The following is a 64,449-nucleotide window of genomic DNA, read 5'->3' as shown; positions in this document are numbered from 1 at the left end:
ATGTCAAACGTGTAAACCTTGTAACATGCTGAGCAAAAATGTAGATGCAACATTTTTGTTGATGCTTTGACAAACAAACAAAATCAGAAACAAGTTTCTTATAGAGGCAACATGACTATAGGAGATACAATAATGCTGAAGTGAGGCCAGATGAACATTTTAAGCAGAAATAAACAAGAAAGAAACAATTATAAAACAAAAATAACTCATGCAAATGAGGCAAATATGATTCAAAGAATATTGGCAGTAAACACAGAAATAATAGTACCAGAAATAGAACTAAACACAATGGAGACCATAAAAGTAAATTAAAAGATAGATTAAAAGACGCTTCTCCCTTTCCAAGAAAAACCATCCACCTGACAGGTGTGGCATAGTAATCAGCATTATTACCACAGGTGTGCCCCGGGATGGTCACAATAAAAGGTCCCAAATGTGGAGTTTGACACAACAAAATGCCACAGATGTCCCAGGTTTTGAGGCAGCGTGCCATTGGCATGCTGACTGGAGGAACATTCACCGGCTGTTGCTTGTGAATCGATTGTTAATTTCACTACCATAAGACGTCTTCAATGACGCAAATTTGACAATACATCCAACCAGCCGCATAACACACAAGTCTGTTGCGATGACAAACTGCTGTCTGGTCAAGACCCTCATGAGGACTATGAGCATACAGATAAGCTTCCCAGACAGCGTTTCTGACAGTCTGTGCAGAATTAATGAAGGCGTTCCTCTATAGAGCAGTGAGTATAAACAAACAAGAAGATGATGGCGAGTGCACACACAAGAACCGACAGCGTTAATAAACTCAGCAGAGTCAGCAGCACAAACACAGCTTGGTTCCCTGCCATTGTTGTTGTTGTCCTATTCACGCTTGGCCATTTGTCTGAAACATAATTCGCATAAATCTGTGACGTCACCGTTTTCAGGATCTGCACATTGCCAGTTTACATGGTGACAGAAGGGGTGGCGTTTTCAAAAAATTACTTTCTGGAACCCAGGTTTAAAAGTTGGCATTTTCAGGCCCCTAAAACACTGTTGTCGTGTGAACAACAGGCCAAACTGCTACAAAAGTTTAATGTTTCATGCAAAAATAGTTGCCTTGTAAACGGCCTCTTGGAGTGGTTTTTAATTGTGACCAGCCTAGGAATTTTTCTGTATGTGCTTTAGATGTCATGACACCCAGATTAACATGCAGTAAAAAGTACAGGACAGTGATTAAAAAAGTTAAGAGGAGAGACAACATAAATGAGAAATATGTGCATTTTAATTGCTATAATTAGATTAGTTCATTAAGTGGAGTTATATTGAAGTAGATTAATGGCTTTTTTTTATCTTAGGTGAAAAAAAAGCCCAGACAGATGGGCTTGAGGAAGTTGGCATGTGATAATTGATTCCATCCCGCTGGCTTAAAACCATAATTGCCTTCAGTGTCCTGCTGGTATGAACACACACACACACATGCAGACACACGCAAACGCTCACTCCCATGGTGCCGGGAGCTACGCCAAAGCTTATCCGTTAATCAGTGTGGAAATGTAATCTTTTACCTTCAGAATCACCAGAAGCCCCCCACCCACCTCAGTTTCAATCGGTTTATCCCCTTTCCCACTTACAAGACAAAGTGTGCAATGAACTCTGGACCACCTCCCATTTCAGCAGCTTATCAACGTTTTAATGCCAACTACCTGCTGATGAATTAACCTGCGGACTCATAAAAACACAGTTTGTCCCCAAGGAACCTCACTTATTACTTTTCTACTTAAAGGATTTAGTTCATAATATATAAGACGGCGAGACTACTATGAATCCTTAAAACAGCTACCTGTAGTACGTGATTAATGAAAAACTATTTGTAATGTCAATTCAAACTGATTTGAAGTCTAGTGATGTACCCTTGGATAAAATGTGTAAATCTGTAACACCCAGTACAACTGACTTTTATAGATATCTACAATGGGCCTCATGCAAAAAGAAATAACCACAAAATCTTTCGAGTTATTATGTGATATACAACTGCAACTCCATGGGACACCATGATAAAAAGTATTAAAGGGGACAGTTCACTGTAAAATCAAAAATTCATTTTTGCTCGATGAAGAAAAGACAGTGTGAGCTGGTGATTCAATGACTGAGGAAGAACTCCAGAGACTTCGTTGAATAACACACAGTATACACCCTAGAGGTCTGCACCGCCGCTTCTTTGACCAAGTCATGTGACCCCCACCCTCATCACTTCTGAGCTGTCAATCAGGCCACGCACAGTGATGCACACAAAAAGCGCGCGCACACACACACACGCACACACACACACGCACACACACACACACTTGTGACTTGTTGCAATGTCAGCCAGGGAAGAACTACTGCCCGCTGCAGCTTCCGCTTCCCACTGCCCGCTGCCGCTGCCCGCTACCTGCTGCTGCAAGGCGTGTGTCTTTCAGCATATTCGGGTTTAGTCTTGGGCTTCAAATGTTGCATTGTAGTCAGGTTCATTGTCGGGTTGGGCCGCTACATCATGAACAGGTCATGGGCTCAGGCTTCATTTTCAAGCCCATGCAGACCACTAATGTACACAGTGTAGAACAGTAGATATACAGCTTAATAAAGACTCGATCGAGGACAATCACATTTAAACAAACAGTGTGACACAGTGTATGCTGTCCACAGATTCTGAAGGTGTCCTTGTCTGAGGCTGGTACTTAACCAAAACAGTCCTCCTTAGGGAAGACACTACATGTTACCAAATAAGGTTATTTTGCATACATCTATGACTGAGAGAAGATTCAACTGGTCCCTAAGTTTGAACGAACAAGTGTGCTCACCCTGTTTACCCTAAATCACCTTGCCTGTCTCTCCAACTATGCAACCGCAAATCCCCAAGAAGAGACACTTTATCTAGTGAGATCAAGTATAAAGAAAGGCAGCTGTGGGGGTCAAATATCTGATCTCAAGGCCTTTTGTTGGCCTGGTACTGACCTTATTCTTGCTTAACCAAAAATCACCTCTAATCTTTATAGCACTCTTCCCTCTGCACAGTGATACAGTAGTCTGGTATAGTTTGGTAGAAAGAAAATGTGGATTATCTTCAGTAAGCGGGTGATGATTTCTGATAAGAAAGGTTGCCATTTAGTTTTTAATTTTTTCAGTGTATTTATTTATTTATTGGCGCTAGGAGCACCACAAGCCGAGTGCCATCTACCTCTATTATATTGAAAGATACACAGACATCTTTACAGCCAATATTTCCAACTCTCTGCAACTCACACCAAAACAATCAATTTTAATAAATGGTACTACAGGTAAGAGGAAAAATATGTATTTATGATTTGGGGGTGAACCGTCCCTTTAAGTGATTATGTAAGTGCTATAAAATAAGCTGAAGCTACAGCCATGATTGCAGCTCTGAGGCTGTGCTTACTAATGTTGGCTTGACAGCATGCTCACAATTACAAAATATTATGCTAACAATTTTAGTAAAGCCTGTTTGCATACTAAAAAATGTTTTTTTTTTTAACACAAAATAGTATTAACTAAGGCCCATGGGAATACCATTAGTTTTCAGAAATTTGGTCCTAAACCAAAGTATTGGACAAAATTAAATCTTGAGCTAAGGATGGCACTAAATGAAAAGTCCAAAAGACCAATTCTTGACATTTTCAGGACAATTTACCTTGAACCACAAATGTCAGCATCACAGTGGTACTAGAAGAAGCAGCAGGGGACAACCAAAGTCATTATGATTCATCATCTAGGAAACACAAATATCTGCACAAAACTGAATGGCAATCTATCCAATATATGTTGAGATATTTTGGCCTGGACCAAAGTGGTGCACTGACCATTCAGGAATAATACAAAAATGACATATTTTGAAGCTTCTCGGGAAGAGTAAATTGTGTCTATGGCTCAACAACAGAGCTACAAGTCACCTTTCAATGAGGTTAGAGAAATATGTGAGTGTTTTCTGTGCACTCATGCCAGACGGAGGCAGATTGCAGCCTGTTTGTGTCCCCCCTCCTTTCTCCCTACTCGCTTCACGTGTGAGACACGGTGCTGCCAGATTGTCTTGGCATGGGGCAGGACGGATTACGTGTGTCTGTGTGCAGTCACTCCTTAACTCCAAAAGAATAGATCACTACTCCTCGGGTCTTTGGGAGTGACAGAGGAAGCCACTAAAACACACAGCTGCACAGCATGGAGATGGTGCCGTGTGTGTGTGTGAGTATTTGAGTAAGTATCATCATGTTTGTTTGCTGCAGAGTGATGTGCACTTGCCTGGCGGCCGATGTCATCCCCCCCGCATGTCTCCGGTGTCCCGTTGCCTCGGGCTCACAGATGCTGTAGTTGGGCACAGGTAGAAAGACACGTGGTTACACTTAACTTAGTGCTGTAAGCTAGCTGAGGTCACATCCCCGCATGCTTCACCCTAAGGTATCATTCATATAGAGATAATACCAAATGATTCAAATACTAATACAACAGTTTTTTTTAACCATTAGGCAGTAAAAAAAACAAAAAAACAAAAACAAAATACGTTTTCTATTTGCACCTGGGTTTAAATGTAGCTATTCAGCTATTGACACCCATCCCTATGACACATTATTTGGGATCCCATTGCGTGCTGTTATCAGCTAGTACTTGTCATGTTGACATGTCAAGACCAGAGGAGGTTAGAGTTCAGGCAAAGAGGTCATGGTTTGGGCTAGTGCCATCCCATCTTGGATATTCTCTGAGATAAAAGTGAAAAATGCATAAAAGAAAACTCACAAATGTACTGCCAGAAAGTCCACATATCTGCAGAGTATAAAACACTCCGATGGTTTGGCAGAAGAGCAAAATGAAACATGCGTGCCAATATGTTGAAATGGTGAAGCTGTATTGTGTACAAATACTGGAATTAAATGTGTCAAACGAAATAATTTTTACTGTGAACTTAAACCAAGAGAGTGACGTTCCCCGTTTTTAATAAAAATATTTATTCCAGCTGCTTCAAGCCAGTTATCAAGCAAAAATGCCAAACATTGCTAGTTACAGCTCCTCAAATGTTGGTATTTACTGATTTTAATATCATTGCAAACTGCAAATTATTGAGGTTTAGTTTTGGGAACACATGCTGGTGAGCTCCCCTCACCCCTAACCCCTTCTAAATAATATCTTAATAAAACTTAACATAATTGGTCCGTAACTGTCCTCAAGTGAATCTGGCCCAACACATTTTAAATAAATCATCAAAAAAAAAGTCAACAGACTAATCAATAATAAAAAATAATCTTGCACACTGCGATACCTTATAATGATAGGTCCATCTTCCGTGATTAAAGAGTGTGTGTGTGTGTGTGTGAGAGAGAGAAAGAGTGAGCGCATCTAACCCATCGAGCAAATTACTCTAAATCTTGATGACTGTCACTAATTCCATTTCCATCTCTCGTACACACACTCACTCATTCTATGCATAGCCTCTGTATGGCACTGCCTTTGCATGTGTGTGTGTGTGTGTGTGTGTGTGTGTGTGTGTGTGTGTAGTTGCGTGTGATAAAAACACAGATGAGAGACAAAATCGTGAGCAATGTGTGCTGTGAGAAAGAAGAGTGGAAAATGGTTTGTAGTGCTGTTGGTGGTGGAGCAGTAAGAGATGAAGAGGAGGAGGAGGAGGAGGAGGAGGGGGATAAACACAGTGATGGAGAGTGAGTGAGAGGGGGGAGGAGCAGAGAGATGATTCCTCTCTCTAATCCTCTAGACACACGCTCGGTCTGGCTGCATACTGGCTCAGAGAGAGAGACGGAGGCAGGTGGAGGGTGCAAACGGAGAGAGAGAGAGAAACCAAGTGGGAAGGGAAAAACAAGATGAAGGGAAGAGAGGAAAGGAGAGCTGCCTCTCGTAAACCACGCTGACAAAAACGCAGAGAGACGGAGAGGAGCGGTGAGGACGAAGAGGACTGGAGGAACCAGTGACTCTCAGATTCAAGCACAGGGAAGAAGACAGTGGAGGAGAAGAGGAGTGCAATGCTTCAGTCCAGCGCTGCCTGAACCAAACCAGGAGAGAAGCAACAGAGAGGAGGGGAGGAATTCATCGGAAAATTAGCTGTAAGAGAGGACAAAGAAAGAGGCGAGAAGGAGGAAGAAATGAAGAGGATGGAGGAGCGGAGAACGAGCAGAGACACAGCTCCCCGGTTATCCAGGCTCACTTGAGTGTATGGACCTGAGAGTTACTACGAGATGCTGTCAAAGAAGCAGTGTGTGAGGGCGGAGTGATGGATGCCTGTTTGCACAAACTACCTTAAAACTCAGTAGAAGTAGATGAGCGCCGGTGTCTCTGCAAGCTGGACCAGGTGTGTGTGTCAGAGCGAGAACTTATGACAGACCAGCTGTTGTAGGAGGTAAACAGGGTCCGCTGCACCCAGAGGTGGGACACAAGGAAGGAATTGGAAGACAGGTACATGGACGGAGAATTACACACAACAAGCAGGTAGACGAGCTTCAGTCCAACCATCTCAGGTGCAGTTAAGGGCGTGTGTGTGTGTTTTAGGGCAGCACATTAAAAAAAAAGATTACTGAAGCGAGAATGAGGTGCCACTGAGCTCCTTCGAGGTTCTCTCCTCTTTTACAAGCCAACTGACGCCGCTCCCTACCTCATCTCAACCCAACAAGTGGATTTGAAGACTCAGAAAAAGGGACCAGCTCTGGCACCCTGCTGACTGGGAAGACCCCAACTGATTTTCTGTGCCCAGTGGATGCCTCCTGACTCCAACCATGGGAGAATGGACCATCCTAGAGCGCCTCCTGGAGGCCGCCGTGCAGCAGCACTCTACTATGATCGGAAGGTGAGTGTGGTGTGAGATCGCTATCATGTGTGCAAGTGTCCTCATATTTCTGCTGTGTCTCTGTGCATGCATACGGGATCTAAGATACAATAATGCCAATGCATGTGTTACGGGAGCATGCAGAGTATGAACCTTCGCTGCTCTCAGTCTTTAATCCCTGTGAGTGACATGATGAAGGGTTCTGTGACCAGCAGGGACACTATGAGCTCACACAGAGGCTCTCTCCGTGAGGACATCTCAGTCCACAATGTCTTCATGCATTTTCTACTGTATCTCTCCGAGCCGATGTCTTCTTTCTCCCCCCTTTTTTGTCCTGTTAAGTCTGCTTCAGAAGCCATCCCATTACACAAGCGTGCCTCATATTCCCACAATCCCTCTTATCTTTAGCTTTCTTTCTCTGTCGACTATGAAGTCACTCCACAACCTCAAAAAAATAGTCACAAGCGTAAGGTCACGGCACTTATGATTTATGCATCACTCCACATGCTGAGATGTCTTGTATTTTAGTTTGAATAACTCGTTCTCGTCGGCTGCAGAACAAGCAATTATTGATGAGCATTTTAGCCACAGAGCACATAAGCTCTGTAGCCGGTATTAAACATGATTTCACATCCAGTAAAGGACACATTCTTGAGTTTGGGGTTTTCTTGGGACATGGTTAAAAACCACAGGTTCAGCATGGGTTAGTTAGAGACTGTCTGAATTAGCAGTGTATGCCAATCCCCCGAAGCTACTGACTCACTCTGGCTAGTGGTACTCTTGAATTATTGAGTGAATAAATGTCAGCCAGTTTACAAAGTGACTGATGTAGAGAAACATTCTTTTTTTGGCGGATGATGAGTCGTCCTCTGCTGACAAAGCTCTGAGTGTGAATTTTGTCGGTTTGTGAAACTGATTTGGAGTCTTTTTCTGAAAGCAGTCTGCCGGTTGGATGGTTAGATTCCTTTCGGTGTTATGATGGAAAGATTGGTCAGCATTTGCTTCCCCTCATTCATGAGACACTGGGAGAGCAGTGTCGCTCATCAACTGGACTAGTCATCCTGGCTGCAGGGTCCCAGCAGAAGCGAGAAAGAGAGGAGGCAGAAAGACAAGGTTGTTAAGGAGGAAGAAGGAAACTTAAATCCCCAAAGGAAATTGAGAAAAAGAGAAGAAAAAAAAACAAAAGCAGTTTGGTCGCAAAGTAGAGAGGAGTTTAAAGGAATCCACAGAGTGCGAGATGTGAGGGATACAAAGCTGATGATGGAGAAAGAGTAAAAAGACAGAGCGAAGGCGAGGGGCGGCGAGGAGCAGTTATTCACAGACAAGTGAGCAGACACATGGCCTCAGTCTGTAGGGCGTTGGTAGGAAGCCAAGAGGACTGTCTCGTCACGAGATGGTGCGGCATGTCATGACCTAAGCAGGACAACCAGGACACCCGGCAGCAAAAAGCCTCAGATCATCTTTGTGCAGATTATATATCTCGTCCAGACAGTTGATAGATTCAGGTGACAGGAGAACTTTTTAAGAAAATCAAAATTTACACCAGCCACCCTGTAAAGTGTGACATTTGTTTAGGTTCAATACATGTGGTTTCCATTCCCGCTTACTACCCAGCATACCTCAGCTTTTATAATGTACACAGTGTTGCAGTAAACCAGTGAATTACAGGTTTTGAAATGTTTCCAACAGTCTGCATAAAGTATCTTTCTGACACAACTGAGATTGTGCATTTTTTTAGCAATAAAAATGGTTTTATGTGTGCAGGAAGTTCTGAGAAAATATAAACAGAATCTCTTCAGCTAATAGGACGATATTCAGCGGTTGGCTCAAGGATGCTTCTGCAAAGCGGATACTTGCTGTCGAGTGGTTTGAGCTTGTTGAACGATGTCAATGGACCTGCAGATGTATTTTCTCATTGTTTTGAGTCCTTAACGCACTTTCACACTCACACTCATTCACAAGGTTCCACCTGCTACACAGTCTAACAACCATACACCAACGGCACAGCCATCGGGAGCATCAGTATCTTGCCCAAGGGTACTTGGACAGGTTGACTGCAGGAATCGGGGATCAAACTGCCCCTGTAGTGATAGCTGTAGGCTTTTAGTCTTGATGTCTTTTTGAATTTAGTGCACAACAAACAGAACTCTCATTTAACGTGTTTTCCAGGTAGTGCTTAATTAAGCTGCATGTCAAACTCTTAGCTGCTGTAAATGGACATATTGATTGACTGTCCAGTTGGCCAACTAATGCAACTAATCAGTATAGACTTTCCTTTCCTTACTAACTCTACTAAGAGAATTATTATTGTGGCTTTCATGGTAAACAAGCAGAGGTTAGATGAAGTCATTGTTTTTCAAGTCTCAAGTCTCTTGTACTCAAGTCCCAAGCCAAGACTGACAAGGCCTACGCTAAATCCCAAGACCTAAACTTTGATTTTTGAGTCCTACACAAGTAATAATGTGCTGTCGACCATTTAACAACGGCATGAAAATGTATTAAATTTACAAAAATCATTAGTGCTTTTAAAAGTTGTATCTATTTGTTTAAACAAGTTTGATGAAAGTTGTATCAGCTTTGCTTTAATTTTCTGTTTTTTTGTTGTTGAAAACCGTGTAGTTTTTGTATGTAAACAAAACTATTTTTGGTATTATTTATTCCACCTGGTGCTCAGTAATGTAATGTAATGTAATGTAATGTAATGTAATGAAATGCCATGGTTCTCTCCTGCAACTTGATTGGATGCTGTTGGATTGGTTCGAACTAAGTGGATCTGGGGATTTAAGTGTCGGCTTGCTGGGAATGAAAAGCATTAACGTCAGTCGATTCAGTAAATTAAGGGAAAATGAATCTATTTGTGGAACACTTTTTAAATGACATGCTTTTTAATCTATAGCCTTGGAGGTCGGTATCGAGTATTTTCAAGTCAAAAGTCTCAATTCTAAGTGAAGTCATGACTCCTTGGTGTCAAAGTAGAAGATGAGTTGCTAGTCACTTTTTTTTTGTCAAGTGTGAATGTGAGGTCATCATGTTTGTGACTCAGCACTTCTGTAAATTAGGCTTATTTTTGAATGTTGCCTTCACAACACATCCCCAGATATGCACTTATATCTGGGGATGTGCTGGTATATTGGAAATCTAAAGGGGCATTGCTGCTTGGACATACATATAACATTTTTTTTTATAGGATGAACAAAGAGAGAATGTCATTCATCTCTTAAAATGTGTTAATTGCAAGTATTCCTAATCACTGAGTGCCATTGCTGATGATATGAAAAGAGCCAGTCGACCACTTTCAGCTTTAGTTCCTGTGTGACAGCCTGAACATTCCCACAGCAAAGTGCCTTCCCTGCATCTGGCTTTTCTACAGCTCAAAACCATCTAATCTGGGACATCACTGCTGACATGAATTTTTATAAACGCACGCTAATACTCCCTCAATCCTAAAACCTATTGGTCCCACCACCACGATTTCACGCGTCTCATTGGTCCGTGCAGGTGCTGTCCTGCGGGAGAAAGCGTTGGACAGGTTGCTGTCCGTGAGGCGATGCCAGCGTGTGTTCTCATGAGCCCACCATGATAACAGCCTGCAGGCCTGAGTGGATTCATCATACATGAGTCACACACACATTAGGGGGAATATAGCACTTGTTTGTGTAAGATTACAAATGGCTCTAGAGATTCTCTTCTACGGTCAGGGTTTGTGTGAGTGCTTGAATACTCAGTGTGTGTAAAACGTGAGCTTCTGTGTACTTTCTCACATGTGCTTGGACGATTTTCGGTCCCGTCTGTGAGTGTGTGTTTGTGTATTCACCTGCTAGCTGTGATTAATTCCTGCCATTACGGGCAGTGGGGCAGGTGTAAATCGACGTGGACCATCTGATGGACTGTGGGACCCCGGTGCCTGTTGGTACACACAGCCTCTGAGAAGAAACCGTGATGAAGCCCTCTCTACCTAACTACTGTCAACACATCACTCATGCTGTCTCTGTGGTCCCGCTCCCATAGGTTGCAGTCCCATATGTGAGCTGCCATTGGTCAGCATGGGACTGCTAAACATACAGGCGCATCCTCCCACTACTCTGATATTGATCTCCAATAATGGAATAGGAAGTGGAGCTTGATAGAAGACAGGGCACTTAATGAAACAGTCTTTAGGCCTGTCCATTTGCAATACAAATGCACTCACGGGTTGCAGTGACTGGAATGTAAAGTGAGTGATTAAACCTGTAACTATCTCATTGACTTTTTTGCCCCTTAAAATAAAACATGATAGTAATTAGTGGACCAAATATTTATTCTGGCAATACCTTTCTCGATAACTTAGCTGTGGTTAAACACCTCAACAACAGATAAAAGCAAGATTAATTCAAGCAGATTTTTTTTCTTTGGCTTGTTTTTGGTTCCAGTGTCCCACTTGACAAGAGCTTGAAAACTACATTAGTCCCACCCCTGGCACTGACTGGCTAATCGTTTCATGTCCCGATACCAGACGAATCGGTAAAATCGGTGATCAAAGGTCTGTACCCAGGCAATTGATGCATCCCTCTCCAACGAGCACTATGTTTGACGCACACTGAGGCCTTAAAATGGCTTTGAAGCATTAGATGCTTATTTTAAAATACAGTTCTTGCACATTTATTTGAAGTGCTAGGCATTATCCCTGCAGAAGAGATGGTTTGTATCACAGCGTGCTTTGCACATGTGCACTTTACGGGAGGTGATCTAGAGAGTGTGCAGGTGTGTTTCTGCAGGAGCTCTACACCTCACTCTTGACATAGGCCAGCTCGCTCAGCGTGACTCCTCAGCACGGCTCCCCTGAGTCAAATAGGTGTCGTCACTCAGGGTCCATCAGCTTATCTGTCTAGGCAAACATGTGAGTGAATGTGTGTGTATGCCACATGCATTATTGCAGCACAGAACAATGTACACACCAAGTCAAAACCAATATTCATTGGTCATCAGTGTGTTCGTGCGACTCCACGTGCCTGTGTTTGTTGACAGGTTACAGCTCTGTCGTCACATGCCCTTTAGATCATCGCGCTTTTATTTAGCGAATCCCCGTGGAGCTCTCACAGTCCCCAACAGAGGTGATGGATGATTTTGTTTGCACAGAATGAGGCTTATCTGGCAAATGTGTGCTATATTGCGGGGAAAAAAAACTAAGCGAGAAAGAGGCTGTGATATCGCCTGGCTTGCAGCAAATTCCCCTGAGAGATTGTTAAAAAGAGACACTTACAGAAGGCCAAGGGAGACCTCCGACATCTATTCTCTCCATCCCTCCCAGTCTTTGCTTTCACACTTCCTCTATCCATATGTAATGACCCCCGGGATGCTGTCGGCTGTAATGTTAGCACCTTCTCTGTGCTGCCATTAGAAAACGGTTGTTAAAATGACCTCAAATTTTCTATATTGAGATTATGAATCATATGAATGGGAGGCAGACGTCATTTCAGTTGCATGTCAGACTTTTATAACAAATATACAGTATCCACCTGCTGATAAAACCTCAATTTATGGACATCATATGGCAAAATGCTCATAATGTCAAGTTTATCATTTCAGATGCTCCTCAAGTGTGCTTTAGAATTCATTTTAGCGCTGATAGTGGGATTGATCTACTCTTGCTGAGCTGCTAGAGATAAAAACACCCTGGGAATGAGCCCCAGGAGCACGAAGAGCTGCTCTGTAGCTGCTTGCAGCCTTTCATGAATGGAGCTCTACAACCAGCCTCCACTGGGACTGATGAAGATGCAGAGTTGTTGCTGGGGGAGAAACAGAGCAACTGCACATAATTATGCAGCTTGTGTTCTCATTTCTTTTTTGCTCACATCTCATATACACTTCCACCTATCCTCTCTCTGGTTCTCAGCTGCTTATTCTCCTGTTCTTGACCTTCGCAGTCCACATATACTAAGATCAGGGTTGAGGTGGTGTAATCGATTCCTTTAACAAGTGCGTGTGCTGATCCAGCCCATTCGCCCGAATAAATGCTGGCATTGTATGCTTCTGTAAAAGGGATATGTAACATTTGTACATATAGTAGATATGTTGAAACTTTACAGGGACAGTGCTGCTCGTTATGGTTAGGAAAAGATCATGTTTTTGCTTAAAACACCCACTTTTGGTGGCATAATCCCATCTTGAAATGCAGCCATGGCTCACTAAAAAACTGCAACTGGAAATGAAGTGATGCTCCCTTAAAAACCTTAATATACTTGTCCCACAATCACAGCTGGGAACACAGCAACAGCTCGCCTAAAAACTCCTGGTGGCATAATCCCTGCTGGAAATGCAGTGATGGCTTTCTAAAAACAACCCGTGTTGTTGCATGTTGGTCTCAAACAGTCTCTGCAGTGATCTGCAGCTTAACAGCTGTCACACCAAGTCGGCTCATACATGTAATCAGAGCTATGCCACTTTAGAAATGCTAATATTATACCTGTGAAACGTACAAATGTATCATAGCTGTGGTTTGCAGAAATGTACAATGCCAACATTTTCCTGTGGTGACTAGGCCGGTTCATTGGACATTATTTTAAAAAATAAACCTCTGTCTTCATGGCCACATCGATTTTTCCATCTTTGTGTTGCATAGTAAGGTGTATCGTGATATCCATGGAGGGAAACACTGAAGGACTCATGCGAGACCGAGCTGGTGGGGGGGTGGGGGGGTGGGGAGGTGAGTGGATAAAGATAGGCAGATTAGGGCAGGTGAAGGGGTTTGAGTTCAGACAGATTTCACCTTGCAGTGCCTCGGGGAGAAACTGTCTCTGGCAGGGTGACTCAGTAAGGCTTACAGGTTTAGTGTTAGCACCTCGCTGGAGGCAAGAGCAGTTCAGTGTTGAAATGATACTGCAGGATTACTTTAACACTGACATTACAGCACACACACAAACACAGGAGAACAACCCTGTAAAATCAGCCACTTGAACCGGTCATTTAGTCATATATTCATTTATGAAACTACCACTACACTTTATTGCTCATAGTGATACATTGACAATCCATCACTGTGGTCATTCTGTTGACTTTTCTTTTTAGTAAAAGTTATGTTTTGTGACGCTGAAAGCAGGATGCTGTTTGAAAATGGTTACCTGCTGGTGCATGCAAGGACCTGCTATCAGATCTGACATCCGAGGGGTGAAAATCACACGCCAAGTTCAACAGTATGCTGTCAGAAAATCAATACTTGAACACACCATCATGAAAAGCATGTCCCTGGTCTCATTTTCATCACCACATGATGACGACAGTGATGTGATGAATAATTTATCACGGAAAGTTTTACATCTCAGCAAGACAGATTCATACCTTGTCGACATGAGCTGTATGCAGGGTAGGCATTGAGTGAATGTGTTGGCTATTGGACACAATGTTATACCAGCATATATAATATGTATCAATATGTTAATGAGGTATTAGTCATGCAAATATTAGATGCCAGCTTGATTAGAAAGTTGTCAGTCCTCGTAAGGCCTAATAAAGAAGGGATTTACTGTCAAGCAGTGTAAGTATAAATTCTTAATGGGATAACGTAGTCACTCTGTGCTGTGGGTATTACAGTGTCTCTTAGGATAAATCTTCTTTGATCAACACCAACATGACAGGGACAGTAAAATACCAAAATTCACTCTTGGTTCTCACATTAGACTCTTGACTTGTTACCGTAGTTACAACTGTAGCCTTAAAATTATGAACAAAAATTCCAAAAGACATGAAAAAGTAGCCAAAAGGGCACGCATAAACAATAATAATATGCTGCACTACATAACCAATATGTATACTGTTATATCATTATAATATTATTATGCTTTTATATAAATTAACAGCATGTATTTTGTCAGATGCTCTGAGGTGTAATTACCATGTCACTTTATGCACCTGCCAGGTTGAGACCTGCAACCACCAGGCCACCAAGAAGTGTGCTGAGCTGTGAAGCCAGTTTTCGTAGTGGCCAAACAGTATAATTACATTCTTACATGATGCCATGTAGCCCAACAGCACTTTTTCCCATTGACTTACATGGCGATATAAACATCTGTAAAACAGTGGATGAATTTTTTTTTGAGCATCACAACCCCTGCGAAATCATTTAATCCGTTTGGTCCAAAAACAGCCAGAAAGTCTTGAAGAGCTGCATAATTAAATTATTTTATCCCCATTTAAGTCAGCAAAGTGCAAAACTGGAAGTATCTGGCTCAAACGCGGAAGTCTCATGAGCACCTTATTTATGGGCCACACGGTGCGAAAGCAGCGCTGATCATCCAAAGGATTTTTTACATGGCAGATGAATCATTTTAAATCTTACTCTTCTTACATACTTACACTTAAGCTGTAGTGCTATTGATGTAACAGAGCCATCTTGGTTGCTGTCTCGTCCTATATTACATTTCATTGTGGGATATTTATGCCATTATGTAACCAAGGTTTGCATTTGACATTTCACTGGAAATAGTAGTCTTAGAATCATCTTCACATCAGATACTAATGGAGAAAAAAACCCTGTTGTGCTGTGGCAGATGATCTTGTGCTAACAGATGTCAACAAAACACACAATGAGACTGTGGTTTAATCGTAAATATGTTATTATGCCAGATAATTTCAATATCTGACCCGCTCATGCACTCAGTTATGAATAAAACTAGATAAAATATGAGGTATAAAAACAAAATATTTGATAAAAAGCATCATCACAACTCAGAACTTGCTGTTTAACCTTGCGTTCGCGTATGTGTCCCGCTGCGTCATGACCGTTTTTATATGCATACTTTTTTATTTTTCTGCATTCAGTGCAGTCAGAGGCATTTATTCATATCCAGTGACAGGTGAGACTTCTCTCTCAGTTTGATCACTATAAAGTGTAGTGTTTGCAAATCACCTGATGTCAAAATCATGTCCGAGGAGCAATGAGGAGTTTCGTTTTGAAACCAAATTTTGAACTGAGCCATGTTGATTTGAAAAAAGATGACCTTTCACCTTTGTATACAACTACTGGATGTGTGGGATTTAAACTACAGACATGGCGACTCTTGAGGATGTTAATATCTGAGATCAAGGCAGAAAAAGGCGACAATGTCGGTATGTCGGTATGTAAGGCCTCTAAATCAAGCCTGTCGGGACAATGGGGATACGTGCTTCTTGTGCTGCCAATGTGAGAGATGGATGATGAAAAGCATCACCAATACTTTCGCATGTCTGCAACGGTTCTACACTGCCCCTGCTGTTTATATACATACTGCATCTCGTATCTGCGTTGCGTTATTTTTGAGGACGGCCACAGCTGACACACCAAATCGATGCAGGACATGTGGCAGCCGTCATGCGTATGTGTAGTTAACAGCAAGTCTATCTCTGGCCTTACATTTTCTCAGTTGAGTCTATTTGTGGAAGCTTGTGCGATCTTTGTGTTATTTATAAAATCTGCTTTTATTACCTGTGACTAACATCATTTCTATGCAGGCATCATAAAGCTGACATTCTCGTTTTGTGTGTTTGACAATTATGTTTGTCTGATAAAATACGCTCCCCTTCATATCTCCACGCCTCTCTTTCTTTATCTTTTTCCCTCTGCCTCCTCACTTTATCTCCCTGTTTGAAGATGAAAAGGGCGCTCTTCTACCATTGATTTATACTCCTTATATCCACCCGCCTTGACTCCCATCATCAGCTGCATCTTTACCATTTTCTGTGGTCTCTAATGAACTAACTGATGGTGGAAGAGTCACTTAGATTGCAAAACATTCATCTCTTTGAGCGTGTGTGTGTGTGTGTGTGTGTGTGTGTGTGTGTGTTTGCCCGTTCCTCAGAGGCACGATCAGCTTGTGCACAGTGTGATTGCATCAACATGAATAAAAAATCGTGAGTGCACAGAGTCACACCTTGCTAAAATGCACATCCTCGTCGCCAGGACCAACATACTATAATGAGACATCTGATTCACTGCCCCTTCACACGTGTGCACACACAAACACACACACACACACACACACACACAGTTAACCAGATGGTCACCCAAATATACAAACATGTGCGTAAGCAAACTTGCAGCGTGGTTAATATATTTATACTCATTACTCAGGGGCAGAAACATACACATAGACACGCTTTCTCACACATACACACACATACCACCAAAGCTGTCACAGCAGTCGTCTTTGCATATGAGCAGCCAGATAGAGTGTGACAATACATTCGCACTTTGCCACACACATACACATTCACACACAATCCCATTTGCAGATTCCTCAATTAAGCAGTGAAGACAAGCTGCAGGGAGTTTGACTCTCGGCAATATGCTGCATTCACACCGCTCTCTGCTAATTATGAACAAGCTACTTGGTAGACAAACAGATAAATTTAGCCGTTACAGCCTGTGGAATGACAGCAGCACGACTCGTAGTTTGTCTGCTATTTACTGGAGTAAGATTTACATCCCAACAGGCATTAGTGCCACATTCTGATGCTGCAATCTTGTCATTTCTAATAGATTATGAACACCACAGATAGGACCTGACATAAGAGAAATAGTTTCTCAGTCATATCTGTCCATTAATTATTAAGAGGAGCCAGGAGGAATGTTGCTTAGCTTAGCACTTAACATAAAGAGTGGAAACAAGGGGGAAACAGCTAGCTTTGCTCTGTCCTAGTTACTGCATTTGGCTAAGAAATAATTGGGCACATAACCACCCATAAAACCTCTACTTTCTGCACAATGCTCTTAAAGCAGAATAAACAAATATGATATAATGCTTCATTAGTGAACTGTAGAGGTGCTGGTATGTGGATTTTGTTATTGTTGGACTGAACCAGACTGGCTGCTTCCCTCCTTTTCCATACTGGTTTAGAGGTTTTTAGGTGGTAAATACCACATGGAAAGTTAGGGTTTGATGGACTTCATACACTTCGCCCACAAAATGAACAACTGTATATCAGTTACTCAGCCTGTGTTACCTTGAATTTGTGAAGGCATGCCTCTCTGATGAAAGAAAACCCCCAAAATGGATAAAATTCAAGATGAACTGCAGCAAAACAACAACAGCAACAGCAAAACTATATCAGACCATCCTTTTTACAAACTCTTACACAACTCTTGCAGTATAATCCAAGTCTCATTTATCCAGTCGTATGCATTTTTGCTAAAATCATGCTATTCATTCACTAGGAAGCTTCTGCGTAAACAGCCTAATGCACGTATGCATAGTGTGCCTGGGAAAGCGCGTACATTTGAACTCATGCTCGCTACTTGATTAATGAGACTTCAAATATGCTACAAGAGTTGTGTGAGAGTTTGGAAAGAAATGTTTGAATACAGTTTAGCTGTTTTTATACACAGCCACCTTTTACTTCAATTCATAAAGTTTTTTCTCTGTTTCTTGATTTTTTTGCTCACCATGGCATGCAAGAAAAACAAAGTTTGCTTCAAAAACTTAAGGTAGCAAAGAGTGAGTAATTGTACAAATGATCCTGTGGTGGTAGTAGTACTTTAAGTGTAGGAAGGTTCAGTGCAGGAAATTAGAGTTGTAAATTTGTAATTTTAACTCTAAAAGTCTTGATGAAGCATATCTACAATCTGGATTTGTCAGCCAGTGAGGTGTTTGGTCTGCATACGTCAACCCAAATTTATTGGCACAAAGTCCACTCTGGAGCATCCATTTTTTGGATCACTTTTGGGACCTCTCGTCTGTGGTGGCTTAAGAGTTGAGACTGAAAGTTGTAGACATTAGCACAGTTACTGAGCAGACCTTATAATAAGAGAGCTCTGCTAACTTCTATTCCCACAGTGAAGCATGAGTTTCTGATCTCAGGCGAACTCTTTTACTCAAACTATGAAATGTATCACTTCCTTCGTGCAATGTGCAGTAATATTCAGTCATGTACAATGAAAATCAACATGCGATTCCCTCTACAGTTGTTCCCATATAAGCTGAATGATGCATTAGATGTTGACTGATTTTAAAGTGGTGGTTGGTGCACTTTTAAATTCATGGGTTGGGACACTGTTTGCAACTTCAGTCTTATGTGAAACCCTCACTGTGCTTATAAATCCCATCTCATCAAACATGTATCTAACTAGATCAGTAAAAACTATAGACCTATGTAAATGCACCAGATCATCACTGAAGATCCAATCATCTACCATAGACAACACTAGAATTTTCGACCAATCCTAAAGCAGAAATTCGTAAAAACGAAACGAAAACAAAATGGGATGTTTACTATCCCTTTCAAAAGATATAAACAGAAAAGCAAGCAATTAATACTTCAGGAGGCAAATTAAATTCACCTAAATCATGCTGATACCCACCCTCAGTGATGGAAGAAATACTGAGGTCTTATCTTTTACTTTAATAGGAACAATACCAAATTGTAAAACTATTCAATATTCAGCGTGAGCATGAAAATATACTTTACAAGAACCAAAGCAGAAGTAGAAACTATGTCAAATGTCATTAAAAAATGCATATATCTTGGTTTATAATTACTAATTATAATTAGTATTAAATTAATGTATAAGCATCACTACTGTTGGAGCTGGTAAAGAGTCTACTTTACATACTGCTGGGTAGCTTCATCAATAAAAATACATCATAGTTTTTTAGCTGATTTACATTCTAATTTTAATCTCAATCTGCAAAGTAACTGATGTTGTCAAATAAATGTGGTGGAGTAATAAAAGTAATTTATTGGTTTACAAATTGTAGCGAAGCAGAAATATAAAGTAACATAAAATGGAAATTCCCAAATTTGAACTAAAGTACAGTGCCTAATGTACTTAGTTACATTACACCACATCCCACTCTGGATATATGACTTGTGTTCATGTAAAATGTTATTTCTTATCATGATAGAGACACTGTATAAAAATAGGTAGCCTATCAAATTGTTTTTTGCAGATTTGGGATGTTCCCTGCACAGCCATGTGCTGTCTGCTTGTGTGTCATGGAGGCTCCCTGCATGTGCCAGAGCGGCTGATTTGGGTTGGAGCTTGGCACGGGGAGAGTCGCAGTGGGTGGGGAGTTGGCATGGATGCGGCGGGCCTAACTCGGGATTGTCCAAAACCCACCATTTTAATCCGGATTACGCCCATCATTTCTCTCTCTCTCTTTCTGTATTTCCCTTCGCTGACCCCCCTCCATCCCGCCTTTCCCGCCCACGCATTCGCTCTCTTCCTCTCTCCTGCTGCTCTTTGTCCTGCTCACGCCTCATCCCGACATCATTACCTTACAGCCTACCCAAAAACCAATGCTTCACATTGGTTGCCATGGTGACCACTTGTGTCATTTCTTTTCATTCCTGCCAATGATCTGTTCTGAATGATCACACAGAGTTGATTTTAGAAAGTCTATTTTTAATGTCTGGGCTCCAGTTTAACTCTTACTTGATTGCCTTGACTGTTGCCAAGGTAACTGCCACAGCTTTTATTGTCACGGAGACCCTTGCGTACATCGCACTTATGTACCAGTGTGCACTGGAAGGAAAATGGGATACACTTAACCTCTCCCCGCATCAATCTCTTCAAAAAATATTTTTATTTTAGAGTCATTAGCCACTAGTAGACTATTCATCATTTAATTTTACAGATTGTACATTTGCATGTGTGTGTGTGTGTGTGTGTGTGTGTGTGTGTGTGTGTGTGTTTGTGTGTGTTCATGTACACATGCCCGTTTACATACTGTGTTAAATTTGAATTATTCTCTGCCTCAGTGATGTTGGATTTCATCAATTCCAGAGCCCGCCAGCTTAAATTCATCATTACACCACTTAAATACCTTTGTGTATGTGTGTGTGTGTGTGTGTGTGTGTGTGTGTGAGAGAGAGAGAGAGAAGTAGAGACAGGGACAGAGAGATGGAGAGATAAGTGAGCAGCATTAGAATATGCTATTATTAGATTTCCATTTTAGGAGCTTACAGGCCCAGGATTACACACACAGAGACTATACCATAATAAAGAGAGTACCATCTTCAACCACCCTATCATTGATACATTAAAACAAAGTACAGTGAAGAGAATTAACAACTAACATGTATTTAGTATTGGAAGAATTATACAGATGTAAAAGTAAATAGGTATTATCAGCTCTCTGCTTACTTAAAGTTTTAAAAATAAAAGTACTTCTTTGTTCAGAAATCGCCCTGTAACTTACATCTTTATACTATATTACATCATTAGATTATTACTCAGCCCCTCCTAGATATGCAATTTACACAAATTCTGCCAATCTCTTTGAATTTTGGGCAACATATTGATTCACTCAGCCCCTAATTGCAACTCTCTCTCTCTCGCGCCCTCTCTGTTTATCTTATCTTTATATGAGACTACTGCTGTCGTTAAACTACGGGTTAATGAAAGAGTCTATATATTGCGGTGTGAAGGTAATGGCTCTGTGTCGGATGTTAAGCACTGCTGCTGTGTTAGGTCGTACTAACGAGGCAGAGAGAGCATGAGGGGAGCCACTCACAGGGTTGGTGCATTGTGTTGAACAGTATCAACAGCTGATTGTGGGAAATCAGCTTTTGCTGGCCCCCAACCATCACAAATAGATTTTGATTCTGTGGGAAACACCGAATGCTCATAATAATTGGTTCAGAATCATAGACAGTATTGCAACTATTTTTTCAAATTTTCACTTGCATCCATGCACATGTTGCATTTTGATGTTGCTTTTGGTTGATGTGGGGCTTTAACTGCTTTATTTATAGCTGAAGCTTAGTCTAGTTTTTCTAACCTATAGGGTCATGCCCCCTCACAAGGTCAATCTGAGGGGTCGTCACATGATTAAAGGGAGGAACTGCAGACAACTCAGACATCTGAAAACTGACAAGCGGCCCCTGACAGAAACTGCAACTTATCGAAGCTTATTGTGTGTTTTTTATGGAAAAAAGTAACCAGTGACCAAAGCTGTCAAATGAATGTAGTGGTGCAGAGTAGATGTATTAAGTGGCATAAAATGGAAATACACAGGTTAGGTGCAAGTACCTCAAACCTGTCCTTAAGTACAGTACCTGTGTAAATGGATTTGTACACTTTGTGAATATACTGAACATAAGTCAAATTTCTCTTTCTGGGATTATTTAAGGTGCGTCACACATATTGCTCCTGGAATATTACTTCAAATAAGCCACACTGGTACATTCTTTCACTGAACCAAGTTTAAAGGTTTAATTTGAATTTTTTTAAGTGGGGTTGTATGAGGTACTTTTCTATTGTCAATGTATTACATACAGATGTCAGAAGCTAAGCAATGTACTGCTGTGGGCGGAGGCAGCAACAAAACTTATTCTAGCCACCTAAAAAAATTAATATCAGTTTAAAGTGTATACTACATTAAGATAATTTTCACCGCTTTACCTCAGACACGCTGTATGACAGGGAAGCCATATCTGCTTCAGCTCTCCATCTATACTCTTGTTAAAGCCACCAGAATCCATCGACAAAAACATTAATTTTGGCTCACTAAACGCAGGAGCTCCTGATCTGATGAGAGCGATAAAATGGCTTAATTTTCTCATCGCCAGTCTGACAAGAAGGTAAAGCAGTAAAAACACTATAAATATAGCGACACTTAAACTGATATTGTTTTTGTTTTAGGTGGGACCTCTTTTAGGTGGCTAAAATAACTTTTGTTGCTGATTCCTCCACAGCGGTGAATTGTTTAGCTTCCGTATTGCATTCCAGCCTGCTGCTCCAAACTGGGGATGTGCCGACTGACATCTATTGTTTGTAATACACTAATAATGGATATACAACCCTAGTTCAAAAAAATCTAGAGTTGAAAGACTCCCAGGCTACACAATGGTAAAAGCATTATTACTGGTTGGTATGATGGAAATTCATCTTCTCCTGAGAGGATGGAACTAACGCCCGGCAATGTCAGGCACAATCGGCTTTGTGACGCCCTGCAACAGCTGGAAGAGTGTGTGTGTCTCTGATTAAAATGTGTGTGTGTGTGTGTGGTTGTGTGTTTGCACATGTGCACGGAGAGATGTCCTTAAAGATTTCATTCTCTTATTCTGTGTACCCTGTTTAAACCTGTGTATGCTCTTCTTATATTGGTCTGAGTGTGACAGTGAGTGTCAGTGCATGTGTGTGTGTGTATGTGTGTGTGTTTGTGGCAGTGCCTGTATATGTGTGTTGGGTGGCCATGCAGGATAAAGGTCTGTTGGCAGGGGAGAGTGCAGCCCCCTCACTCCTTCTGTCACTGGCCTGAAGCACCGGAACATCCCTTCTGGGTGTGTATATATTCGTGTGTGTGTGTGTGTGTGTCTCCTGTGTGTGGTTGGATACAGCTTGGTGCCAGGTGACCTGCCGTGAACTACGCGCTATTGATAAACCTTGGCAAAGGATCACAGACTGAGAGAAAGAGAGAGAGAGAGAGAGAGAATATGACAAGTGTCCATCCATATTTGATGTGACAGGATTGGATTTGTCAGAGCTGCTGGTATGTTGTATTTGGGTTACCACCTGGCATCCTTAAGACACATAAGAGAGACAGAAGGTCAAAGCATTCAGAGGGGAAATAAGAAATAACATGAGAGGCAGGATAAAGACTGGAGTAAACAAAGAGATGGACGGACTGAGGAGGGATTTTCCCAAACTGCTGCTAACACTGATGTGCAAAACAGTGCTGCAAATCCCAAATATCCACTACGCGTTGTGCGAGCCAAGCAAGATGCTGGGTTGATTAAGGGCCTGTCAAGAGGCGGGATCGAAAAAGAGTCTGGGATTACCAACTCGAGGTTGTATGGTTCTCCAACCAGCAATTTACATCCATGTCAGTCCAAATTCAAATAATATTTGTAGTGAAGACTTTAAATTGATAATAATTCTGATAATATTTAATAAAAGGTATTAAGTGTATTTATTGGTGAAGAAGTTATCACTATATTGGCATATGTGATTCCAGTTAAAAATTTGCTGTGAGAAACATGCTGTCTTTACTTCAGAGACTATTTCTTACAAGGGACTGACAGAGAGCTTTGTCAAATGGTGCAACGACAATCACCAGAAGTTCAATATCAGCAAAACTAATGAGCTTTTGGCAGACTACCAGACAGGGAACTCAAAGTTGTAGCCACGACAGTTGACTTATATGGATGATGCCACGAAGAAGCTACTTTTCTAAAAAAAAAAAAAAAAAAAAAGATGCTTCACACACATCTCCAACCGTGTTTCTGAGATATTGCATTGACAAGAATGGGACAACAAAAGACCAAAAGCATAATTCCTCTCACCACACAACCTAATCACCAGAATTTCAACAGCACTTAATTAATATGAGATTATGGTACTACAACACCCACCTGGTTATGGTTAAGATAGATCATGTTTGGCCTGAAATATAATTTTGGGCACAATCCTGGCTGCAAAAGGCTAAGAACCGCAGAATGCTAAAAAAACAAGTGGTATGCAGCTTGGCAGGCCTCATGCCATCCAATCTCATATCTCATAAAAATCTCATATTAACTTGTCTTAGCTCAAAGACTAGGAATATGGGGAAACTGTGGGCTCTGTCCAAAGGTGAAAAAATCATCTCACCAGCCACCTCTACAGGTTGTTCTCACTGCGAACTCATTACATGGTGACGCTCGGTCAGTGACCTTCTGCGTAGGAGTGTGATGCCAAAAGCCACCTTCCGCGTCCAGATGCATGACACGTGGATGCGTCATATGATATCGCAGCCAGATGAAACCGGTTGCGTGCACCTGAAACACTGAAGGACAGAGTCAGGTAATAATGCCACCAGTAACCACGTAATATAAGAAGTGCAAGTGCATTTTAGAGTGGGTGGGGAGATGGATGGGTCCCACAAACAACTGACTTTCGTGTGGGAGTCCAGAGTTCAGAGTCCTGAACCTAACCATCCATGACTCTGGGGCCTAATCCCAACCATCCTGACATCCTGACTGCCCACACTGTTGTGCCAAGTCTCAAATTTGGTCTTTATGCCAAACCAAGTGAACAATCTTCTTTGTATTTAACAGAGAGATAGGATGATGAGTGGTTGTGATATTCTTATCTAATTCTTCGCAAAAAAGCAAATGTGTAGCGGTCGAAGATCGTTTTTCAAACTAAGTTTGTCTTGTATTATCTTTGGGCCTTAAAGCAGTTCATTTCACATTTTCTAAGTTAGCAGTTTTTGTATTTCATTATTATTTATTTATTATGTTCTGCTCTAGAATGCAAGATAGGTGCTTGTTGCTCAGATATGATGGGATACTAGTTTGCAGCAAAAAATATTGACTACTAAAAGTAATATTCTACACCTGTAAGACCGGCAGCCTTTGGCAATTTCCTCTTTCCCTTTTGTGTGCTGTACGAGAAGTTTTTTGGTGATGGATAAAATAATTAAAGTCCTTAAGTGTGATGGTAAAATTAGTCTAAGAAAGAGAGATTTTAGCATGAACAAGACTATGAAATCCTGCCTTTTTGTGTTATGCATTGTGTATATGCCTAACATGTGCGTTATGTTACTTTAGTGAACATTAGCATTTATTGCAATATTTTACATAGCACGTCTAGCTCATATTGCCATCACAGTCTCATTGTGCTGTGCTCCCATGGTAAAATGTTTTGAGAAGAAGGGAGAAACTGCTCACTTTATGAAATTGCAGAGAGATCCTTCCACACCTCTGCCTTGAAGTGAAATGGACGTAAAGGCTAAAATAATCAGGCCTGGTGAGCGGCATATTATAGAGCCCACCTTGGTGACATTTATGAAAAAAAACCCAACATTGCCAGGTCAAGAATTAACAATGCATTGAAAGGAGATCTAATTCTGTAGCCATGACCTTTTTAATGCATCGGAACGAGATTATTAAGTCATGGCCACGCTTTAATGAAGCGTGGGAACAAGATAATTCAAGTTCCAGAGATGGTGGGATACTCTCAGGTTTGGAAAAATTGTGTTTATTAGCAGTGAATCAAGGTAATAATACTTGCTGGTACGCACAAACACAAACATATCAGTGACATCAAAAGTTTGAAAAACATGAATTATTTCATTGCACATTCATTCAGTGTCTTACATCTCTGACGTGTGGGTTGCTGCTTGTGTGAGCAGCTTTCAATTCTTGGCGCAGATCATGGTTTTAAGTTGTCGTGAGAATATACATGAAGGGTTTCCCACACGTTCGATTATTTGTGGTGGCCGACCATGATTAACACATCTGCCGCCACCGTTTTAATTCTGGAGCTAGACCGTTCATTATTAGCGCTGTTGGAATATACTGTTTGGTTATTGATTACACCACATTCTTAGAGCGCAGAGCATACTCTGGACACAGATGGAGCAGCAGAAAGTGGACTAAAAGTGAAACTTAACCATTGATTGTGCTGGGTCTAACATTCTGCAATAGCTGCTTCACTCATCCATCAATCTGATTTGATCAGCTCTTACCGGATCGACAGTGAAATTATCCACCCAGCGACTCAAACCGCTTCTGATGGAAAAAAAGAAAAAACAAGAAGCTGTCCACTTTTGCCCCATACAGATTCTGATTCTGTGGACATGCTACATAGTCAGGTCTTTAAGCAAAACACTGCCTATGGTTCATCTCCATGGAGATGACAAACAATTTTCTTGTCGCCACATAAATTATTTTATTCCAATGCCTTATTAAAGCATGGCCAGATCAAAAAAACAGATCAGAGACTGCAAAACAAAAGACAAAAGATGGGAGGCTGATTGGTGAATATTTCAAATGCAGGAACTGGGGGGTTAATTAAAGACAGATACAGGTAGCAGATGTCAGTAGCAGTAGAAACAAAGCTGCAGCAGGTATGGAGGTGTAGAAAGGGGGGAAGGGAGCCATGCAGAGAAAAGGCAGAGCTTAACAGTGAAGGAACAGGTATTGATGGAGGCTAAAGTTGAGGCTCTGAAAAGGATTAGCAGGTCAGCCATAACACTGGACTTGTTTACATCACTGTCCAGAGCAGCTAACAGACTCCTCAAGCTGCACAGAGCTAAGAGCTGCTCTTACTACTGATTATGCTTCGTGTTTCCATCCAAAAAACGAGGAATTCATCATTACAGATGGAATTTTTAGGTATTTTGTTAGAACAACGAATGCAATTTTTAGACTACATATCCATATTTCCTGTGTGTCAATTTCTTGTTTCCTTTTTTTGTTACATTTTTTATTCAATCGTGTTAAGCATCCTTGGGTATTGTAAAAGGCGCTCTATAGATCTAAGATATTATTATTATGATTATTATCATCTTTAATTTGAAAATAACTTATTTTTTTTTACCCTCTTCTGAACAACAGTAGAAGCCAATAAGTTATGGTTTTCTTCACGGCGTTATCGTCTAAGCAACTTACACACAGTAGCATTAAACTCTTCTTCAGGCTTTCAAATAAAGTAAACAAGCATCAAGCTCTTTGAGGCACCTAAACCACGCTCTAACTGCTGCAACAAATCTGCAGGAACATGCTGCTTCTTTAGTTGACTTAGCTCCTAGTCGGCACACTTCTCGCTCTCCTCATATCCATTCGTTTTCTGCCCCTTGCCTGTTGCCGTGGTAACCATCAGAGGGGTGTTGAGTGGAGGGGAGATTGAGGGGAGAGAGGGAGGAGAGATGAGAGGAAAAGAGAAGGGGGGGTTGTGTTGGGTTTCTGGGTAAAGGAACCACGGCCGCTCTTCCTCAAGCCTTCTCTTCCTCCTCCTTCTTCTTTTATCTTCACCGACACATCTTCCAATCTCTCCATAACCCCCATATCGATCCCCAGCCAATTATTTCCTGTCTTCTGCCTCCTCTTCCTCATCGTCCTCCCGTAGTTTTGCCTGTTCCTGGTTCATTATTTCCCTCACCCACCTTAATTTTGTGCTTTTCTACGCCATCTTAACCACTGTCCTGGTCTCTTTGTGGTGGAAACGACACATAAAAGTGTCTTAAAACAACACGTGTAGACTTTGCATATGCTTTGCCTCGCTAACCCCTACAATTCAACTTTAGCTCTACATACTGAGCTACACACAACATCCACCTCACCTCTGCTGCTATTTTTGTGTATCTCATTCTTTCCACTTACCATTAAAACAGTGGTCAGGGTGTTATTTAAAGTAGCTAATATTAAGCATAGAGGAAGATCATCTATAATATCAAGAAGCTGCACTGTGAATGGCATTTCATTTTCTCTGGTAGTTGAATAATGTAGACTGCTGGATCAGCAACACCAATTTTGTGTGTGTTTGTGTGCATGAGAGGGCAGAAGGAACTAGATTTCTCCCGTCAGATGCATAAACTATCATTATTTTTCACATTAATGCACAATATCAATTTTTTAACAATTAACTGCACGTCCATAATAACAGCTTCGAATGTAAAAAACACCCCCTCATTGCAAGATATCCACCATCAGATAATGAGGAGGAGAAAGAGAGAGAGAGACAGCGGGTCGGGGACACACAATTGCTGGAGGAGAAGAGGCGTTTTGGACTTGTGTTGGCATAATATTTCTGCATAATCACCACCGCCTGTGTGATAACAGGCAACATATTAGTCAAAGGGAACAACAGGCACCGTCTGCTGTGAGTGCTAATACGTCTGCCATGAGTGCGTTTGACACGGTGGCCGACAAGGGCAAACACACAACAGCCTAAAACATTTCCATTAAGAGAAACATGTTGCAGCTTCAAAATACAACAGAAACGTGCTGCAAATGAAGAAAATGTGCATCAGCATAGCTGATGTTCACAACATTATAAAAGAGCAACAGATTTATGGAGCTGAAGGAAATGACACTTAGTCTGTAAGAAATCACGCTTAGTCAGTAACTTTACTTGATGTACCTATTCATGAATGTAAAAGCCAGTTTTTGATTACAAATAAAGTTTAAAAAAATGTATGTAGTTAGCATTCAGGTGCTTGAGATTTTGATGCCCATGCTAGCTATGTAAATATGTTTATGACACAGGCTGAATCTAAAGAATACATAAACCCTTTCATGTCGCAGCATTGAATGCAGGGTCCTGCTCACCCCTATGTTCGTCGCTCAGTGATGCATTAAGCCAAAATGGTGCAACTGCCGTGTATAAAATTACATTGATGATCTGCAGATGACCTGCAACACTGCTGCATTCTGTGGCCCATAAAGCGAGCACAGTAGAGACATGCAGGCAAGTGATTCATTTCCAAAAGTAGAAACGCCAACTTCTGCCTGCCGAATGGCTAACTGTCACTTTAACGCTCTATTTACTTGAATGGGAATAAAACGATTTTTTCTTGCAGCTCCTCTAGACTCTTGAAATGTTATTGGACTGGATGGATAAAATCATGATAGTGAAAAAAGTCATTTCATAAGGCGTTGTCATGCTAAAAAACGTTATTCCCTGTTTTACATACATCTCCTTCCCAATGTAAGTTAATGTAAAAGAGTATTATTGGGCCACAGGGTGCGATGTGATGATGTAACACTTTTTAGCCCCTAGAAAAATTGGCTTGCATGTTTGCTGTTTATGTATCTGCTTTAGGTCTTCAAACTTTTTTCCCCCCATTTGCAGCACATTTCAGTTGTTTATTGTTTAGACTTTTCATATGCGTTTTTAGCTTGTTTTTTTAATATAATTTTTATGAGCATTTTTGATTGACTTTATTGATAGGACAGCTTAACAGGCAGCAAAGGGAAAGGGTTGTGGGCTGGAAACGAATGCGTGCCGCTACGGAGGCCTCAGCTAATATACACTGCACACTACCAGGTGAGCTAGAGGTCGGCCCAAATTGGCACGATTTCTAAAGCAGCACGTTTCACCTAATGGAAATATTTTAGGGTTATTAGCATGTTTGCCCTCATGGCCACCATAGTTTAAGCATAAGTACACAACATAAGGCAGGGCTGATAATCATTTTCTTTTTTTGGTTAATTTTTCTATTATTTTGTGGACGAGTTGATGAAATATTTTTAATCAACAAAATGTGAAAATTTGGGTTTCAGTGTCTTTATGTATTGATGAACACTTTTATTATTTAACTTTTTGATCTCACAGTAACACAAAGGAATTGTAAATGGTGTAAAATTTCTGCACGAACATGCAGAGACAATTAGAGAGTGTATTAGACACACTTTGGTGTGGTGTTTTCTGTATTAGTTGGAAGCCACTGGCAATTTAAACATTTCCCAAGTGTTCGCAGAGAAAGGAGGCTCTTCATAGAAAACTACACACACAAGCTGGAGATTATTCCCAACAGAGCGACAGAAAGGGAGGGTCACAGAGAGAGAGAGAAAAAGAGAGAGAGAGAGAGAGAGAGAGAGAGAGAGAGAGAGAGAGACATTAGGAGCCCCGGGAGTGCAAATGAAAGAAAGAAAAAAAAGAAAGAAAAATGCTCTCGAGAGGAGAGAAAAAACAGGTGGGGGTTCGCTGTGTTGTGTACGATAATCTAAAGCTATTCGATGGCATTAACAAAAAAAAAAAAACCTAATGCAAGAATCCTCCCTTGGCCCAGCCACAGATTACAGCAGTGGGTTTGCGTGTGGAAGCTATTATATAATTCATTCTCGATGATGAGATTTTCCTCCATTGCTGGTTTTCCTTTCTCGCACTCTGTCCCAGCACTGGCAGGTTTCTCTTTTAATTTAGGGCTGAGATGTCCGAGCCACCCTGTTTTTTTTTTTTTTTTGGTGACTTTATAATCTTTTTATCCCTGTCTGGAACTAATTCATCTTAAACAGCAATCTGATGGCGTCTTTTAGTGTCCAGTTCGAAACACTCACTGTCTGGATGGTGTTTTGTTGCATAGATTTGTGTGTGTGTGAGCGTGCGTGTGTGTGGTCATACAGAATACATGTACTGTATGTGTTTGTGGATGCACATGCGTCCATTTAGTGCAATACCCTCTCACTCTGGTATTGTGAATTCTCTGCTCACTAAGCTTCTTCATGGAGTCACTACAAGGGCAAAGACATTTTCTTTTCTTTTTTTTGCAGTTAATTTTTTCTCCCTCCCTTCCTCCCTCCCTCCCTCTCCACATGCTAGTTGATCACAGGTGGGCAGATTGGCATTAAGTCCTTTATTTTTCATTTTAGAGGTCAGCGCTGGTGACCTGCCGGTTTGATGAGTGGTACATGTGAACGGCACACCGTCAGACTCTGGAAAGGATTAACTCTGCCCTTCGACTCCACATCTGCCCCACGCAAGACTGGCAAAGCCACTGTGTGATTGGTAGATTACCCTTCACACAGCCAAATGCCATCTAATGATTATCTGGCAACGTCTAAGGTGCAGTGGCATGGGCCTCCCCCACTAGATCTACTGTACCGTCACAATAGTGTCCACAAAAACAGACCTTCTAACTGAGTTTGATTCGATAAATCTATACTGCGCACAAATGGTACTCTTTCTATGAAATGTAGAGGATCAGCCTGCAGTAATTTCAAGTGACAGCTCTGATCTCTTGTTGATTTTATATAATAAATTCACTTATCTGGAGGGAGAGGTTGCAGGTGAAGTGGAGGAAAGAGGTTAAGGTGGGATTTAAAATGGAAAGCTGTCTACTAAGACTGCTGTCAAGTGCACGAGAAATGTGCCTTTATCAATGTTAATCGATCTTGCAAGAAGCTTGGGGCTGAAACTAATACTGATGTCTGTTTTTAGATTGCTAAATCATCTTGTAAAAATCAAACTCTATATCTTCTGTTACAATCTTTATCCATCCATTTATCTATTGACATAATTGTGATAAAACGCACCATCAAAAAGCTTGACAATGATTTCACTGTTAAAAGGGAAATAGTGTGTACACGTGTGCCCTTGAGATCTAGTGACGTTGCCAGTGACCATATTCCCTCCGGACATGGATCTGAAGATATGTTATATACGTCTGTTACAGTAATGTCATTCTGACTTTTACACATACTCCACTCGTTGCTTGCTTTTGCTGGCAATGTCACTGCCTTTGTTTATACTTGAACTGCATAGAAAATATTAAGAAAGGTTCTTTGTAGAAATACCTTAGAAGCTTACACTTAAAAATGACCCGGGGTCCTTTTTCAGATACCAACATGTAAAATTGGTTAAGCAGTTCTGTCTCACACAGGCTTTGCCCTCTAGTTCAGTCCAGTCAGATTACGTCAATTTTAATTATAAAGCTCATTATCACAAATCACAATTTGCCTCTGAGTACTTTAAAGCATACGACATCCCTCTGCCCTTGTACCCTCACAGTGGATAAAATAAAAGTCCTCCAAAAACCCTTTAATGGGGGAAAACACTGCAAAAAAAAGCAACGTAGGAGGGATCCCTTTTCCAGGACGGACAGACGAGCAATGTTTAGAATCTATAGAGACAAAGCACAACGTATCAAACCCTGAAAACCACGCTCAGCAAGTGGGGGGCATCAGTGCCACAACAGGGCTGAGACACTACCGAAGTGTCTGTAGAAAGCTAAAAACATCACATATCAACACGTCAAAGGATTATTTTAGCACTTTATGTCTCCCAGATTAGAAATTTCCATTTTATGTGTGCATTGTTTTGTTGGTGTGTCTGTGCGACATCACAGACATGCAGACGAAAAGGTAAAAAGTAGCCAGCAGCAGGATCAGAGCTCCTTAAATTTTTTTCAGTTGTTTCTTCTCTTTCTATATCTCTTATTCAATCTCTCTTTCAAACTCGGTGCAGATGTATATAGATCGGTGCTTTAGTGCTGCTTAGGGGGAGGTGGACGGTAATTCGTGAAAGCGCGTCATTGCATCTCACGGGTTAGGAGCTGAAATGACCGCATTCACCTGGGTGTTGTGTTCCCATCACTGCCGATTGTACCACTGAGGTCCGAAAGACGCTTTCCAATATGTTTGCTGTGAAGGTTTACCTCTTTAAATTTAAATGACATTTTCTAAGGAATTAGTGACTCTTTCCACAGAATGCTGTACTGCCCATTAACACTGCCCCCAAAGCCATTTTTATCTGTCACAACCTATTGACTTGCATGCAGCTCATAAATCCATGATAAATGTAATGAGGTCAGGATGTGATGCGCCCCTGTAATGGCGTCTTCTGTGAGTTCACATGTAGTAACGACAGCGATTCATCATAGCATTATTTATGGGATTATCATTAATATAAATGGTGGTGATTAGTGAGAGCTGATCTGACAGTATGCAGAACTCGTATCTGTGGCACTGATGTACAAGGCAGCAATCAATCAACAGATTAACAACAATGTCCAGGCCTGTCTGCGCTCTCCAGCCGTGTTCCAGACTTGAGTCACAGATTACAGTGTGAGACGGCCAACAGGCTGGCACACACTGCAAAAAGCCTGCTATCTAAAGTGCTTGCTTGATCTCAGATCTGAAAAATAAATGAGGGATGAGTAAAGTAAGAAAAGAACAAAGAGAGAGGTGTCTAAAAGAGAAGAAACAGAGCAGGAGGGAGGAATAGAAATGTGTGTGTGTGTGTGTCCAACATCATAAAAGCACACAGTGTACAGATATGCCAAGTCAGCGCATTTTAGCATACTGCACGCTGAAATAGACACACGTTAACATGCACACACGCACACAGAGAGAATTGAAGTGAAACCAATTTCAGCAGCAATAATCTCACTTTCTCAACTCGCCCCGCCCACACAGAAAATAGCACCTGATCTGCAAACAATGTTCACCTCCGTGTCACCTGTTGCTAGGGAAAGCAGAGAGAGCATCTGTATTGTTAATAAAGTTAAGAACTGAGATATTACTCCGTGTGAAAGTGCGTGCGTGGAAACTGATCACATCTCCAATTCAAGTGGGTCTAATCCAAGGTTTCCATGGTAACTGGGCCTAATGATGCAGAAGACACTAAAATTAGGCTAGATCGCACCTCTTTTTCACCTGTAAACATCCTCACCACAAACACACACACACATACAGTGTCTTGAATCACAGGTGACAGGCTGTGACTGAGCACTGACGACATACAGGACTTCGCTCACAACTGTTCTTCTTCTGTAGTGTTTACTTTGGCTGGTAAATGGGATTTGGAGCACTCTTTTTCTCTGGTTGTTATCAGGAGGAACAGTGACTTAACAGTGACACAATGTCCCTCTCTGTCAACAGTGTATTTTTTTTGTCTTATCTCTTCCTCTGCACTTTCTCTCACATGTATTTCTAATTGAGGAGTTCAAGGTCCTTCAGGAATCTCCCTGCTGTGATTACAATTTCAAATCCCTCCACTCAACATCGAGTCTGACTTCTTTCATTCATATTCTGTGTCCTCCAATTCTTTCCTTACTCTCTTGCCCTCTTATGTACAGTTTTTAAGGCATATGGGGAAGTGCAATTCACTTTTTCTAACATCTGCCTTCAGTCCAGTTCCTCCTCTCTATAGTGCACATAATTAGTTGTTTGAAAGGTTTGATGCATTCATAAAATACGATGGATGAAAAATTGAAAATAAAAATGTTGTATTTGCAATGTCGCTAATACATTTATTCTCAAAGGCAGGCAGGCACATAGCAGCGTCGAATACAGCGAAAGTCATGCATGAATCTTTGCAAAACAGGCACACAACTAGCAAGCTAGTATGCTCGCACTGGTCAGATATAATTGACCGAATCACAGTGGGCCTTATTCGCCAATATCTTCCTACGCTTTACCTTAAATTTGTTCTTAAGAATGGTCCGAGGAAAAGTCGAGGTCTGATTCATGACATGTTCTTAAACCCCAGAATTGCTCATACCTGTGTTCCTATAATGAAGAATCCCAGGTCCTCACAAGATGAAAGCCATGTCAGCTGATCCTAATTAGCATTGGTAAATGCCAGCAAACCCCCATAAAAGGGCATGAGACTGCAGTTAAGACAAGAGTTAGAATTATTGCTCAAACCAAAGTCCAAAGGAAAGAAAAAAAATCTGTTTTAAAGTGGAGGTACTCCTGAACACCAAGTGAGCTGTCATATTTAGTATTTTTTTAACACCAGGAACAGATATAAAATAACACAACGTTAACCAACCACCGACCCGCAAACTACAGCCTTCATGTAGTGCAGTAGGACAGCATACAGAGACAAGCGCCACAGCACTCTCTAAGGACAGTGTAAGAGAGGGGGAAATAGGATGAAGGTGAACTACACAATATTTCTGTAGGCCATTAATAACTGAGTACTTCGTCAATTTGTGTCACTCTGATCTAAATGGCCCTTGTGTTTATTTTAAGACTAAAATGCATTTTGTAAAATAATTAAAATAATGTGTGCGTTTAACTATATATTCTTTACACGTTTGCCCATTTTTAATATCTCCATAAATCAAAACAATTGGCAGTTGTTAACTGAATCATGTTGATTCGATTTATATCTCCCTCAGGTGCACTCTGTTTGTGTCTGTACTGAAACTTTTACAGTTTCAAATGTTTTAAATAAAGTAGTCATTTGGCCTTTAAGGTTTGCTTTTAAAACTAAGAATAGTGCAGAGTATTTTTACGCAGAGACATTTTTAACACTGTACTATTTTTTACTCTTTTCTAAGATGACTATAAAAGATTGAAAACCTTCCATCTGTACATTTACATAAATCTTTTCCTGGCTCTGTTATCTCTGCTATTCATCCTCCCTGCTTTCTTGCACTGTTCTTTACACTCAGCACATCTGCAGAACCATTGCTAGGAAGGATATCTGAGGACATCTCATCCTTCCTGACACAGTAAATCACTGTGCGTCTCTGACTATTAACCTCATTTATCTTTCTTTCTCCACCAGGATCCTGCTGACAGTAGTGGTGATCTTCCGTATCCTGATTGTCGCAATCGTGGGGGAGACGGTGTACGAGGACGAGCAGACTATGTTCATCTGCAACACTCTGCAGCCGGGCTGCAACCAGGCCTGCTATGACAAGGCCTTCCCCATTTCCCACATCCGTTACTGGGTCTTCCAGATCATACTGGTGTGCACACCCAGCCTCTGCTTCATCACCTACTCCGTGCACCAGTCGGCCAAGCAGAAAGACCGGCGCTACTCTTTCCTCTATCCCATAATGGAGAGGGACTACGGGGGAAGGGACGGAGCGCGGAAGCTCCGCAACATTAATGGAATTCTAGTTCAACATGGCGGTGATGGCGGAGGAGGGAAGGAGGAACCAGACTGCCTGGAGGTTAAGGAGATCCCCAACGCCCCGCGGGGCCTCACCCATGGGAAGAGCTCCAAGGTTCGCCGGCAAGAAGGGATCTCCCGCTTCTACATCATTCAAGTGGTGTTTAGAAATGCACTGGAGATTGGCTTCTTGGCGGGCCAATACTTCCTTTACGGCTTTAGTGTGCCTGGGATTTTCGAGTGCGACCGCTACCCGTGTCTGAAGGAGGTGGAGTGCTACGTGTCCCGCCCCACGGAAAAGACAGTCTTCCTGGTGTTCATGTTTGCGGTGAGCGGCATTTGCGTGGTGCTCAACTTGGCTGAGCTCAACCATCTGGGCTGGCGCAAAATCAAGGCCGCCATCAGGGGCGTCCAGGCCCGCAGGAAGTCTATCTGCGAGATCAGGAAGAAGGACATGGCGCATCTGTCCCAGCCGCCCAACCTGGGACGCACGCAGTCCAGCGAATCAGCCTACGTCTGATGATGAAGGGAAGAAACAGAGGAGGTGCGGGGTGAATGTGCAAGGGAGAATGAATTAATTATGATTTTAATTTAATGAGGATGGAGTGGTGACGGCCCCTCCTCTGAGATGATATGAAGCAGATTGTAAAAAAGACCAAACCTCCGGCTCTACGACTTTGAGAGTCAAGACGGAGGAGAGGAGGAAGAAAATGAAAAAAATGCATAGAGACGTTAAAAGAGGACAAAAAGTTCAGTTCTGCAAATGAACACAAACACGTTTTTGGTCCCATGGGGAGATATTCCAACTGCCATTTTATACTTTTGTCTTTTTTTTTAAACTAATTAACTTCTCCTCTGCCCCTCATTTCTTTTAAAGTGGGGAATTAAATCCTCAAGGGGCTGGAGAGGGAAGGACTAGAGATGAGAAGATGAGGGGCAGTGAGAGGAGAGCAGATGAGAGGCTGTTTTGTATTCTTTTGGGGATATTGGAAGATGACGGCAGTGTTTGATGCATCCCATGGTGCTTTACTTCTGGACTATGTCAGCCTCAATGAAAAAGGGAGGACGAGATAGGGGATGGGACAGGGAGGATGAGCGGCAACATCATTAAAAGAGGAACGGAAGAACTGTCAAAGCCATGACGGACTCTAGAGAATGAAGGCGAGTTTGTGAGAGATGGAGAGAAAGGTGGGAAAAATCACACTCTGGGAGAGCATATGATTCACCGGAGGAAAAGAGAGTTTTTCTTTCTTTTCGCTTCCTCTCCTTGAGTTAGACCAAAGCCAAGAGAGAAAGAGCTGCCTCTGATCAGTGTCAGCCTCGCCTCTGTTGGAACATCGTCATAAGCCAAAACCAGGAGAAAAAGACTGATGATGTTTATGTTTTGTCTCTTGGCAAAAGGTAATTTTAACACAAACACAGCGAGTACCATAACCACTTTTTTTTCTTTCCTCCCCGCTATCTCTCACTCTCTCTGCACCGCGGTTGGCAGCTATATAGACCCCAGGGGCTTCTGAAGATAGTAATGACTCTCGCTGCTCTCTGTCTGCGTAAACTTTGGAGAGGAACTAATGAACAAATGGACAAACAGCGTGTTAACATCAAGTCTCTCCTAAAGCACAACACCAAACTTTCCTCCTTACAGCATTCCAGTGTGCTAAGAGACAAAGAAAAGACACGAAGAGAGGACAGGAGAGGAAGAGAGCTCGAAGAGGTGTAGAACACATCACTTTATTACAACTTTAAACAAATTTTATAAAATATATCACTATGAGTTGTTTTTTTTTTGAGAAAGCGATGGTGCCATCCTTGAAATATTTAATTAATGTTGAAAAGTAGAGTATATCATGGTAATATTATTTATCCATTTAGAATATATCCAAATAGATTTATTTAACTTCGCGTGCGGGTTGGTTGGGATATCATGTTGCTGTTTTTCTAAATGTATAAACTGTCTGTCTTTTTTCATTTTTGTTTAGTTTAAAGCACTAATTCTTTTCTCACTAATTAACTGATTTATGGCATGTACGGGTTGGGAAGGGACAAGTTTGTGAACCTTTTTGAAATGCACTGAGGCTGTGCAGCTGATTTTTTATCTGAAACTGTTTAAGAAAACTTTAATTTTTCTTTATTGCAGTCACAATGTAGAACAAAGCATCTTTATGCATTTTCTACAGAGAGCCTTGGTGTTCTTTCAAATCAGCAGCACAGCTTCGGGTGATTAAGGCTTGCGAGCCATTTGAAAAAGGCATGTTTACATGACGCAGTGTTTCTTGAATGATCAAGCTGTGTAGCTGATGAGTAGTGACTCTCTAGGAAGAGTCGTGCTTTTTGAATCTCAGTGGTTTTCATTTTGCATTTCTTTTTCTGACTGGATTCCAGCATGCATGCCTTGTAAGAAAAAAGAATGACACGAAAGAAAAAAAGATAAAGATGACAGAGAGTATTGCACCTTGATTAATGCAGACAAGTGGGAGAGTGGCAGACTGAAGGAACTTGTGTTGGCGGCGTGAAGGCTGCCTTGTTGGACGCACTCAGTACATCATTTAAAATGGGGAGCTATCACACTGCGAGCCTGTGAAACCAGACATAGAGACAGTTCAGCGGACTGCATGTGGTATCTTCGAAAGGAACATTTTATTATTTAACTGACAGGAACACACACCCACGCACCTGTTCCTCAATGCAGTTCATATTCGTTGATCCTGCTGTAGAGACCAAGATATTCAAGTGTTTTGGTAACTGAGGAAAAAAAATCTACACATGCATTTTAAACCCAGTCTGTAGCAGATCAGTGGTCTGAGCTTTAGCCCTGCGATTGAGGATCTTACCTACCACTGCAAACTGAATGGCCTTATGTAGCTCAACACTTCAGTAGCTTAACACTGCCACATTTGGGGGTTTGACTCCTCCAGAGGCCACCCATGCACTACTGCTACTCTCTTACAGCATTTGTATGACACTTTGAATAAACACATTAGCAGAAATGTTGTACCAAACTGCAGCTACAGTATATATTGTGTTCCCTATTCAATTACTGCCCATAGATTGGGCATTAATTGTTGAAAATGTGAGGAAAATGTCCTTGTGAAAATCTTTGTAATTTAACATCCTGTTGTATACCGACTTTCCTTTAACTTGCCTTATCTGCTTGTGCTTTGATTAGCAATTTCCTACAATTCCAATAATGCCTTTGGACAACTCCTCGGTCTTATACTGAGGGTGAAGAAAAGGAAAATTTGTTGCATGAGCACCATTCAAAACCCAGATAGAGAGAAAATCCTTAGGCTTACTTTAATTTTTCATAACAAAAACTAAATAAAATGCACCTGATTGCAAATGCAGAGTTTCCCACACATTCATTTATTTGTGGCGGCCCACCACAATCAAAACGTGCCACAACGAATAGATTTTCTATTTTTGGATCGTTCAGTAGGAACACTATTGGAATATACCAATTGGTTATTCATTGCACTACACCCTCGCATTACAGAACGTACTCTGGGCACAGATGGAGCAGCAGAGCACCAGGTGGAGTGAAACTTCAACTACACCATTCACTGCGCTGAGTTTAAAAGTTTGCAATCAATCGCCTCTCTGCAGCAGCTGCTCCTCTCGTTTATCAATCAACAGATCAGTTTTCCAGCCTGCGACTTAAACTCCCCAAACTGCCACTGAGGAAAAAACCAAGTCATGATGAGCTCCATCTGTGCTGCATTCACTGAACCACCAGAACATCCACATTTAGAGAGAGGAGACAGAATGATAAAGACGGGACACACAAGATTAAAAAATTGTAAGCTACTACCACACATAGATTGTAATTCTGTAGGAAACACTGAAATGTATAACAATCAGGTGAATTTTTGATCTACGGTAGCTGAAAAATGTTAATATTCTGTATTTCCTTTGTCTTTTGTCATTTTTTTTCTTAAATAAGAAACAAAGGTGTCGTTAAATATCATTGCAGCTGCTTTGGAAAAACCTTGACATGACAGGACAATACTGCACCATAAACACATCAGAGCAACTGCAACAGCTGATGTAGTAGAAAAAAAACCCTCCCAATTATTTGTTTCTTCATTCACACCCACCGTCATAATCTCCGTGATTCTTACAGTTGATTATCCCCAGATTTAGACTGAGGATCTCTGTGGGGCTCAATGGGATCGGTGCAGTCTACTGTACACACTGGGAAGGACGAATACGCTGAAAGGGCACGCCAGAATGCCTAATAATAGAGGTTGAGTCATGGCTTCCCTCAGTTACTGAGAGCTTGTGCTTCTAGCGAAGGCTTAAACGCTGACCTTGAGCTTAAAGGCCAAGCCAATGTCCTGTACTATACGCAGTCACTGCGTACTACAGCACTGATATAATCTCTGCAGAGCACAGGTCAATGCCGGTGTGAGGCCTTTTTTTAGTGAATGGTACATACACATGCTGAACATAAATTCATTCTTGGAAAAACAAGCACATGTGAACGTGAGAACAGCAGTTTGAGTTCCTCCTGTAGGATTCTGTTGTTATGTCTGGTTTCATTCAGGACAGAAACATATACACACACAGCGCAAGGACGTAGAGGGCCATAAATGTGTCCTGGTCTTCTTGGGTTTACATTCATCCAGCGTTCATTAGTGACTCACGGCTCCTGCAGTTATACACTCGGTGGGTACACCACCTTCCAAAGTAAAAGCAGTTCTTACAGTCCACTACTCTCCACAGTCTACTTTTCTATTTGTCAATGTGAAATTAATTATGCTTTTTTTTTTCTCTCATTTGCTTATCTTTCTGACTTGTGGATTCATTTTGTTGTCTGTTGCTCTTTTTGTGCAGTGACATATCAAAAAAGAGAAAGATGTTTTTTTTCTATATAAAGGAACAAAAATTTTTTCAATGTGTAAAATCAAGGGTAGAATGTTGAAATATAAGAACTAGCAGAAAAAAAATGTTATATTTGCTCCCTTGCCAAAGTGATATGCAAATTTCATTCATTTTCAAAGATTTTTATCTGCATGTGTAATGGCTAGAATAAGCATGTTTTCTTCAACAAAATCTTTAAAGAAAGACTTTTTTTTTAGTTCCAAACTATGAAGCAAAGCTATTACGTCTTGATGCCAAGTGTGTATATTAATTATCTTGAGACGGTACAAAGCCAGGCAGACATCAGTGATGTTACAGCTTTCTATTAAGCTCAGTTTCAACTCCCAAAAAATGTTGAAAACAACAACAAACAGTAAATCTTCTACTTAATAAATTTGTACATGAATATATACCTTTATAATCTGTTGTAGAAGACGATTTATAAGCCAATCAGCCAAATGAGCTATTGTAAAACACAGGGTACACAAGAATATAAGCATACAGGTTAAAGATGCCAGAACATTCCAGGGTTTAGTCCCCAGCACAATGTGTAATTAACCTCCAATTTACAGCCTCTTTGTGTGTTAAATATGATTAAATCCTCAGTGGAGCTCTTATCGGACACTTTGTTAGGGAACAGTACACTGTCCGCAGACTCAGGAAAGAAACACAATGCTGAAATATTTTCTACTACAAAAAAAAGAAGCTGTTTCTATATTAAGATCACTTCTGGAGAAATGGTATCACAACATGTCAGCATACTTTCCATTGACCATCTTAATCTTGTACTGTAAAGCCCACCTAAGACAATTCTCTCTAAGCCTGATTATTTACCTGTTGGTGCTATTGACGTTTAACCACAAACATGAATCCAGATACATTTCCTTGTCTTCGGCATCCTACTACCCCAAGTATCACAGGTCATGTAGCAATGCAGGTCTCCTTAAAACTCTCTGACTGTTACTATCAAACGGGCCATGTCCGCAACAGCAGGTAATCATCGTCATGAAACCCTCCACTAACTTTTGTTCTGCAGATCAGTAGCAAACAATTTAATTCCTCAGGAATGCGGCATGTAATTGAGCTGCTTCATTCATTAACACTGAACAACCACATTACTCTACTGCCAAAAGGATGTTAGATTAATTTAGTAATCACATTATGTAGCCAATCCAAAGGGCTGGTTGGTAATCAAGTCCTGGAATCGCCCCTCTTAAACATGTAAGGGCTTCTACTTATTACAAACTAAAAAGCCATAAAAAAAGAAAAAGATACCAAACTTGACTTGGTGCATTCCTCTTAAAGAAATGTGCACTCATGGGCTGAGATTAACTGCATCATATGAAGTCATTTTTGCATTCAAATTGAAAATTCAACCTTTAAATGAAAAGCTTTCTATCGCGTTTAATCGAATGATAAAAATGTAAGTTATAAAGCTCCTTTTATCCAGATGTTCAGCTTCAATTTTCATTTTAGAAATAAAATGCTCCCTCCTCCCCCTCCTCCAGCCCTGACTGATACTGGTGCTGCTGCACTGTTAGATTATAACCGTTTCAGGGTTCAGAGAAGGACCTCTCAACCTCGCTAATCTGTCATGATATCAATCGTGATTACTGCATCTAATTACACTGAGTGGCAGATACAGGCAGGGTGGGATTTAAACCACCATCCGGATTTGACCAAATGCAACCTGCAACCACCGTCTGACAGCGGGTTGTGGAAGTGAGATTATGACCTGAGATAGCTTCAGATTAAGTCTCTAAAATTCAGTATTTCTTTATTGTTAATTAAAGAGTTTTATTTGGTGGAATCATGTAAACGGGGGAGTCATGAACAAGTAGTCCACCTTTCATGTTTCTCCTCATGATCTTAGACCAGGTCACCTTTATATCAACTTTGTGAGGATCTAGACGTTACAATGAGATGGTGACGTGTCAGGGGAGTGGGGGAGCAACTTCAAGTTTAGCCAATATTTGGCATCCTATAGTCATATTTATCATTCAGTAAGGGATCATATTTAAGGGTACAGAAAGGGACAAATAGTTAGACAAATGTATCTTAGCCCTAGAAACTTGTCGTTCTTAAGCATAGCTTCTACTGTGACATCTGCACGGATGTAAAAGCATGGACTGAAAACAGAAACGATGCAACGGACACTCAAACACACTCACGCTTTGCAACCTTCAAATTTTCCGACTGCAGATTTTATGGTGTACCTGACGGACCTTTGCTGAAGGTTCGCTGTATATTTCTGACTGGTGTACTGTATGTAAAGACTGAATAAAACCTTGAATGTTACATCAAGCCTGAACTGGCCTCGTACCTGCTGATTTATGACCTGTAATGTGTGTTCAAGCATTGTGTGTGTGTATGTATTGTTTCTTGTAGAGTGTGATGTGTGTGTATGAAAAAACGTGAGTGGGAGGATTTTTTTAGCACGTGGGAGTGATGGGATTTACGAAATAAAAAAGCCCTCTGTGGTGTGAGGGAAACAGAACAAAGGTGGCAACAATTCATATTGATTCAGGTCTATATATAGCTGCCAGAAAACAATATTTACAGAGAGCTGCGTGCAGCCCAGCTGGTTGGTGTAATGACATTTTTGAACCCAATAGGTGACACTGAAACCTTTCAGCAGGATTAAAACCTTTAGAACACGGTACCAATGAGAGGAGAGGGAGCATGTGTGTGTGTGTGTTTGTGTGTGTGTGTGTGTGTGTGTGTGAGTGTGTGAATGCATACTTTTTGTACATGCAGCAGCAACAAAACACTGCATACTATATGCATGTATGCATCATATCACCGAATTATGGAGTATGCATGTTGTGTGTGTATGAGTGTGTGTGCCCACGTGCATGTGTGTGTCCAACCCCCACCCACCTTCCTCAGCAAGGTCACATGGTGGCTGCGCTGGACTGGGATTGAAGGCTTGTTGCCACGGCGATAAGCCAGCCGGTAATATCTCTAAGCACAGCCAGGATTAATCTGCCGACAGATGGCTGGCTGCTCAGCGTCACTTCCTGAAACACACACACACACACACATACACACACACACAGGATTCATATTCACCATCATCATCCTCATCATCATTGTCCTCTTATCCTTTAACATTAGCACCACCTTCACTTTCCGTGCATGCGATGACACACACATATCACCATTTTCCACACGCCAACTCCATAATCAAAGCCATCCACCCTCGCTGCATCCACAGCATTATCGACATCACTGCAGTGGCCTTCGCCATCACCACCATTACTCGTCATCCTCCTCATGACCATTCTCTTCCTCACCCACCACCTACCACCACTCTCCTTTCCCTCATCATCATATCCATTACCACCACTATCATCTGAAACACCACGGTCATTACTGAAAAAACGCCTTCGACCCACCGGGATCAATACGCAAGACGGCTGTTAAATCACCCCTGGCTGCCTCTTGCATTCAGCTCCTTTATTCATCAACACGGCCTCATGATAATAGAAGCAGGACCTTAGTTCATGGTTCAGGAGTCACACAAAGACTTGATTTACTTACTGGAGAAATTTCCACAGAGGTGAGAACACTGAAAAGCATGTGTTGGTGAACAATGTGAACTTTTAACCTTTGTTATATTGAAGTCAGATTCAAGGAGGTATTTACTGTTGCATAAGTATACGGATTTTGTGTTCAACAAATAAACCTAACAAGCTTCCGTTTAGGGTTATCAAGTTCATTCATAAAGCAGGCAGGTGATTTGTCATGTCCTTTTCTGCAGTACAGTCAGTATGATGTAATAAATGGCAACAAGCATCACCATGGCTGCCCATTATAGACATTTAGAGGTAAAGTGGTTCAACTGGCCTTTTTTTTTGCTGATGCAAGTGCCCTTGAGGCAAGATGTTTTGTCAACTGTTCTTTATTATTAAAGATAACCTCCAGACTTTTTATTAAAATATTCTGCTCTGAGCATACAAAACGACCCTGTGTGTATCAATTAGTCATAATTTACCTTTAATTTGTGAAGAAAACTTTGTATTTCTCGCATGCTTCCACGGAAATCCGCAAACATATTGAATTATTGATTGATTGGGGACCACTATTAACGACAGCAAAACTATATCAAAACATCAGTTTACAAACACACACAATTTGTGTAGTATAATTTAAGTCTCATTCATCCAGTACTATGCTCAGAATTTCCCAAACACATCTGCGCATAGGACTGGATGAATGAGACTTTGATCATACTGCACAAGTTGTGTGAGAGTGAATGGATGTTTTGATATAGTTTTTTCTTTTTTTTGTGGTCCCCAATCAATCATTAATATATATAGTTGCCATTTTCCATGGAGGTGAAAAAAGACAAAGGTTTCTTCAAAAATTCAAGGTAACAGTATAATACTATGATGACGGACTCGTTCGGTCCCTTCTGCTGAAGTACAATTTTTCTACGATGCATGGGCACTTATCAACATCGGGAAAAGTTGTTTGGGATGTGGACTGAATGCAGCAGATCACGAGAGGATCCCCACCAATCCAGCCGTGTTTCAAGCAACCAAACAATATCTCATGCCCAAACACTATGTTTTCCCAAGCAAAGTGTTTATGTACCTAAATCTAACCACTGATCAACCACAGCGTTGTCACAACATATTTTAAAACATAAAGTTTTAACATAACCCATATAAAATGTAACACATCCGTGATTTGCAGAAACATACAATGCCCATATGCTCAACATGGGGATTGAGCTGGTGTGACTGGGCACTCCATGAACTCAGTGTGTTAACATGTGGGGATGCTCCAAATTCACACCTACATTGTTGTATTAATGATCTTATCAGTTGGCATTAGATACCTCAGAGTTCACACAGTAGCGGTGTAACACTGTAGCAGGCTTACTAATAACTGTAAACAGAAAATATGAATGACACTTAATATTGTCTACAGTGACAGAGACCACAGAGAGGCAACCGAGGCAGAGAGACAGCTCCGCTAGAGCTGAAATGCAGCTGAAAGGAGCTGGTTTCACATCAGCAGGCAAGCAACAGCAGAACCATTATGAATGAAGTATCTTGCAGTCACTTCCCACACACACACTCAACTTCCATAAGTGTTTTGTTTTGTCTGTCTATCTTTCATTTAAATGAGCATACTTTAATTATCTTGAACTCAATTGCTGCCCCTCAAAGTGCTGCTGTGCATGATGTGAAAGGGCTTTGGGCAAAGTTAGGAGGCAAGAAAGTCATTACCATAAACATGAACGCATATGTGATAAAAACTGTACAAGCAAGGAGGGAGGAGGTGATAAAAATCAAGGATTAAATAAAAACTGAGCAGAGCAAAGAGGGAGATTGGAGGAGAGTTGGCTTGATGCTGAGCGGAGAGGAAGCAGAGGCGGAGAGAAAGAGGGAAGGAGGCAGAGGAGCCATTCTGTTAATGGTTGAAACAAAGGGGGGAATGAGAGTAGGGAAGAGGGCTTGAGGAAGAGAGAAACAGGAATGGCCTCGAGCAATGTTTAGCTTTGAAGGGGGATAGAGAGAGAGAGATGCAAAGACCAAGGATAAAGCCTGAAGGCAGGGAACGGGTGAGGAGAAGCTCAGCACAAAGACAGAAATGCAGAGGATGGATAAAAAAGAGGAAATTTAGGAGAGAGAAGAAATTAAAAAGTAAGAGAAAATGAGGTTGCCAAAAAAAACATAATGTGTGCTGTGTGGGGGGGAGAAAAAGGCGATGATGAAGGGAGAAATAGGGAGGTTTAAGAGAGTTGCTGCAGCCGCAGAGCTGGAGTAAGAGAACATGGGAACATGCTGGCTGTTCTGCCTGGCTGCATCTGCTCTGTCTTCAGGGAGAGCAGCTGAGGAGGAGGAGAGGAACAGGGTGAGGAAGAGGGGGAGGATGAGGAGGAAAGGGGTTGCTTAAGGATTGAATACAGAACAGAGAGAGAAGGAGGTTAGGGAAAGGGAGAAATTCAAGGGGTTGATGGGAGCGAGAAGCAAAGGAATACATCATTGAGGATGATGAACTGGCTGTCAAGTTGTTCAAATAAAAGTGTCCCTCTGAGAGTTAAAAGGGAGAGCAGAGAGAGACAAATGGACAAAGACTGGGGGGAAAAGGAGCATTAGTGGAAGTTAAATTGAAAGAAAAAATAAGGCTAAGTGGAAAAAGTAAAAATGCCCCCCCCAAAAAGTGAAATGGGAGCAGAGATGGAGGAGGCATTTTAAGAGTAGTAAGACAACGAAAAGACAAATGGACAGTAAGTCACGAGAGGAGAACAACAGAGAGAGAGAGAGAGATGAAGAAAAAATAAGGAGAAGAGAGGGAATCGTGTCAGAGTGATTGTGTGAGACGGCGAGGCAGTAGCTCTGGGCAGGGTGAGAGGAAGTGATGCGTACGCTAACAGGAAGGAGCAGATCTCGGCAGCACGCGCCAATCAAACACCAGTCCTCCCAGGCGCCCTCCTTGACCGCCAGCACAAACACACATTCATTACCAGCACGCAGGCACACGCGCGCAGACATTATGAAGCATTGAAGGGGATCCTCAACTACTTTTCTTGTACACACTTGAACAGACATCAGCACGCACACAAAATTGGCAGGAGTGTCGTATAACCTCAGATGCACACACACACACAAACAGGTCAGTTGGCACGCCCTCCGTGGCATTACACGGTGTCCAGGCGATGTCTGGCCAGCTCCTCGAGCACCACAGAGCCACAGTGCCTGTCACCTCACACACGCAACGGATATAACATATCATCATTACCTGAAGGGCTTTAAGTAAAGTGTACATCACACTCTAAAGATCAAACTGATGTGTGCAGGTTTCCCACACAATTTCATGGACAAAATTTCAAAACTTTTGTATTACTTTCAATGACCTACATAACTATTTTTCTTGCCCCACTTGCCTGCCATTTTTTTTTAAACATATCAAATTCAAACTCTATTCAAACATAATTTCAGCTAGCTGGTATTCATGAAGGAAGTGACAGAACGCATGGAGAAAATTAAGAAATGTGCGTGACAGTAAACCAGTTGTCACATGAACACATATATCAACTGCTACACTTGTAAAAAAAATTCTGTTGTTCTAACAGAAAAAAACCTAACTACTGTGGTCGCCAGAATAATTCTGTAAAAAATAAAGAGAAATGTACACAACTTTTTAGAACAACCTGTAAATTTAACAATCTAAAACTCGTAATTATGAAATTTTTAAACTGTAAAATTTACACTGAAAAAAAATAATTTCTGCAGTTTCATCACAGGTCACATTATGTGTAAAAACTCCCAAATTAAATTAATCATTGAAAATCTACACATTAAAAATAATAATTATTTTTCTTTCAATTCCAAATAGTTGTTATGTGCAGGTAAAATAACTTTTGTGTCAATGTCCTAATATTTATGGGAAAAACATTTTGTTATTCATCGTTTAGAGTAAACATCAATAGGAAAGTTCAAGTTTTAAAGAACATTCAAATGCAACACTCAGATGTTTTAAAACCTATTGGAAAATACATTTGTAGGCTACATATGTATCTGTAATGCATAACATATGAATTTGTAAAATGTAATACATTTTCTTTGTGTGAAAACTCCCACAGTTATCTGTAAATTCTACAAAGAAATATCATTATTTCAACATATTCTTACTTTAAAATTAACAGTTTTGTTTGGTTCAGTGCTTAACAAAATATTACTGGAAACTGAGTACTTTTCCATTTTCAGGTAATTTTCCTGTAACTTTTTACCTCATTTATTTCTAATTTTGTGTAATTAACGATTTCTTGTTAATTGGCTTGTTGGCTTCTTTTCATGTTTTTTAAAGAAATTGAAGTGATTTGCTCAGGTTTCAAGGGGTTAACATTAGCTAACAAGATGAAGAAACTTTAAAACTTAAGACAAGAGTAGTATGAATTAGCTATTTTGTTGTTACATGTGGTTGAAGTGAACTTTTTGAAAGGTAAATAAAGATACTGTGTGTATCACTCACAGGTACTCACCAGCAGCAATTCATGATGTTAGCTGATGCTATGAAACCTGTGCTATCTCTCAGCTCGCTGGTGGTTTGCTGTACAAAAAAAGAACAGTGACAAACACAGCTGACATAAATATTTTTAGGGGTGTATTAATAACAAATTTTGTGACGTATGAACCAAAATCCTTAGACAGCTGCTCCCAACACACGAGCTCAACTAAGCTAAACAAGCTACGAGCTGTTAGCCTGTTAGCAAGCTAAGGCAAAGCTAGCATGCTAAAAAGCAGACCTTTTCTCTCAGGAGTTCAAAACCAAAAATAGTAGACATTTACTTACGTTCAACAGATGAACTAGAAAGTTGTCTCCCCACGTTACTGGTGACAGAATGGAAAGCCAACAACACCTTAGCATCAACAACAGGTCCGCCCAGGTGTGCTAACGAGGTGCGTTGCACCTGAGTGGCGAAGGAGGTGCTCCAAAGCTTCAGTGACAGCAGCAGATAGAGTTACCACCCGTCCCGAATTGGTTTCTTTTTTCACCTGCCACAATTTGTCCCGTTTCTTGTGGAAAATGCAAAAACCTAATTTGATTTTCTTCGTTCTGTAGTCTAGAAACCTCCCCGTGCTTCTGCGGCTATTTAAAATTGTCTCTGTTTTCTTCCCGTCTGTGCGTACGTCACACGCGTGCGCACCAGCGCTCAAAGCGGCTCACGCAGGGAGGGAAACTTGACCGGAGAGAGACAGCAAGCTGACCAGCTCTTCTTTTCACCAACTTTTGGCGTCTCCATTTGAAATGGGAGGAGAGACAACTGCTAGCCACCACGAAAGAAACGGTTCACATGTTACAGTCCTGACTGGGCGACGCTGTCAGAGTTTGAATGGGTACTGCCGATATTTCCGCCACATGCGTTTTGTGTCCAGCAGAAATCTCCTTGAAATATGAAGGGAAAACGCATTGGAAAACGACGCAAAAACTAAAAAGCATCAAGCAGTGGTATCAAGCAAATAAAAACAGGCAGCCATTGCAACTTTTAAAACCAAAAAAGTTTCACCAGAAGAAGACAAGATTGGAGCGGCAGAGTTTACCAGTGTGTGCTGTGGAGTGAAACAGGGCCACTGCTACTTATCAACGGATTGTGGCAATAAAGTAAGTGCGAATATCTTTAATGGTTCTACTGTTGCCACAAAAATGTCATGTGGAAGAACAAAAAGTGAGGCTTTATTTCAAAATGTCCTACTACCTTACAGCCAGGAGCATTTAGCCACAGAACTGCAAGATTCATTTGGTCAATCTGAACTGGTAATTATGGCCGAGCCCACCGCCCCAAACATGTGGTCAGTGTCCCTTTTTTCACAAATCCAAGGTGGCAAAGATAATCCAAAATTCAAAATGTGTTGAAGAATGCCCCAACTTTTTGTTCATGTTTACTGCATGCCAGCAACACATATCTAATATTAACTCTTTGGACAGTGTGGGTTGTAATTATATTTATTACATTATTAATATTAATCCTTTCCTCTTTTCAGCCTAATTGTAGACATTTTAACTGTGTAGGGTTGTAAAATGTGCAGTTCAACATCAATGTTAGTTATGGATTCTAACATACAGAAAGAAAGAAAGTGGTTTGCAGTTAGGGCATATAAAAAAAAGCTGTAAAGAAAATAAACAACTGGAGTCAAAAGGATTGAAACATACTTGTTATATAAGGTTTTTTGTAGCCATTAAACTGTCAGAAATTATTTATAATAGTTTGTCCTTTCAGCATCAGGTTGTGTTGTTAATGTGTTGAGTGGCTACCTAACGTCCTGAATCTATCCTGTGGGTCTTCTGGTTTCTCTTTTTGAATGACGAATACAGACCAAAAATAATAACTATTATAATAACTAATATGACTGTACAATATAATTTGATAATAGCAATTACTAAACATATTTGTATCATTGGGACCCATAGTGTGTTGCTGGAAAATTAGGGTGAATTTTCCTCTATATTTAATGATGTTCATATAATATATATATATATATATATAGTGTTCTATATTAACATACTACATGTCTTGCAGCCTCAAATATGGTGGTTGGATTTTGTCTGTTTATTTGTGTCTGTGTGTGTGTGTGTGTGTGTGTGTGTGTGTGTGTGTGATTGTGTGTGTGTGTGTGTGTGTGTGTGTGTGTTTGCTGGTCTTGCTCTCGGGTCCATTTAAACACAGCAAATCATAACATCAAAGTAGTTATCACAAGTAAAGTTACTGCTTCACCTTTTTCACAAAGAACTGATTGAATATGAAAGAAACAGACCAACACTGCAGCATCTGAAAGGTTAACAGAGCATTTGCTCTATTTTCCACATCATATATATATATACAGTATAGTAATGTTGAGATCATGTCATAAATCAGCTACCAACTTCTACAGAAAATGTGGTAATTTTTTTTTAAAGTTGTATTGTTATTTACAATAGACAAAAGTACAAAAGCACTGAATGCATTGAGAAACCAAAGGATTTTAAGTGCATTCTCTGCTAATATTCTAACCTGCTGCTGCTGCTTCTGTCTATACAATTTGTTTGTTGTTGTATGGTGTGATGTATCTAATGATTTGTTTTTTTTTGTCTGTAATTTATTCAATTGGAGAAGTCAAAGACAAAGTTCCACTAAGTGAATAAAAAAAAATTAATCTAATCTAATCTATATGAAAGTCAGACAGACAAACTAAAGGAGGTTGATGCTGGCAGCAGCAAAATGTAATAATTTTCTCTGAAATAACGAGAAAATTGACTTCCACAAACAGTCGTAAAGATCAGTCAGCAATGCACAGCCTGTTCAGGAAGCTAAATGTAAACAGAACAATGTGACCCATGACATTTTTAAACAGTGTGTTAGACACCAGAGATACTACACACTTCTGTTCAACGTGTAACCCTCATGACTGTAATGTTTGATCTTTGCATTCATGTTTATTGGTTTAAATTTGCATTTGTAGATTAACTTTAAAAGTGTATCAAAACATTTACATTGTGTATAAAAAGTAGCTATTTTTGCTTGCTTATCTTATTAAATCCAATTATGTGACCTTCGTGGTGTTATATAGGCTTCAGATGGCAGGTTACGATGCATCGCACAAAAATGGCATATTCAACCTGACATGCCCTTTAAAGCGGCCTGACTCTAAATGTCTCCAGCAGGCACTTACACTGCATACTGTTCAAGTCATGAATATGAATAATGTCCTGTGATTTATGAGTTTTTTTCTAATCTTATTCAGAGAATTTAAAGTGTTGCTTCTAAACAACATCATTATCACTGTGAAGCTGATTAAAAAAAAAAAAAATAGATATACCTTCTTGCAGCTGAATGCCTCTGTGAACCCGTCAAAGTGCAATTACAGTTTCTATCCATGTCTGTGAAAACACGGATGTTTCACCCGCATCATCTTCCCAGCAGCACAGCAGATCTACACAATTAATATAAAACTATACATCAGTTTAAAGTGGATACTCGAGATTAGTGTCACCAATTCATTATCTGATGAAATTTATCCCCTTCTGTTCTTAAATTATGACAATGAATAATTGCATAATTATGCAAGATTAACAGCGTTGTTGGAGAACATTATGATGTCACAGTGAAGCTGACTATTGACCTTTCTAATATCTAGTCAACACTTCATCATCTCACTTAAACATGTTTTGTGAGGTTACAGTGACTTTCAACCACCAATTTCTAATTAGTTCATTCTTAAAAGCAGGTGGAAATGTCAAATTTCACGAAATTCCCCCAAGGCCTTCTTGACATATATAAATAAAAAATAAATAAGGTCAGTTCTTGACTTAAATTGGATGTTTGTGCCAAATTTGAAGACATTACCTCAATGTGTTCTCGAAATATTGCGTTCATGAAAATGGGATAGATGCATGGTGACCTAGACCTTTAAAAATCAAAATCAAATCAGTTTATCCTTGAGTATGGGTGGATGTTTGTGCCAAATTTGAAATAATGTGTTCATGAGAATAGAACTGACAAGTGGACAACCCGAAAACACACAATGCCTCCAACCTCTGTTATCAAAAGCGCAGAGGTACAAAATGCATTTTTTGTGCATTCCTGATACCACTCCATGTTAATTAATTACTGACCATTACTGAGGGAGTCTGTCTATTATTTTGGCTGTGATGTCATTGCAATGTAGGCTCCCTGTGGTGGCCTATACACAATGGGCCTGACTGATAAAATGTTCTAATTAATGCTGACAATCTAAATGTGTCCCAAGGTTATGATTTAATTAAAAAAAATAGATTTAATGTTATAGTGATTGAAAGCACAGAGCTAACTTAAATTACAGCAGTGATTTCCAAATTAAGAAAAGGCCTTTTAATAGACTTGCAGTGCCTTTGATGTCTTTCCTCCCCACACTGTTACCAGAGGAGCCTTTGTATTTCCAAGAGCTGACATGCTGTAATCTTGTTCTGCTATGTTTAGGATTTCCAAATTTAGTCACCTATCAAAAGCTAAAAACAATTTCCAGCCTTGCACGAGGTACAGTGCTGCATGTCTGCAACTGATATCTTATTTCTTTTGTCATCACTGTTGTTGAAATGATTGCACGATGAAATCCAGGATAAAGTCAAAGAGCCTTATTTATAAATGAGGCTCCAGTGTTTCTTTACATAATGCCCAGGAACAGAGGGACGGTGGACATTAGACAGGAGCTCTTTACATGACTGCTGGACAGTGTCTGCTAAGTGCTTTCACAGGGTGACTTACACCGACCAGCGCACATATACAAGCGTACACACAGACATATATATCTGTACACAACTACACATGCATGCACCCATCCCTGTTCCAGTTGAAGTTACCCTCCTCCACACCGTCCCTCCTCCTCCTCCTCCACACATACACAAACCACAGAGATACACCATCCATCTACATGACACACTCTCCTTATATAATCCTCACCACTAGAGATCATTACTGGGGCTTTAAAGCTCCAATCCGTCACTTTAACAGCATCTCGAGCCCCTGCCACTTTGTTTAGGGTAAGCTGAGGGATGTGGCACTGGCAAAAAAAATTCTTGGAAGCTGGTGCTGCGGACGATGCCAGGAAAGTTGCCTTAATGACGTTATTCACACAGTTTGATATATTACAGTGAAGAAAGAGACAAAAAACTGAAGGATAATACCTCAGTGCTAGACTTGTTAAATCCAATCAGGATAACACTTTATACAATGTCAAAAACATAATTTTTACGAGGGAATCAACTTTAAATGTGCGCACATAATTACGGTAATTAAATACTTAATTACCAAAATTATGGTCACAGTTTTTTGTGTTGATAACCCATGGAGGTGAATTTGCTCCAACTAAGTTTACAACATTATTAGAAAAATATAGAAATCAGTAGTGTTATACAGGATTGTGTGGCTTATTTGTTTTTATTTATTAAATTTATTGAAGTAGGACAATACACATTAATCAGGCTTATGTTGTCTTCATTAGATTGAGGAGCTGACAGGAATCAATGGGAGAGAGAAAGGGGCTGTGGTGGAAGATGTACACATATCCTTTACTTGAGTAAAAGTACCAATATGACATTATAAAAATACTTCATTGCAAGAAAAATCTCATGTACAGCTAAGTACTTAAGCACAGAAGTATTACCATCAAAATGTAGGCTGCTTAAAGCATCTAAAATAAAAGAAGGCTATTCAATCTGCATGAAAATTGCAGATTGCAGATCAGAATGAACTTATGCCATTCTCATGTTTGTACAGTAATATGAAGATACAACCAGCAGACCGTTAGTTTAGTTTTGCACAGAGACTGTAAAAAAGGGTAAACGGCCTGGCTCTGTCCGAAGATAACAAAATCCACCTAACAACACTAAAGCTTCCGCAAGATCATAAAATATATATTGTCTCAAGGGTTTATGTGCCAGACTATTTCTTGGCCGGACGCAATGACTTTCTGATGTGTTTGCTGGTTGCCTAACAACAAGCGTCTCTGGCTGTAAGGCAAGGAAGGTTTATTTACATAGCACCATTCAGACACAAGGCAATTCAAAGTGCTTTAAAGGGGCACAGAAATGCATGAAATATAATACATTAGGAGAACATTAAATTGCATTCAAACATTAAGAAGAGGCAAAGAAGCTAAAGCAAGAAAATAAATGGCTATAGGTTAAAGAAAAAGTTATGTTATTGGAAAGCTGCAGTGAACATTAGTGTTTTAAGCTATGATTTAAATGAGTTTTCAGGGTGAGCATAGCCCACAGGCTCAACACGTTCTCATCCCAACTAGTCAAATACTGTCGCTTTCGAACTCGTCACAGGACGACAGTCAGTCACTGACCCTCCACATCAACTTGTGACATTTGAGGTATTCAAAGGTCACCCTATAATGTTCTGGGATGCCACTATGGTGATGTCAGCAAATGCAAGTGTTGGGATGATGTCATGGTGGGATGACGCAGCCCGTTACCATGATGTCAACTAATGCACGTATGGTGGGATGGCGCGTCATTGTTTCTATGTTCACACAACTGCACAGACTGTCACAGTAGTTATTAGGCACCAAAGTCACAGATGGTCTGAAAGCACATTTGTGGTCCTTATATTATGCTATTACCCATCCTCTTCTTACTCTGAACTCAGAACATCATAGATTCACATGGCAAGGATACCTAAAACAACATAGGTTAACCTGGAAGGTCACTGATTGACCATCACTTACCGTACGTCACCATGTCACGACTTCAGAGTGAGAACGTGTTGAACAAGTACTCACCAAGAGAGTAGGGCAGGTCATGCATTTGCTATAGCATTTTCAAATTTGCTTTCAGGATGGTGTGTGAATTTACACTTGTTTTATCTGTTGTGTGTTTTCAAAATATACTTCAGTTTTCACGGGATATACACAGTTTCTGCTTGTTCCATGTTTCGTCTTTTTCACACTTACAACATCGGTAAAACATTAGGTCTTTTAGGTCTTTTTTTTCTTTCTTATGCAACAAAAGCACGTGGCTAGGTTTAGAAAAAAGTAATTGTTTGGCTTAACATTCACACAGGAAGTGAACAGCAGCCTCCCAGGTTAAAGTCCGCAGTTTGTTGGATCCATCTGCCTCCCACATGCTCACCCTATAGGGACCTTCTAACTCTTTATATTATGGCATTAAAATGCAGCCGCCCAGGGCTTATCATATCCTCGTGAAAAGGTGTCTGACACCGACATCACTGACAAGTTGATTAGTTGGGTGTGTAAACAGGCTGACAGGCTATATTTAACAGACAACCATGAAAAAATCCATCTTCTGTCAATGGCTGTTATTGTCCTACTTGATCTATTTAGATATTTTTGTTCTACTTAAGTGGTTGGTAGTGATTGTGTTTGTCTCCTGAAAAAAATAGTTTTCTCTCCAAAATTTCAAAAGATAGGGACAGTATCTGTCACTTTCGCTCTCTGTAATTTCACTTAGTCTGTTGGCATCAGCAGCATCAATAATTCTTTCCCTTCAGGGCGATGGGAGTAAGATAGGCAGCCAGATGGACAGATGAGTCAGCTGCTTTTATAACAGGAAAAAGCTGAATGTCAGGAATAACTGAAACTGTATTAATGAGATTTGTGCCTGGTTGACCTGAACTCTAAGATAAGGGTGAGCCTACATAGATTGCTCTGGTAACACTCAGTCTGTCCACAGTCCACATTGACATTATACATAAATATTCATTTCCAAATGTTAGTCTAAGACAAAGGCAAAGTGAAAAGATACGACACTCTGAAAGCATTGTATTGCTTCAAACTCATGTAAAAAGTTTAATATGTAAGAGACAGTATAACATATAGCAGGAATAAATGATTGACTGTCACAGTACAGCCTGCTCTAGCATATGTTGTCCTTCCAGCCTCGTCTGAATCACTGGGACACTCTACAGGCCATCAGCAAGGACAATGCAGTGCCACGGTCTGACTGTACTCTCAGTCACAAGTGTGCACCTTTAGCCTGCATCTGTTCACCCAGCAGATGGTGTGTGTGTTTGTGTGAGGTCAAAGGTCTGCAGATGTGGGTTTTTATGCATGGTTGCATACAGGAACATGTGCTGTCATCGGTATGTCTTTGTGTGTGAATGTCTGCTATTACACCATGATTACAATATTGAGTTGTTATGTATAATTCACACATTTACATTACATTCCAAACATCATATCCCCTCCTCATGCATTATTAAGAGAAGCAGTGTTTGTAGATTTCAGCCGGGTTCATTTTGAAGTCAGTGTATAGTGAGTGTGCGCTCTTGTTTTGACATCAGAAGATATACAAACAGATGAGACAGATAGAGAAGATATCACGTGCAGGGTGAGCAGGCAGCCCAGACTCTCTCTGTGTATCTACTTTTAACTCTTTAGACTGTTTGCACACTGCAGAAGAGCATATGGGAAATATAATGGTCTGGCAACATTAAAGTTGCAATATTCAGCTCTTCATTAATGTTTAAATGGCAGAGGATAATCATGATGTGTGGTGCAGTATTAGCCTGTTGCTCTTTGATGCTGCGCATACATGTGCTGGATGACATGTGTGTCTCAGTGATGTTGAAGTAAGTGCTTGTATGCTATTTGCTGCGGCTGTATCTGTAGTGGTGAGTTGGGCTGCCAAGATGATGGTGGCAGCAGTGGCCATGAAGGGAACTAATAGCAGCTTCAGTGGTTATGAAAAACAATAAATGATAACAAAACAAGAATGAAAAAGCTGTTCAAATACAAGTGAATAGAAAAAGAGATACGCTGTTGGTTTTGCAATTGAAGGCTTGATGTAGGACACTGATAAATACTGTGCATGTTCTTAGGAAACAGTTTCGCCCGTTCACAGTAGGCTTGCTTTGAGGAAAAAGCAATTTCCTCTAAGATGTAAATTAACATCACAACAAAATGCATTTGGAGGAGGCAATCATCATTTTGAATCAGTGGTCGAGTGTGATTTTACCTTTCTGTTATTTCTCTGTACACACATTTAGACACAATGCACAGCAGGCTACCGTACAGAAAAGTTGAGTATTAAAAAGACAGTAAAGAGAGAGTGATTGTGAAAGATGATAAATAGAAAAAAGGAGGGGAAAGGAAGGGTTGAACAAGAGGAATCAAGGCCAGTTACAATCAACAGAAATCTGCATGATGCAGACTTTTATGTATGCAAGACAAGATTTTGGTAACCTATTGGAAGCTCTCTGGTATGCGTTTGTATTCCTAGTAATATTGACCAATCACTTTTTAGTGTCAGGTGAAGTGTTTGGAGTGCAGAAGAGAAACCAAGTTGAAAGAACCAAGCAGCAACCTCCAGGGTTGACAAATAAAGCCAAGGCAGAAGTGCAAAAACAGGAGTCAATAACCAATAAAATTATTTATTAACTGAAAGTAATCCAAATAAATAAAAAAATGCACAATTAGGAGAAATGTAGAGTCAGTAGTGTAGGGAGATAAAGTGCTGTAGGGCTGTTGTGCTTCACAAATGAAGAAAGCAAAGAAAAGCGTGTGATGAGGAGGTCTCCCAGCCAAAAACTGACAGCTGCTTTTCTCATGTACATGGGGCACACTGGGCCAAAGCTATATACATTATTTATCTGGGCGGCACACATAGGTCAAAATACAATCTTGGAACCCGTTGGCTACCATCTGATGAAAATACAGATTTTTCTTTGCTCTTTTAAAATTATTTGCATTCATATGTTAATAGAGAGAAATTAGCCAAAATGAACACCACATCGCAAAGAAAGTCTTGCCCCTGATATATCCACTTGCTACACTGGATTCCCCAACATTTTAGTCCCCAGATGGTTATCATCATCAAAACAATATGTCAAACCAATGGGTCCCAAGAGTGCACCAAATGTTTGCCCAAAATATAACAAAATATGTCATGTAATATTGTTTTTATTAAGCATCTAGCAAAAGGAAAGCTCATTTTATCCGTTCAAACAACCTCTCATACTGAGAGCTCAACCCTGCAGGAGGGAAGGGGGACAAGATGAGATAGGAGGGGAGAAATGGATGATAAGGCGGGAGTGGTGAGGAAAGGCGATTATGTAACCATGCATTAAGCAATAGATCAACTCGACCTTCAGTGATCTTCACAAGACCAGTGACCCCAGTAGGAATCAGTTATATTTTCAGAAATGCACTGTGCCTATTAAAAAAACCCAAAGAAAACCCCCACCACATATCCTAATAAAATATAGTCCAGTTATTTTTTGTAATGTATGAATCAGTGTCAGAAAGACCCTTTACTCGCCCTAAAATGACCAAAAACAGGTGGTTGAATTCAGCTTAGAAACCAAAAAAAAAAAATATGAAGGTTGATAATTCAACCTTTGTAAAGTGAGAGAACAAGGACAGATGGAGGTGACAGCAGATAAAGAACGGTAAAGAAAGACGCGAAAGATGAGTAGAAAGGCTGACGGCTGCAATCTGCGCTTTCTTTATTCTGTTGCTTGACTCGCCTGACAAGAAAATCATGGCTTAGCACATATTAAGTGCGAGCCTCATTAATTAGCTTTCAAACTCTGTGCTTCGACATGATAAAGTAGGCCTTGATGGCACGCATGGATGGAGCATGCGAGTGGAGGGATGAAGGGACACAGAGCTGACAGAGAGACAGAGAGGCTTATGAGTGATACTGAATTTGCAAGCACGGGCCATTTTTTGTGTTATTGCTCAGAAGAATACATTTTTTAATGAATGGCAGTGACATGAACATTAAAAGCAGTGAAAGTGATGAAGAGGATGGTGAAGTAGATGAGGAAGGTTGAGCGGCACGGATGGATGGGTGCACGGTTGGGTGAGGGGTGAAAGAGGAAATTAAAGGGACATTATGGGTCTGTCAGAGGGAATAAATGAGCAGAGGAAGAAGAGGAAAGGACAATGATAAAGCAGCGAAGGAGGAGCGTGAAGGACGAAGACTGTCGGATAGATAACGATATCGGGAAATTGGAGAAGATGGAGTGCGAGTGCCCCAGATGAGGATTGACTTTGTTTATCTGTTTGCATGCGGCCAATCATATCTCACGACCATCATCTGGAGTGATGTTGTGATGCGGAGTTGTTTTCATGTCACAGTGTATGAGATCCAAAAAACATTAATTTGACGTATTATGTTTTGCGTGGAGTTCAGCCAGCAGTCACACGAAGAATCAGTGAATCATAAAATGACTTATAACACTTCTTGAAGAGTAAAAATAACAAATTGCTCTCCTGTCGGCTAACGCTTCCCCGTCCTCCCTACATCCTGTCGTTCTGCATTTACCAGACACACACAGCAGCTTCTCTTTGCTTCATAACACACTCATGTACGCTTATTGATCATCTGATGAATAGTAAATGATCTGCGATGTTGAAGCTTTCTCGATTTGAGGCCAGTTTTGCTTAGAGTTATCGAAAATTAGTTTGAGAGTTAAGAGTTTCCCCAGCAAAGACTATTTTAAGCCCAGAGAGACACTCTACCCCAGGGTACAACCAACAGCTGTGTTTCCATATACAGTCAATGGTGTGTCTCAAATCACTTCCAAGTTCAGAAGTTAGTGAATCACTTTACTGACCTGGATTTCAGGAGGTAATTGTACACTCAAACAATATCAGAATTCACATTAAAGTCTTATAAAGATGATTATTAAACTTGAATAGCCTACAGTCGGACATCAGTGAACTAATGGACCATGATATTGACGTCACATCAACAACAAATTACCCCACATCTGTTGTAAAAAGTAATAAATTCAACCGTCAAACTATTAGTATTTGTTGCTCTAGAGCTACATTACTTTCTCAAGAGACTCCACAGAGCTGTCATTGCATAGAAAATGCAGCTGCAGCCAATAAACTTAATTACTTAAATACTTTGATTTATGTGACTTAATGAGCAACAGAAATTGACGGTTGTCCGTATTAATGTCAGTGCTCGCTAATTGGCACATCCCAGTCAAACTTAGCCTTTTTTAATTCGATCAGCTGCAGCTGTGCTCACCCTGCTGTGACACTGTGAAAAGGGTCTGTGAGTGTGGAGCAGCAGAAGTGTACTGACAAGTCGTGTCTGTGTTATTTATAAAACCCCAAATCACAAGTTTGTCTCAGAGGGCTTTTATTGACGTCACTTCCAGTCAGTGAGAAAAGAGCTCACTGCTTTTTACAGTCTGTTTTGGGAACTTTCAAGGGAGATGATGCCACAGTCACATTATGAGAGATGGACGGTAGTGATGAGTAACATCGAAGCAGTTATGGCTCGAGCATTTTGACAGCTCCAGATGGTGACTGCCAGACTAACAAATTTAAATGAATAGTTATTGAGCTGTGGTTGCATGATGATAGGCAGAGTTGGTCATTCAAAAGATAAGGTACCTCATTAAATCTGCATCAAATTAAGGGTTATTTATTTTAAAATTATGGACTTAATGTGGTTGGCATAATATGCTTTATTATGTAGGCTACATAATGCAGAGTAAAGGCCTATCTTTTTAAAATTATAATGAATATTTTATGTTATTGCATGCCTCTTGTTCAAAATCACTGCTGAGATTTGGGGTCACTGACAGTTTAATCTATAAAAACACATGCACGTGCTGACTGAAAAAACAACTGCTTTATTCTCATCATCTCCAACAATGAATTTGATCCCAACATGATTTTGCGAAACCAGTACTGGGATAATCTTCAACTGAATCCTCAGACTTGTGTGGAGTGGACAGCAAAAACCAATCAGTGTTTCAGGCAGGGGTTTGTCCCGGCTTCATCAGACCTCCCGCTGTGTGACTGTCTGTGACAGGAGATCGCATCTCACTAATCAGCTTATCACCTGCGAGAGAAAAGGGTCCCGGTTTAGGTGACGGGAGGGGGTGTTTCGGGAGAAGTAGATTATGTAATATTTTATAGTCTTCCTATTAGACATCTAATGCCACGATGCCAAGACTTAAAGCCCGACAAATTATATTATGTACTCACGTAAAGTTACATAGATTAGGTTTTGGTAAGAAAAGTTACATGGGTTTAGGAAAAGAAACATGGTGACAGCATACCTTAAAATGACAAAGGGGCCAATCCAAAACCAGTGGCAAAGCTTGTCAGTCAATATGTGCATGCCGACTCCAGGCAGTCCCAGCTATTTTTTCAAATGTGCTTCCAAGGCGTTTTTGAAACGGTGGCATGATGTGTCTCAGTTTGAGTTCTGTTTAAAAGTTCACTTGGTTTCACACGGTTCCCAACATTGGTCTCCTGGAGGAAAGTCCTGTGTTTGTTTGACTCATCCACTGCCCCAACCTGCCTTGTGGATTGCAGATTACTTTCTTCTTTATTCCCATCAGTGCACTGGTCACTTGATTTCAGATTACTTGGGTTACGCACAAATTACTGGTGCATGATAACATGGGATACGTTCAAAATGTGGTGTTGTGGTGTGTTACCTTTCATAGATATTTGTATAAACAGTGCAGGAGAACAGCTTGCATCAAAGTATTTATTTAAAATCAGATACCAACAACCTGGCTTTAAAGAAATGTTTCGCTGTTGGAAAGATGGTCTTTTCATTAACTGGATTCAAATACTTTTGAAATTGGTGTTACATAACCAGAGAAAACAGGGAAGGGGGGCTGTGGCTTTTGCTTTTACTCAAGAGGTAAAACAACCCTACAACTATATATGTAGTGGCGTACAGTAAACCTACCATGAAAGGCTTTTATCAGCTAGATTATATGGAGGAAAACACACTTCGGAGTGAGTTTGCCTGCTCCGAGAGGTTATTTAATCTTAGTTTGAATAGAAGCAGATATTGCCTGGTTGACATGCAGCCCAGAGTCCATTATCAGCTTAATGAAGCTACAGCGGAGTAAAAAGACAAGGCTGTGATTGATGACACCATGAACCAACAGCCGGAATATGAACATGTTATTAGTTATTCATGATTTGCAGCTCGATCTGGGAGTCGTTTTGAATCTTCTGTCTCCTTTTCCCCCTCTTGCTCCCTTTCGCTCTTTGACATGTATTTAAATGTGTGTGCACTGCATGTGTGCTTATTACGCACCACGGGCTCAACTCAATATTCTGCTGACAAAGACAGAGAGTGGGAGAGATTAGGGTGGAACGTGAACGGAAATGATAACGCATGAGCTGAATTTATACATTAAAAAAGCCCAACTTGCATCGGCTGTTACAGAAGGAGGTTAAAGAGTGGAGAAATATGGGAGGATGGGTGTGACGTGTAACGAGAACAAAGGAAGGCTTAAAAAAGGAAAGAAAATGGGCGAAGAAATAACTGGAATAGTAAATTAGACAGGATATAAAATGAATTAAATGCATAATTAACTCTAATTTAACTGCATCTATTTTTAGCCTTAATGTAAAATACATTAATTTCTGACAAGAGTGAATAAATGTGTTACACAACCCATTGCACTGTGCCCAATATACACTATATAGGTATTTATTTTGCTCATTATGCAAGTAAAAAGACTAATTTAAAACAATGCAATGTATCCTCATACAGTGGTTCACTTGGTATCTAATGAATACGTTTCCAATGAATAAGTGCACCGGTTAGGTTTAGGAAAAGAATCATGGCTGGATGTTGTCATGGCAAGTCCTTAATGTACAGTTACATGGGTTAGGTTTAGGAAAAGAAACAATACACATTTTCAGATGAGACACAAACACCAGTCTCCTGGGAGAAAGTCCTCTGTTTGTTTGACCCATCTACCACCTCAACCTGTTTCCTTATGCAGACTTTTGCTGTTTTTACTACTTACTTCTTTTGCCCATCAGCGCAATTATTACCTGATCCCAGCCTTCACGATTAGGTGGGTTATTTAAGAATTATTGACTCATGATATGGTGGTTATATATAAATTCCGATGCATTGCTTTTTATAGGTATGCATACGAACAGTGCATGAAAACAGCCTGACTCATGAAATACACAACAGAAGTATCACTGCTGTGAATGCAAGGAGTCATTCAGAAGTCACACAACAGAGATGGCAAATCAAGCAGACGTTTTGAGGTTAGCATTACAACCTACATCTGATGTATCATAGCTCACGTCGCTGCTGTGCAGAAAAAAGCCCTTTATTTCCTTTGCATTATTCATCTGCAGCTATGTAGCTGACACTTTGAAAACTCTCTTCAATCTAACGGGAATACTTGTGGAGTATGTAAAGTCTCTGTCTTACAGAGAGAGATAAAGGATGGAAAGATTTGGAGAGTTGTTTTTACACGATAACTACAGTGGTAGGATTTATATATAGCGATCAATTCATATTAGCGCAATAACGTTTTTTCTGGTGTAAAGAAAAAAGCAACCCTAACCTCACTGCGTTTTTGATGTCATTCGGGGTCTCACACATGAGAGGGTATTGATCTCCAAACAGAAGCATTTGAAATTGTGGCATGAGCCAGATACAGATCTGTTTGTGTGTTCAACGCCACATGAAGGTGTAAGTGAACAGCAGTGATTTTAGGTGTATCAGTATTTCGCAGTTGCAACAGTCTCTATCCTATGACATGCTCTGCCAGCTCATGCTATTTTTGGCTGATGTGCTATTTTAAGTGACATCTCCCAACGAGATAACGGTGCTGTATAATGCAAGGCGTGCGTAACGATGGGTTTTTGTCAGTGTGCTGTTCGTCACAGTGGTTATTAATTCTGTCAATGGAAATTAGTCCAGATGTGTGGAAGAAAGAGAGATAACAAGATGATGATTATGTGCTCTTGTGCAGGCACACACACAAGTGGTATACAAGGTGTTTCAGTAATGAGCAAATGTATAAAAGATAAGA

At 40.6% G+C, this 64,449-nt stretch overlaps 1 protein-coding gene across 1 annotated transcript; it reads left to right on the top strand.

Annotated features, from left to right (window-relative positions):
* Positions 1-5,855: 5,855 nt before the first annotated feature.
* On the top strand, positions 5,856-36,330 carry LOC121943696 (gap junction delta-2 protein). The gene is made up of 2 exons (XM_042487283.1): positions 5,856-6,826; positions 35,481-36,330. The coding sequence occupies exons 1-2, from the start codon at positions 6,756-6,758 to the stop codon at positions 36,328-36,330; spliced, it is 921 nt and encodes a 306-aa protein (XP_042343217.1). The 5' UTR covers positions 5,856-6,755.
* The last annotated feature ends 28,119 nt before the right edge of the window (positions 36,331-64,449 follow it).

The sequence above is a fragment of the Plectropomus leopardus genome, chromosome 5 (assembly GCF_008729295.1).
Source record: "Plectropomus leopardus isolate mb chromosome 5, YSFRI_Pleo_2.0, whole genome shotgun sequence".
In the NCBI taxonomy this organism is placed as follows: Eukaryota; Metazoa; Chordata; class Actinopteri; order Perciformes; family Serranidae; genus Plectropomus; species Plectropomus leopardus.
Note: the sequence above shows the minus strand (reverse complement) of the source record. Positions and strands in the feature narration are given on the sequence as shown.

Bases quoted from the DNA above. Each gene is read 5' to 3' on its own strand.
- LOC121943696 (XM_042487283.1), top strand. From the start codon at position 6,756: ATGGGAGAATGGACCATCCTAGAGCGCCTCCTGGAGGCCGCCGTGCAG. The intron at 6,827-35,480 runs GTGAGTGTGGTG...TTTCTCCACCAG, and splicing joins CACTCTACTATGATCGGAAG to GATCCTGCTGACAGTAGTGG.